Below are 60,948 nucleotides of genomic sequence, written 5' to 3' on the forward strand. Positions count from 1 at the left end.
ACAGACCCAAAGCCCACGGCCTGGGCTTACCCTTCCCCACCACCTCCGCGGCTCTCTCTCGATTCTGTTTTCCTTGATGTTTTTTTCAACTGACTTCACAAGAAATCAAGTGAAGGGGGCTGGGGATGTGGCTCAGGTGGTAACGCGCTCGACTGGCATGCGTGCGGCCCGGGTTCGATCCTCAGCACCACATACAACAAAGATGTTGTGTCCACCAAAAACCAAAAAATAAATATTAAAAAAAAGAAATCAAGTGAAGGAAAATAAGAGAAAAACAGGAAAGTCCCTGTGAATGGAAATGACGAGGGCCAAGCTGATGGTGAAGCATCTCTTCCTAGCAGTGTTGGCCCCACAGCTCCTGAGCACTCATAGAGCACCTGGCACTGTTCCAAGTCCCTCACCTGTTCCAAGTCCCTCATCAAACCCTGCAAGGAAGAGGCCATTATTATTCTCAGGTGACTGATGAAGAAACCAAGGAGCAAGAAATCGCAAAGCTGCCTTTGCCATGCTGTGATAACCAACGAAACCAGCAGTCCAGCTCCAGAGCCCTCTGCTCAACGCCAGCACATCGCCCCACTCCTGGAATTGGCCAGACTTTGCCAAGTCCTTCCAACAACCTCCCTCACCACTCAGTCTCTTCCCCTCTGGGCCTCCTGTCCCAGGCCTCCACTCCCGCCTGTCATTCAGAAGGGACCTGTCACTCTCTCTGACCCCAAATCCTCACAGCACAACTTCTCCTGTGGCACTTATGATTTTCTGTTTGGTAAACTACTCGTCTCCTCCAGCCCAGGAGGTCCCTCCAAGCGTTTCTAGATGTTCTGATAGTACTTAGAGCCAGCACTGGCCGATTCACTCACTCCCAGCACCCCAGTTGGCTCAGGGGTCCCTGCCCAGCCCCAGGCGTCACTGAAGGAGCTCTCTAGGTACCATCTGCCACCGTGCCATTACAGCAGGAAGAAACCTGCCCGCAGAGTCCAGACAGAGAGCCAGACAGGAAGCCCAGACCCAGCCAAGGCCTGGAGTTAGAGGGCGGGCGGGCGGGCTGGGAGCCCGGGCCACCCCAGGCCAGGCCAGAGGGGCCTCTCTGAGAAGGTGATGCTTGGGCACAGCTGGCAGGTGTCGAGGGAACTGGCCTGTGGATATTTTCCAGGAAAAGGGGGAGTCAAAGCCATGCCCTGAGGGGAGCCCCAAGGCAGAGAGGAGCGAGGAGCCAGGGAAGCAGAAGAGGGTGGCTTGCACACCTCCTGGAGGGTCTAAGCACAGTCAAGATGGCCTGTGACAGTACTGCACTGCTCAACACAGGTGTCACTAACGGGAAAGAAGACCCGGCAGCCCACTGCAGGCTTCTCGGCAGCCACGGGCAGCTGTGAGCACGCAGGTAGAAAAGTGGGGTTGCTGTTTGCCAAGACAGAACAAAGAAGGGAGGGGGTCATGGAGGCTGAGGGGTCAGACCCGCAGTGCTCTCAGAATGGGAGCTGGACTTGAGTGTGAGGTGGGGCTAGAGGAACAATTTTTCCAGCTATTTTTAGGTTCCTCTTTTTCTTCCTACATCTGGACAACACCCTGACGCAGAGATGGAGTCTCCCACCCTCTACCAAGTGGCTGGGATTCCTGTCTCCCTCCAGTGACTGCACTGTGCTGTAGGCCAGCGTATGCCCTTGTCTGTGCCTGTTTAATTTCCCCTCTAAGACTGCAAGTTTGAAAAACAAGAGCACCCTGTCTTAACTCTCTGTTTCCTCTAAAGCAGAGGGTCTCGCTCGGCATTGGCTGCACTGGGCGGTTTTAAAAATCATGATGTCCCAGTCCCCGTAGATGTGACTGGCCTGAATGCCGTCTGCGTGTCAGACTCTTAAAGACCCAGGTGATTCTGATGGGCACCAGGGTCGGGAGCCTCTGGAATAGCTCACGTAGTAATCTACAGAAGATACCGGCAGGTGACTATTGGCAGAGCTTAATGAGTGGGTCCGAAAGGCAGACAATGCCAGGCTACCTTCTAAACTCGGGATTCTCCAACAAGTCATGCTGGACACTTGTTTCTATAAAAATTATGCTTTTTGAAATTCTTATTTCAACTCTGTCTGAAAAACTTCCTGTATGTCCTCCATTGTCTGCAACAGGGTTTCCATACTTTAGTCCTTGAACTGGACTATTTGAAAAACTTTAAAATACTGTAGCTCCTAGGGGCCGCATGTGTGTGATATATACTCCCTGAAGGCCCAGGAATCTGTGTCCTTGTAAACGCCCACTGTGACCTAATATATTACTGGGGTTAGCACTATCAATCCACAAAATAATATCTGTGACCCTTCCCCAGCCTGTCAATTCCTCCACGATATTCTACCCTCTGACTGAACATTGCTTTTCTTGTTTCTGAGTAATTCCAGCCTAAACCTCTGCCACCAGGAAGGGAATCCAGCCACTGGGCTTCACTGCCCCTCCTGCTGCTGTTCGGGCCGCCCTTCACCTCACCAGGCTTCACATCCCTCCACGCTCACCCGTCCTGGACCCGCTTCCTGGACCTGGCTCAGGACAGCTGCTTCCTCACAGGCCTCTCGGGTCCCACAGCCCACGAGGCAAGCTCTCTGCCTAACCCAGGCAGCACTCGTTGACGGAATTACTGCCGTCGATGTAACTTGTTAGGAAATTATGTGTTGTTTGCTCCCAGAAGAGAAGGACCCGATCCTCACTACACTAGGACAAGGGGGTGAAGAAGGGGTAGCATGTGCCAGCTTCTCCCAGCCCTCCCTCAGACTTTGTCCAACCTTCACAACTTAATCACCTGAGGGTGGTTTCTTTTCCTTTTGCAAAAGACAGCGAGTGGCCAGAGAACGGAGCTGTGAGGCAAAGATAAGCTGGGTTTTGCCCGCCGCACGTCTGAAGCCTCACCTGCGGCTACTACTACTGGCAGAGCCCACAGAGAAGCTAGCACACCTTAGCTATCACAATAAAATAATGTTTATAAAGCAAGTGTGATTTGTGCTATCTGCGTTTTCTGTACCATTTTGTCTGCATTCCCCTTGAGTAGTAACAGCCACATCTCCTATTTTATTTCCACTCATGGACATTCAAACTTTCTAGTTCCTATATTCTAAACAATGTTGCTAATATTTTTCACTTCTGATTCTCTGAAAAATTTCATTGACCTAATGGTCCCTTAGAGTTCCACTGTAATAATAAACCTGCATTTAGGGCCTTCGTAGGATTTATAAATGTCTAACTTCTTAGTTATAATAGAATAAAAATACCCAATTTAAAGACTTTTAGTGTCATGACAGGAAAAACACATTACACATCACTCTCTATCCAGGAGCAGCTGGGAAACCAAGGCTGCTCTGTAGTAAGGATTTCAGAGGGATTTTACTGCATTAAATCTACTATGTGCCTCTGCACCCTGCACCTCCTTCCTGACCCCACCATGAGCTGAGCACCTTTCCTCTCCTGGCCCATTTCCCCGTGATGTTCTGCCTCACTGTGGACCCAGAGCAATAGAGTCAACCATCTGTGAATCAAGACCTCTGAATTGTGAGCCCCAAATAAATTTCCTCCTCTAAACTGTTTTTGTCAGATGTTTTGGTCACAAAGCTGACTACAACAGAAATTGGTACAAGAAGTTGCATCATTGCTGTGACCAACCTGTTTATGTGGTTCAGAAGCCTTTAGAGCCAGTTGGGAAGAATTTTGAAAAGTTTAGAGATGCAAGCTGAAAATACACCAGAATGTTTTAAGCAAAGCTTCATGGACGATTTTGGTGGGAGCTCAGACAAAAATGCCACTGAAATGTGGATTGTGTCCTTGAGGTTTCAGAGGGGAAGGAAGACTCTACTGGAAATTGGACTAGAGCCTATTTGTGTTGTTCTCACAAAGAAGTCGTCTACATTTGGTCCATGTCCTGCGACTTTCTTTAAAGCTAAATTCAAAGGTGATAGACTAATTAATCTGGAGGAGGAAATTTCTAGGCAGCGCAGAATTCAGGTGGTAGAATGGATATTGCTGGCAGCTTTTAACCCAGTGTGCTGTGATAATCAGGAGCAGAAATCAGAACTGAAAGATCTGAAAAACTTGCTATTTGACCAGAAAAGTGCATGTGAATCTGGAGTCAAGGAAAACTCTGCTTGTTGAAGAGATTACAGATCCTAAAGAGATGCTAAGTACTCACACAGAGACACCAGGAAAGATCCTAAATGCAAGACCACACCCAATACAGACTCAAGGGTGGGGAAGGGAAAATTCTGTTAAATATAGATAATGGGGGCCAGGCATGGTGGCAAACGCCTGTAATTCAAGAGGCTCAGGAGATTGAGGCAGGAGGATCTCTGGTTCAAAACTATCCTCAAGAATGGTGAGGCACTCAGTGTGAGTATTAGCAACTCAATGAGACCCTGTCTCTAAATAAAATACAAAATATGGCTAGGGATGTGGCTTAGTGGTTGAGTACCCCTGAGTTTAATCCCTGGTTACCCCCCCCCAAAAAAAAGACTAGATAATGGGGACCCTCTACTTGATGGGAGGTGGGGGGGGGGTTTAGGAAGTTCTTTCATGATGCTGAGCTACAGGCACTCCGAGGGCACCACAGCCATGATACCAGGGAACCCAGGGACTGCACAAGCTGGTGGCAGACCTTGGCATCATGCATGTGGTGCTGGTTCTGCAGGATACTAGAGTTAAGGGGTCATGGATGCTTCCACCAAGATTTCAAAGTAAAACTTGGGGGGCCAGGCAGTGTGTAGTAGGGTGAGAGAACCTGCAGGCTTCCCCTGAAAGGGTGATGCATAAAGCTATGAGGTGAAGCTGAAGCTGAAGTGGAGACCCCAGGAATTAAGAGATGCCAGTAACATGGACTGTCTGCCAAGAAAAGTTGCTGACTGCAGACAGTCAGGCTAAAGGACAGCCCCTGTGCCCTGGAATCTGCAGGACCAAAGAGGTAGGGCTGTCCAAGCCCTTGGGAGAGAACATCTCCAGCCACATATCCTAGATGCCGTGTGCAGAGTTACCGGACCTGTTTACCTGGCTGGTTTTCAGTCTTACTTTGACCTCATCCCTACTCTCTATGCTACTTCTCCCTTTTGGAATGGGAATGTTTACTCTGTGCCACTGTGTAATGAATATATGTAACTTGCTTTTGATTTTTACAGGGACTCACAGCAAGAATTTGACTTGAGTCTCAGATGAGACTCGGACTTGGTCTGGACTTTTGGGCAATGCTAGAACTGTTAGGACTGGAGATGAACTAAGTGCATTTTACACTGTGAAAAGAACATGAGCTTTGGGGGGCAGAATGTTATGGTTTGGATATGAGGTATCCCCCAAAATCTCCTGTTAATGCAGGTATATTCAAAGGTAAAAAGTATTAGATTATAAGAGCTGTAACCTAAGAAGTCCATTCTAGTTTGAATGATTAGGTGTAAGTATATGCAGGTGGGGCATGGCTGGAGGTGTGCCCTGGAAGAGCTCATCTTCTTGCAGTTCCTTCCCCTTCCCCACCCCATCCCCCCCCCACCCCCCCCCACCCCACCCCCCGTCTCTTCCTTTCCTGCCTGACCCCACCATGAGCTGAGCAGTTTTCTTCTGCTGGCCCTTCCCCATGATGTGCTACCTCACCTTGGGCCCAAAGCAACAGAGTCAGCCACCTATGGACTGAGACCTCTGAAACTCTGAGCTACAAATAATCTTTTTCTCCTTCAGAAAAAAAAAAAAAATAATAATAATAAATAAAGGCTAATATGCACAAGATGTACATATTTCTTCCTATTCTCGTTTTTTTTCAAAGCCTATATTTACAATATATTATACATTAATACTTAAAAAGCTTGTGAAAACTGGAATTGTCTTTTTCTTGTGTGGCATTTGATCTTGTGCACTGCCTAATGCAGGGCTGGTCATGACAGGAATGCAGTAGGAATGAGTTGGTTCATTATCAGGCACTGGGCAGTTAAGGGCCACAAGGAGGAGTTACAGGAAGGAACAAGTGGCTGGGGATCTTGATTATACAAAAGTGTTCTCATATTTCAGGCAGCAAATTGACCTGGCCATCTTTGGCTCAAATATATGTATGTATTTTTGTGAAACGTAAAAGCAGAATATCATATGTAAATTGAGAAATATGGAGTCTAGGCATTTAAGAATTAATTATGTAGTGGAGAAAACTCATGGTATGTATGTGTGCATATGTGATGTATGTGTGTGTGTGTATATATATGTGTGTGTGTGTGTGTGTGTGTGTATGTGTATGTGTGTTCATGAGCAAATGTCTATGCATGTGTTTATATTGGTGTACTCATGAGCATGCATGTATGTTTAGATACACACATATGTGCATGTATTTCTGGGTGTGTTGTGTGTAAGTGTGTGCATCTGTGTGCACAAGTGCAATGTTTGCATGCACACACATGTGCATATGCGCCTGTGTATGTATTTGATTGCTAGTCAGGAGTGCTCTCTTGTTTAGTATTAAGAAGATTAAGATGCAAAAGCTGAGTCGAGATGACCTTGTTATAATCAAGAAAGAAAGCACAGGGCAGTTAAGTTACCAGAAAAAAAAAAAGACTCTGAGCAAAAGAGAAGGAGGGGAGGGAGAGGAAGAAAGGGGAGACTGGCCCCATGCAGAGGCTGCAGGAAGTTCCACAGCAGGAAGGCTGAGGGACTTACAATAATGTCTAAGATTCGGTTTCCATCTCCACACTTTGCTGTGTTCTAAAGCTCCCCAGTCACCACCAAAGTCTCCATGGTCTGCTGCAAGGAAAGTGGCCTGGCTTGATTCTTGTATTTACACAAAAATAAATCACTGAATCCAGGACGACAGGGTCCAAACCCAAGCAAAGGACAAAGACCAAGGCTGAGATCCACATGCAGGGCCCAGGGAAAGAGAACAGGGGACCTGGAGGTCCACAGCCCCACAAGACAGGGCCTGGGGACAGCAGGGTCTAGGCCACACAAAACTCAGGATTTTGCAAAAAATCTGTGAAGCACTTTTAACAAATTGAGGTAGGAAATCTCAGCTTATGTCATAGCACCTCAAGGGCAGAGTGACCTCCCTTTTCTTCTGGTTGCAGCTGTTCAGCTCCCCTTAAATGTGACCAGAGGATCTCCGAGTGCCACAGCACAGAACCACGTTTTTAGAAATGAAAGGCAAGCCTCTCCCCAGGCTTCTGATGACGCTCATCAAGTCCAAGATGGAAGTGATCTTATGGATCTTTTTTTATGATCTTGCGGAATGTTTCAAAGGGCTTTGCAACTCTGACCAAATGCTTTTTACCCTTTATAGCCAGGTTGTTAGTAAGCAGAATGGAAAGGCTTCTCCAGAGTTGTATAACCTTGTTATGACCCTTGTCATAACCTTTAATGTTTCATACATATTTTTAGTAAATACGAATTTAGCACCTACTATGGGCCAGAAATGTTCTAAATATGAGTAATGAACAAAAAAACAGTGCTTGCCCAACAGAAGATTAAATGCAGAGCCATGAATCCAAACTGTCTCATCAGAATGGTCAGATAACCTCTGTAAACAGAAAGATTCCAAGAACCCACCCAGACCTGGTTTGGATGGATATGCCTTTTGCCTTGTCAATAAGCAAGAGTGAAGTGGTTGAGGAAAACAGGCTGCAGTGGAAGTAGAATAGGAAGGGTGCCACAGCCACCATCCCAGAGCTGTGACTCCAACACGCCATCAAGCTCTGGCTGAGTTCACTCCAGACCTCTGCAAAGTTCTGCATTAGAACAATGATGCAGCACTTCATGCCTGCTAAGATGGTGACATCAAAATGACGACAAATGATGAGGGTTAGCAAGGATGTGGTGAAATTGATTCCTCCAACTTTCTGGTGGGAATGGAAATGAGATAGACAATTTGTGGGTTGGTCTAGCAGTTCCTCAAAAAATTAAACATCAGATTACCATATGATCCAGCAAGGCCACTCATAGGGATATACTTAAGAGGTTTGAAAACACACAATTCTGTAAAAATTTATACATGAATAAGGGTTACATGTACAGGAGTAAGGGAGTATTGGTTCTATATTAGGGAGAGATTCTAGGCTTTAAAGTATTCATTGGTTAGGGTAGCAGGCTCTTTTGATGACTCATTTCTAAAATCAATGTGCCAAAGCTCTGCATAATTTTCAAAGTACTCAGGTGAGACCCCTCAGGCTTGGTCTGACTCCCTCAGCAGGCACTCTCCATGTGCATACCTAGGGCTTGGAGATTTTCTTTTTTTTTTTTAGCAAGGTAAGCATTTACTCTTTCAAACCAGTGAGGGTCCATCCCTGGATATTAGGTGGGACAAAGTTTCCATCATGGCTCCCTGTCAAGAAGAATGAAGAGTGTCACTGGAGAGGTAATACATTAATTGTCCTCTCTATAGGGGGTTTTGATCACTTGCATGAATAAAAGGATGTTACAGTAAGCAAACTAAGCCAATCCCAAAGAACCAAGGGCTGAATGTTTTCTCCGATAGGTGGATGCTAATTCACTAAGGGGAGAGGGGAAGAATAAAGGTATTTTGGACTAGACAGAGGGAATAAAGGGAGGGGGCATGGAGGTAGGAATGATAGTAGCATGACTGGGACATTATTTCCCTATGTGCATATATGACTACATGACCTGTGTGACCAGATGGATGAGAAGTTATACTCCAGTTATGTATGATATGTCAAAATGCATTCTACTGGCATGTATAAAACCAGATAAACAATAAAAAAGACAGTAAAATAAGGGTGCAAATAAAGACAAGTATACCAAGACAGAAACCAGGTTGGGTGGAAAGCCCTCCACCTCTTGCAAAGGGTTTTCTAGGCAGGAGACAACTTTAAAAATGTGCCAGTTTCACCTTAAGAATTTGCCCACTGTACTATATTTTGTAACTAGGATTAAATGTGTGGGGCAGGACAACTTTATGAAAGTAAAGAGGTTTATTTAGCTCCCAAGGGCAAGTCACCAGCACTGGCTTGGCTCTGGTGAGGTCCATGGCAGATGGTGGGTGGTGTCAAACAGCAGGAGCATTGGGTTGGGGATGGATCACACTTCTAAACAGAAAACCAGATAGAGGCTGAGTTCCCACAATGTCTTTTGAGGGACAAAGACCTAAGGACCTTGAGCCAGGCTCCACCTCTTAAAGTGCCCACCACCGGCCAACACCACAATGCTAGGGCCACGTTTCTAACACAGGGGGATACACTTCAACTACATCCAAACCAGGGCACCGCTAATATCCTCAACTATCTATATTTAAACTTGCAACTTAAAAATTTACTGAAATGCCATCAACAGATGATTCTTTATATCTTAAATAAGGCTGAGCAGGAGTTCATTTTCATAGGACAAAATCTTTGTGTTAGCAACAGCATAAGAAACCCTAAAGCAAGAGATTTTCTCAAGGAAAACTGCATAGAGGAAATCCAAAGAGTTCCCACGTCAAAGGTGCCCAAACAGCCAGAGCTTTCCATCTCCTGCTTCGGCAACAGCTATCTTGCCTCCTATTTCCAATTTTTTTTTTCAAATGCAAAACTAATCATTAAACTTAATTATTGCATTTTTCTTAAAGGAAGTAACAGACACACTGAGTTAATAAATACGTTCTCATACTGCAGGAGGCGGATTTCAGCAAACTTCAAAGATAACAAACCCTGTCCTTGCTGCTCATTGCCCATGAGACCTGGAGGAAATTCCTCAAGCTCTCCAGCCTGCTCCCTCACTCAGGATGGTGGGGACAGCTAAGATCAACCAAAATGATGCCTGTGCAGCACTTATCCTACACCCGGATCACTTAACAATTCCTTGTTGCTAATGTTATCATTATCATAATTTGTAGGAAATGTGTTCTAAATACCTGAAATGCAGCCATTATTAATTCTTTAATATTCCCCACTCAACTCTACAATGTGGATATCTGAGAAATGAGGCATGGCTTTCCTCATTTATCAAATGCAAAACCCGAGAACATACTAATAAAGACCACATACTAATAGAGATAAATCTATGGCATAACAAAAAAAAAAAAAAAAAGAAACTCTCTTATATCAATTGTTTATGCAAGTCAAAACACTGGGTTCACAGGGAAACTGATTCGCAGAGCCAGAGAGAATGCATCGACAAATCCCATTACACTGTGAGACAACCATCAACGTCCAGAAAGTCAGAGAGCCAATTTCAGACCAAGTATTTATTCAATGACCTGGTTAATTAAAATGAACCTCATTTAAAAAATGGACCTTGCTTTTTCCTCATAAAAGTAAAAATAATGACAAACTTGCATACTAATATCGAGACATATATTTCCAGGTACTTCCCATAGTCACACATTCACTTCCACATACCGCCTCGGGCCACAGATTGGAGCTATGGACCTTCCGTACCTGGACTCCATACGGGTTTCGGTCTTCCCAACGTTCTTACAGATGGTGACAGCATGCAGTTGGCAGTTAGGGAGCAGATGAGTGAGGGCCAGGTGGGATGTGAACCCTGACCCTGTGCCCCGTCTGCACAGCTCTGTCTGGTGGTCAGGTGCTCATTTGTGGCCATATTTAAATTTTAAATTAATTTAATTAAAATTACAATCTCACTTCTTCCACTGTATACCGGCCACAGTTCAAGAGTGTGATTGCACATGTGAACTGAGACCCCTACAGACAGCTCAGATATGGAACATCTCCGTCATTCCAGAGAGTTCCGTGGCACCCCATTGACACAAAGCCTTGTGGTTCCAGGCTCCCGACCAGGACGCTACACGGCTTCCTGGGCTCTAGCACACTGTCTGCTTTGCTGTCTGTTGAATGGTTTCCCTTGAATCCAAAACAAATCCCCAAAATTTTACATTCATTTACTGAACAAGTGTACTTAGGATCTTACACAAGTATTCAATACAACATACCAAAAGTCACAAAGCAACTAAATGGCACATTCCTGGATGGTAAAAATTTAGAAAATACTTCTCAGTCTCTCTTGCTTATCACAATTGGGCAATGCTGTATTCTGGTGGAATAAATGTACAGGGTAGTAAAAAGCATCACTTCATAGGCAAATATGAAGGTAAGTTGGTATTAATTAGGCAAGCTAATGGTGAATTGTTTTCCAAATATTTTCTTGCATTCTTGTGGATTAGAACTTTAAATGCATTCCCCCACAGAATCTTGGACACGTTCACGTTTCAGTCTATTTCATCTGAGGAGAACCTGTGGAAATAATCTGTGATTTACCTGAAACATCATACCATTTGCTGTTAAAGAATCTTTTAATCTGGGCTGGGGGTGTGGCTCAAGCGGTAGCGCGCTCGCCTGGCATGCATGCGGCCCGGGTTGGATCCTCAGCACCACATACAAACAAAGATGTTGTGTACGCCGATAACTAAAAAATAAATATTAAAATTCTCTCTCTCTCTCTCTCTCTCTCTCTCTCTCTCTCTCTCTTTCTCTCTCTCCCTCTCTCTTTAAAAAAAAATTAAGAATCTTTTATTCAAATGTGAAAGGAGATCACAGAACCTGAGGACCTTTTCCTACATCCTCTTTCTCTTGACCTATGGGACAACGATTTTACAATTACTATTTAGAGGTAAACCCCAAATTAGGCTCAGGTAGGAGTCAAGAAAGAGGGACAAGGAGAATCCATTTTTTAACTCCTAAATGGGGAGTGTCAACTTCCATAACAGGCTTGTCAGAGGCCCCTGCCTAGAGAGGGGAGGCCACGGGCAGGCAACAGTTCCTGTGAATGGGGTGGAAGGGAAAGAAAGAAAAAGAACTTGGTAGTTGTGACAGACACATGGGTGGTCACTCCCCATTCCTGTTCCCTTGCCCACCAGCCGGTGTAGATGCTGAGCATAACCAACACTCACTCTTCCAGTCACCCCTGCAGCCTGAGGCCATGGGTCCAGTTCTGCTCACTCAAACACAAGGCTCAGTTCTTCAGGGAAAGGATCCCATTTCTGGGTAAAATAAACAGACATGCGAGAAGGGCTTCCTCGTGACATCTTGGCAAAGCTCTGAAGATGTGCTCCTAGAAGTATGGCAACCACTTGGTGACCTTGAAGCATCAAGCCTATTGGCAATATTAAACATACTCCAGATGCTGGAGTAGAGGGAAAGACAGAGCACAGACCCTCATGATATTGAGACACCAACCAATCTGAGAACACCTGCCCAAAACCTCACATCAAGCGTCTGATCAACATCCTTTCCTGGGTTGATTGTTCCACCGGCTCTGCTGTCCTGGAGTCTGAAAATACATAGACTGGCACAGATAAGTAGTGGGACCTTATAACAGCAAATATAACAGAAAAGAAAGTCAGAACAATGCAACTACAAGGATCAGTCTAAAAATTAGCATATTAGTCCTTGGAAATATTTTAGCAGAGTAAAAACCAGCTGGAACAATTCTAGGGTTCCTTAGCCTCCGGGTCAATTTCAAATGAAGGTGAAACTTCTCTGGAAGGAATTTCAAAACTTCTCCTTCCTGGACAGTGTGCTTCCTTATCTGACATGCACGATTATAAAAAACAAAGAAACCACTGGGAAAGTTTCTTATATTTACTTAGTAAACTTATTTCCGGAGAGATTGATAATTTCATTTTGTTTGTAATAATTAATCCTCGCAACATCCTGATGGGAAAGTGAAGGGATAAAGGATTATCACTACCATTTTAGGCAGGAGTAGATAAAAGGAACATAAAGTTACGCAACTGCCTGTGAGCCACGGTCAGGAAGCAGAGTCGTGCAGGCAGTGGTTAGACAACCGAGGAGAGAGCAGCACCTTACATTCCCGTCCAGCCCTGTCCCTGGGGCTGGCTCCTGGTGACTCAGCTGACCCAACTGAGTCACTTGAGTCATTGCACCTCCCAGAAACTAGGCTGGGACACTGGGACACCAAGAGAATGTGGATTCGAAAGTCAAACCACACCAGCTCCTTCAAATCATAGTAATAAAAGCGACCTGGTCATTTCCTTGACATGTGAATATGTAGAATAAAAACGCAGAAATGGAGAAAAAGCCGTAAAGGAAGCGCCAACATAAAGGAATTTATGGAAATGCTCACAAGTCAGAGATACTTTCTAGCAACTTCTATGATACAAGTAAGTAAACCCAAGGTAACTAGAAGTAGCAGGGAGGAAAGAAATAATTGATAAACATATCAAGTGTTGTTTGAAAGTTAACCTCTAAGTCAGTGCTTTGTTTTTATTTGTTAATGAGGCCCATTGCAACTCTTTTAAAATAATGGGAGGTGGCATGAAATGAAGTCCACATAAACAGAGGGCCTTGGAGCAGAACGAGGGAGGCCACACCCTTGCCTTGCCATGGATCAGCCCATGATTAGCTTCTCAGTGCCCCAAGTTCAGCAATCAAGTTCATGTGGGCGTCACAACACTAACCTTGAAGAGCCTGCACCTCACCCAGAAGTAATGTATCTGATGATTCTGGGATGGAGCCTGGCCCAGAGTAAATATTACCAACTATTTTTATTATTAGATGAATCAACTGATATAATTAACAGATAGTTTAAAACATTCATTATATGTGTGTGTGTGTGTATATATATATATATATACACACACACATACACATACACACACACACATATATATATATATTTAATATAAACATTTGGCAGATTTAAAGAACTGATTTTAGAACACTGTTAATATCTCAATAGATTCTAAACATGACAAAATACAAAACCCACGTTCTCCGGCTACAGTGCAATAAGTAACCAATATATTTTTTTAAATGGTTGAATTTAACACGCCCTTCCCACCTCAGCTCACCACAACTGAATAAGAATTTTTGTTCTGTGGGGGCGAGAGGCTGGCTGATCATTGGCAGGAGCATTTTTCCTGCCATAGATACATGAGAGCTTTTCCCTTTCTCTTTCTTAAACTATACAGCTGGTCTTCGAATCCTGGAGTTTGATTTTGCTCTCGAAAAAGAGTGACATTGTTTTAACACACGTCAGGGGAAATAAATCTTGATCGGAGGGTAAGAGAAGGATGGGAGCCCTCTCGCGTAGATTGTCGGATTCCAGGGACCTGAGGCTGAGCGTCTGCAGGACAGGACCTTCTGGGGGCTGGCAGATTCCCGCTGCCAGGAAATGAAAGGTGCCTGCAGGCCCTGGGCATCATTGAGGGGCCACTGTGCTGCCTACTACAACCTCCCACCGGGTCCCCGAGTCTTCTGCTCTGTTGCCAGTGAGTACCACTGTTTCTGGGTCCTCTTGCTTGCATTAAGCCTTGGTGTTAGGTATTAATTGTGAGTTATTTTCCTGAACATAGCTACTTTTTGTGCCCATGTGCTCCCTCACGCACACTGCTTGCTCCTTTCCCCAGCCTCGCCTGTTATATCCTAATTGTTGGAGGTGTTTCAGGCTAAGCAAGTAAACACTTTCATAACTAGAACAGACATTGTGACATCATTGTGTCTTTCTTGTTAAACTTTGTGCTGTACAACAGCAGTCGCTACCTGTCACATTTATTTCATTGACTTCGTTTTCTACGTTTGATCATCTTTGAAATTTAACGGAATTGGGAATCTTTCTCAACACACACATTTGAATGCAGCGCAGCTCATCGACTTGTTTCTCTTCTCTTGAAGATGTCCCTGCTTGATCTGACACCCTTTCACTGCTACCGCTGGCCACCTAGAGATCCTTTGGTCTCACTTCCAGGATCCCTGGTCCATTTCTCCTATGTGGGGGATCCTCTCTCCCTTGGATTACTCTCTTTTTGTTGGAACACATTTTCTAATGGTCCCCTGAGGAAAGATGCATGCATTCTTTTTCTAGCTTTACTATCTTAGAATGTTTTTATTCTATTATTGCAATTGTTTAAAGGTTAGTCTCTGCATTGTATTCTGGGTTGGAAATATTCTTCCCTTCATCTCCAAAATGAAATGAGATCCAAGTGTGGCTGGGAGGGAGAATGGCCTGCACAGCAGCTCACAGCCACGGAGTGCAGCTACGGAGTGCTGAGAGGAGGCTGGGAAGGAGTTTGCTTGAGTGGCAGCCCCACCCTAGGCATATTCCCAGGCAGGTCCCTTCTAGAAAAGAACAGACATGGTGCTTGAGGACCCAGAAAAGGAGACCCTGAAACCATGGATGCCTGCATACTTTATCACAGCTCCCATGCCCTTAACCTCCTCAGGCACTTGACACTAATTTGAAGACCCCTGTTCTAAAGCATGAGCAGAAGGGTGGGAACCAAGGGTGGAGGGGCGTAAAAGCCCTGGCTTGCTCACCGTCTCGTCCTTACCTCTCAGGACCAGAAACAAAAGGCTTAGCCATCTCCCTCTTGCATATCAACATCCTCCTTTCACCCTACAGAACACCAGTAACATGATGCAGTGGCTTCTATGTGATGTTGTTGTTTAATAACTTAAACTTCTTTAGAGTCTGGGATCTGGAACACTCAAATATAGCTAGTAGTGACAACAATTATCCTTTCTCCCTTAAAAACTTGTATTAGAAACTTACATGGCTCCCTTTGTTAGAGATGAAGAATGTACGTTATACATGGAGAGAGAGTTTTCTTTTAAAAGCCTCATAATTTTTAAAGATTCAAGATAAGGAAGAAAAAAAAAGACTTCAAGAATTCTCTAACCACCCTTATCTTTATTGTGAGCAATAATTATGGCATATGTGCTTGCTACTATAAATTGTAAAAATTAACATTATTTTAGTGATATTTCAAAGAAAGAAGTCCTAGATATTGGGTATCATGGCAAAGTTATAAACTTAATTTCTAGATTTTTATATCTTTGCAGAGAAAAGACAGTAATACAAAGAACAGTTAGGAAGATAGATTAATTCTGCAAATGAGAGTATAAAGATATAATTTGTGATTCAGTATCATGAAAGACAGGGAATTTGCACCAGAACTTTATCTGTCATCTACTTAGATGAATTAAAAAAACCCAAAACTTTATATAAACTGTAAGTTGATGAGAAACATAATTGAAATATTTATACTAGAATTCAAGCATATTACCTACCTTAATATATACAAGTTCTGAATCCAAAAGTTTTTATTTCTACCAAAATTTCTGCACAGAAATAAACATTATGATATTAAAATCAAGTTTTCACTCTAGGGCTAATATGAAAATGAAAGCTGAAAAAAAAATTATGTCTTTTAACCAGAGTTTTCTGAGAATTTTTAGTTGTTTGGACATTTATATGTCTTACATTTTAACTTCCTCAGAGAACAATGGAAATATACTCCCACCCTGCTATGGTTTCAGGATCTAGTTCCTTCAAAGGAAGAAGTGCTTCCACTCAAACATTTTTAACAGTAGGGCTAAATCTTAGTTATGGCGATTAATGATGAAGGATAGCAATCTAGTGGTTGATTGATGTTGTATGTTTGATGTTCTTACATGGACTCTTTCATGCCCTTGAGTTAATAACTCATATTAATTAAACTATTGATTTAATTAAATGAAGAATTGATAATCTTCCCATGACAGGACAACTGTCGATAGCTTGAAAAGCCCCCAAAGACTGGATACAGTGTAAATGTGTAGGTATTTTAATGTGTAAGGCAGAAAGGAAAAAAATGATATCTGGTGTAAATTATTCTAAGAATTCAAGTTCAGATTTCCCTTCCAGTTGGCATTCACTGAATTTCTGGATTCCACCAATTGTCTTTAAATTCTAAACAGGGAAAAACTACTTCCTTAGAAGTAGTTTAAACACACACACACACACACCCAGAAACATAAGCCATTTTTTTTAAGATGGTCCACAAACTAACCATCGACCATCATTACTAGAGAAATATGCAGTTAGGATTAAAGAACTGTGGCCCAAAGGCATAAATGTAAACTAGTACAAACCACACTTTAGCTGTACTTGCCAACTGAAAGCTTTAAAGATTACATGGTTCGTAACAAGTGAATTACATTTATATTTTTTCCCATAATCAAAGGATGTAGATCAAAGTTAGGTTCCACAGAGTTGCTTTCTGAAGAGGCTTTTTCACGTGAAAGGAGGCCATTGCCTGGGTCAATCAAGAGACCTGTCAGCAAGTGATCAAAGGCATGAAAAAATAATTTCATAATTTACTCAGGGACATGCAAGCTCATTCCCAAGAGCCCCATGGGCCCAGCAGAACAAAATATTGATGTATATATGTTTGCTTCCTGCCTGGCACGTTTCTCTCATGAAAATGGTTTCATTTGGAGATCTACAAGGAGAAGCACTGATGGAGCAGAGGAAAGAAAACCAGGCTGTAGAACTTAAACACCCATAGTTTCAGCCACTTAAATTTTACCTTTCATCTAATCACAAGTCTGGAAGACATACTTTGGAGTTGAATCTAACAAAAAAAATCAAGTCTTGCTTTTGAAAAGGGAATTTTGTGATACTTGAACAGCATGTCCGCGTGTGACACCGAAATTAGAAGACTGCTTTTTCTGGAGAGAGGAAAAAGCTGGTTTATTGTGGGAAGACTCCTGGATTCACTCTGCAGGGGCAGAGTAAAACACATCACCTACAGGAATGAGTTCCACTGAAGATAGATCTGTCTGCTCAGATAAATGACAGGAATATAAAGATCCTCTTGGTTATAGGTTGGTTGGTTCACTGTTTGTAAACCACCAAGTGAGCCTCGTATGCATCAGGCAGAAATGTCATTATAATTAAACATGTAAACAACTGGGAGGAAAAAAGGAAAGTCTGGAGTACAGAAATAGGGTAAGACGCTGGGTTAGGAAGTTGGAGAAGGGGGCTCCCAAATATTAGCTGAGACCCAAGTCCCTTTCCACTCTGACCCCGCCCCGCTCCTTGGCTGAAGTCCTCACTGATCCCTGCTCTGTTGGAATGGAGCCTGCAGGGCACTGAGTTCCCTCTTCATCTGTTGCAATGGTTTGTGAATGAAATGCTGGTGTACCCCACCCCATCCCCAACTTCCCATGTTGAAGACCTACCCTGCAATATGATGGTATTTGGAAGTGGGGCTTTGGGGACGAATTAGGTTAGATGAGGCCACCAGAGGTCTCAGGATGGGACCTGAGGGGAGACACCAGAGTGCCCTCTCTGTTTTTTTTTTTTTCCTTTCTCTCCCTTCTTTCCTCCCTCTCTGCCCACCTGCCTCTGTCCACCAAGGACATGTGTTTTGGTTCAGAACTGAAATGTCTTTCAAGGGCTCACACCAGGAAGGCTTGGTTCTTAACTGGTGGTGCTACTGGGAGGCAGGGCAGACTTTCAGAGGTGGTGTCTAGTTGGGAGAGGTGGTCACTGGGACTTGACTTGGAAGGTGTGTGGGGTCTCTGCCCCTTCTCTCTCTCTCTCTCTGCTTCCTAGTCATGAGGTGAGCAGCTTCCCTGCACCACACCCTCCTGCCAGGAGGCTTTGCCTCACTACAGGACTGAGAACAGTGGTGCCAGAAGAGCACGGACGAAACTTGCACAGGAGCCAAAGTCAAACTTTCCTTCTCCGAGTTGACCTGCCCTGGACTTTTGTCACGGTGACGGCCTATGAAAAGCCAACAGGAGAGCCCTCTCCTGACCTCAGCCCTGCTGGCCCTTTGATCTTGGACTTCCACTCTAGAGCTGTGAGAGCAGACTCCTGTTCAGACCTCCTGGTCTACAGGATTTTGCAATGGCATTCCCAACTGAGACAGACCTCCCTATCAAGACCAGGCCCTTTGCCTTGACGTCCTCCTCTTTAGGGAAGGGGTGACTGGCCTCAGCTCTCCACAGAAGACTTATTTGAGGCAAGTTTTGACTGGCTTATTAGGTTATACGAAGAGTAATAGCACATATTTAAGAGTGTACCTACCATTCCCTCACTGTGAAGTATATCTTACTTGCCACTTCTCTGGTGTCAATAGCCCCCCACTCCTCCCACCCCCACACCCCTACCCCTACCTCCCCACTCCCCCCACATACCCCCACACTGAGGTTCAGTGGTGGACCGTTGAATACAATGAAGATTTATTGAATACCCTTCATGTTCGCTCCCCCTCCTGTCAGGAGGTCTTGAACAAAATGCTTATCTGGTAGGGTTTACTTCCTAAGGACAGGGGTGGAGGAGAAACACAATAAACATATACATAAGTAAACAGTACGTCAGGTGTCAGTGGTGACTTCTAGCTCTGGCCATGAAAAACTACCTCATTTCTGATTAATCATCCCACCAGAAACAACCCCATGAATTTATGAGGAAAGCACTGCAGGCAGGAACAGGTGGCCCTAGGGCCCAAGAGAGGAAAATGTGAGTGGTGACATCCACATTTATCCTGGCTTTTTTTTTTTTTTTTTTAACCTTGAGCACATTTTCCAAACTGTAATACACAGGAAAAGATTTCAAACTAGAGGTGGCAACACGTACACATCAAGTAGAGACAGAGTTAGTGTCTAGAGTTATCAGATCATCTTAGACTCGAGCAAAACCCTAGAAATGAAGAAATCACAGAAAAAAGAAAAAAAAAGAACTTCAGAGAAAAAAAACTCTTCAGTCACTGAGTCTGAAGATTTTCATGCATAGGGTAAGATTTTAAGAACCTTGGAATAAACTAAAAACAAAAGTTTAAAAAAGGAATCTTGGGATCAATCACTAACAGGGAGTCTAAAAAGTCAAAGAGAAGGTTTATGAGCTGTTAAGCGCTGGAGGGAAGGATTCTGGAATTTAAGTGACATGACATTGGTAAACATACTACTTTGAGACCCCTAACAGGTCGTACTCAGGAGCAAGGGTTGTGCCATCAGAGTTAAAAGGAAAATCCTAAAGAAACCAGACTAACACCTACAAGTGTGATTCCACAAGAATCACAGTGATCTGCCAGTTATCCAGTTACCTTCCTGAAGAAAACCTCACCTCTTCAGGGAAAGCAATAATAGTCCAGGGTTTCTAAAAAGTTTTCATGGCAAAGTTCAGCATCCAATAAAAAATTACTAATAATGCTAAAAAATGGAGCCAAAGGACCCCCAACTAGACACTGGGGGTAAAGACAAAAGAAAAGGATCCAAATGGGAAATCTCAGCTGGAAAATGGAAATGTTACAACCCAAAATTACAACATTTGAAATGAACAATTTATGGCACAGGCTTAATATAGCAAATTGGAGACTGAAAATGTGAGGGTGGGTTAACCTGCTATCAGAGCCACAGAAATTATATTCTTTCTCTTGGACTCCTTAGCCTCCCTGATATTAATTTCCCCCAGTATTATTTTTTTTTAAATAATTGTGGGGTTTTTTTTTTTGTTGCTGTTGTTGTTGTTGTTCTATTCCAAGGTGTTTTAATCAACTTTTTCATTGCTGTGACCAAAAGACCGGACAAGCAAAATCAGAGGAGGAAAAGTTTATTTTATGTTTCATAGTTTCAAAGGTCTCAGTCCATAGACAGCTGGCTCTATTTCTCAGGGATTGAGGTGAGGTGGAATATCATCATGGCAGAAGGTATGGTGGAGGAAAGCAGCTCAAGAGATCAGACCAGGAAACAAGAGAGTCTCTACTCATAAGACACAAAATATATACCCCAAAGGGACTCCTCCCCATCATGACCCACCTCCTCCAGCTACACCTTACCTGGCTAGTTACCACTCAGTGAATCCCTGTAAGAGGATTAATTCACTGATTGGGTTAAGGCTTTCATCACCCAATCCTTTCACCTCTAAACCTTCTTGCATTGTTTCACACATGAGTTTTTTGGGGACATCTCACATCAAAAACCATAACACAAGGTCCTTGGAGTCTTACCCTATGCATGAAAACGTTCAGTCAGTCAGTGGCTTAAGGGGAATTTTTATGAAGTTATTTGTGTTTTTCCTTTGTGATTCCTTCACATCTAATGTTTTGCCTCAAGTCCAACATATTCTCAACACTAACTCTTCTCTCTTTATTAAAGCACTGAAAGATGACTGAAAAACATAAAGAACCCCAGTGATGTTTAGGGAAACAAAATCAGAGTCTTACAAGAAGAGGAGAATATGAAAAAGCTTAAAATATTTGAAGAAATAGAGTTGGTGAAAGACATAACTTATAGATCCAAGAATTACAACAATTACAATTACAATAATTACAACAATTAACTTAAAGATCCAAGAATTACCAGACAGTAAAATATAGAGAACTAGACCCAGGCTCATCATAATCAGACTACTAAAAATAAAGAGAAAAATCTTGAAAAGCTTATGAGGGTGAGGATGGATACCACACATCACCAACAGAGAAGCAACACTACAAATGACAGCCAACTTCTCACCAGAAGCAATGGAGTCTGAAATACAATGGAATATCTTTAAAATACTAAAAGGGGGACAGAGAGTCTACTCAGAATCCTGTATCAAATGAAGATATCTCTCAAAAAGTAAATAAAGATATTTCTGTTAAATGGAAGGTGAGGAAATTCAATTGCATGTAGACTTACACTATTAATATAAAAATGTATTTCAGACAGTCCTTTGCTACTTTGTCTTTCTTAATTGTCCTAATCCCCCCAACTGACCAGGTTAATCCCATATGCTGACAGGTTTTAGGACATCTATTCCACAATTCATGACAAAAAGATTATCTGATTTAATGATGTTGAGGTAGGCATAATATAAACTGCTACTTTTCAAAACAGAAGTGGGGAAATTTCCTTTCGATTTGTCATAACAACTACAATAAAGCTCTCTGAACACAGGTGGCTAATGCTTCTTCTTTGGTGCAGGCAGAGAAGCCAGGTCAGCACGTGGAGGACATAGCTAGACTACTTCTGAAGGGAAGTCCTCATCTGGGTGTGCTTATCACAAAACGACAGGAAGTCCAAGAGAACTGGCCAAACAGAGCACAGGAAAGTCAGAGAAGGGCTGGAGTCTTTGGTCTGCTATAAAACGTAACATTCTGGCTCCTCATAAAACAGGGAACAATGAACGTCTCAGACAATTGATATTAGCATTAAATATATTAGCAAAAAAGTATAGTGAGCACTTTTCCTTTTGTGTTAATCACATGGAGAAATCCTCTCAAGAGTTATGATTGTACTCAACCAAATCTTATTCCCATATTAACATATAAGGTAGTTTGTCAATCTTTACAAGGTCAGAAAAGAAAAACAGTATTCCCCATCCTCGTCAATAAAAGATGAAGCCCTTCAGCTATGCTACCATTCCGGCTTCCATAAATGGTTATCTCTGGCATTACTTATATAGACTTATTTTTTTAAGCTCCAGAATAAAATAGTTCCCTGGAGGAGAAAGAAGTAATTTGTTTACTTAGACTGAAGTTCTTTTCCCTGACAACCACAGAAATGAACATCCTAAATTTAAAACCCTGAAGAGAAACATAATAAATAACAGCATTTGGAACCAGATTAAATTTGTAATCTGGCTCTGTCACTTACCTTTGTGACCTTGGTAAGGTCGACATGGGTGTTTCAGTTTCCTTATCTATAAAAAGAAGACCAGGGTACCTTCCTTACTTTGGACTATTTTTGAAAACATGAGTTATGTATGTTAGGTATTAGCATAGATATTAAGCACAGTTACATCTTTGCTATCAAGACTTTGTACAAATTCCAGCCCTCTATTTTTTTTTTCTATTCCTACTACTTAGATTCCAGAAAAGCTTTCTTTTATCACAGAGCAATGATTCTTCTATTTGAAAATATGCATCTATTGGTTTTCTAGGAACTTGTCACACCCCAGAGGTACTTCAGCCTGGTAATTCTGACAAATAGTGCTCACCACTTGCCGACCACAAGAAAACAAGGTTGCTGAGGGCTTGCATGACTGGGCTCGTGACTGATCTTCCTGTGAGAACTGTATTGTGTAAATGTCATGAACCAATGCTTCCATTCCATCAAATCCTCTTTCTCCATAAAGAAGCAGGTGGCCTGGAAGACAACACTGCGGAACTTCTCATAGTTGAAGGTCTATGAATATTGTCCCTCCGGGTTGCGGGGGGGGGAGGGGACAAAGTAACAAGTGCCAAAAGAGATTCTTATCTAGTAGCAAGACCAGTCACACAAAAGGAGAAAAGAAAGGAAACATGGGCCAAATTTCTTTAAAAAGGTGGTTCAGGGATGGGGCTGGGGCTGAGTGGTAGAGTGCTTGCCTGAGGCACTGAGTTTGAAGCTCAGCACCACATAAAAATAAAATAAAGACATTGTGTCCACCTACAACTAAAAAAATACATTTTTTAAAAAAAGGTGGTTCCGCTTGGTAACCCTTCAAACTGAAAATGCAAATAAGGTGCAAAAATATGAAGAGAATTACGACTTTTTTTAATATAATAAATTCTAAACAAACCTAAAGATTTGGAAAAATATAAAAACTGCACTGGAGGTCAAAATAACAGACTCTTAAAAGACAGCTAAATTCAACTGAAATACAGGTTAAACTACTTTTAATACACAGTCAAAAGCCTAAGAAAAGCAGAAGTAAAAACTATGAGGGAAGAAATACTATAAGGCAAGCACAATGATGAGCTGTGGATGTTTCAGGGCCTGTGTGTTCAGTGAACCATCTGCCATTGGAGCAGCCGGTCTTTCATCTTGGTATGTCCACTCTCACGCTCCTGTGGGTGGACATCTGGGACTGCAAGCACCTCCCAGGAACAGGGATGGACAGCAGTAACTTCCTCTTTCTCTACCTGGTTGAATGAACTTCAGGAGGAAGTGAATGAGAATAAAAACTTCATTCAAGAAAGAATAAATCCACAGGGGACCAGACAACTATGAAGAATGCATCTGTGATCTCTGTCCATCCAGCCATCCACACCACTGTGTATGCCCAGGCTACAATTCAAGCAAGGCCTCTGCCCTCCAGCTCTGGCCATGGTGAACTCAGGCCTTCACCACCAGGTGTGACAGGATTCGCTGGGGGCTGCATCATTTTTGCCTTACCTGCTCTTCTGGCAGTAGCCACCCTTATCTTGGAGGACCTGTACCTGTGTTGGGTGAAATTGGGGATGGTTATAATTCTCAGTAGTCTTCTCCTAAGCACATCCTTAGGGATCTGTCTAGGTCTGCACCTCCCACTTTGGTCTCCATACCAATAAAAGCAGTTCAGTCTTGTCCTCGGTGTCTGTTCATACAAAGCCCTCGATGGGATCACTACTCCTGCTTAACCTAAGAATGAAGTTGTATATAATCTGGATGTAGGTTTGGGGATCTTTATGACCTAACATCATAAAGACACTACTTTGGCTAAGTTTTTTACTTCATGTGGGGCTTTAATTATCAAAGAGTAAATGATTGGGAAATAAGGGGTAGTATGAAGCTATTGTCTTCTTGCAATATTTTATGTATTACATTCAAGAAAATAAACATCTGCATTATGTTTTTAAAATCAATTTTCCTCTCCAGGTATGAATAATATGCCAAAATACATTCTACTGCCGTGTATAACTAAAAAGAACAAATCCATTTTCCTGCTCATGGCGTAAGTAAATGTCTAGTCTCTTCCCAGTTCTTGAGCCCTGACCATTCTCCTCTGCTAACCCAAAGTATGACACTAACATTGTCAACTGGTGACAGCTCTGGAGAACGTTAAGGTTACAGCTCCACATTTTTTTGGATTCTATTAAAGTCAAAATATCTAACATTCTATACACAATCAGGTTAAAATTCATCTTTGAATAGCCATAATTTTTTTTAGAGAGAGAAAATTTTTTAAAAATATTTATTTTTCAGTTTTCAGTGGACACAACTACTTCTTTATTTTTATGTGGTGCTGAGGATCAAACTCAGCGCCCCATGCATGCCAGGCGAGCGCGTTTCCACTTGAGCCACATCCCCAGCCCCGCCATGATTTTAAAAGTGGTTCATTAAAAATACAGAACAAAATTTTAAAACAAATGTTTACCCAACATGTTTAAGAATTTTAAAAGCATAAAGTTAAATCCAGTAGACCTGAGAAATCTTATTAAAAAGGATTGCTAAATGACCTCTAAACACATGCATCTACACGGCCGGTTCTATTCCCACAAAATACTGTTAAGAAGGGACATGTTTCCTAAATATCACAATTCGAACACTTTATCACCCATCCTGGACCTCTTTGAGTGAAAGAGTTTGAATTTAGTGTGCTAGTTTGAATTCAGTCTTTCTGTTTGGTTAGATGTTCTCCTGCTTGCTCAATTCTGGTGTTTGGCACATCAGCACCACTGTGGACTCTTAATTCGACATCTTCCTTTAGTGAAAGAATTTTATTTTTCCCTTTTTACAACAAAACTTAGTGGCTCCCACTCTCCAGTATCTGACCAGTTTATGGGACATCCAGAATCTGCCTAGCTAACCAGATACTAATTCAAATCAGACACCATACCAGAATATTAAAAAGACTACCAGAGAGATCTTGTGAACGAAATTTTTATTTACACACTGTATCTAGGAGCAGATACATAAACTCTTATACAATTAATTTCCAAAAATGTGCAAGAAATTACTATAATTTGTTTACAAATCAAAACACATATTAAAATCAATGGACTTTGGATAGTTCGTTCTGTGGTGTTCTCAGTACAAATGGTACACACCTGATTTGAAACATACAGAAAAAGTGTAAACTACAGCAATCTGGATTGCAAGTATTAATTTCATGGCACTCCAACAACTATGAAATTTCTTTAACCCAACATATATACTATTACAAAATTCTATAAGAATTTCTCATCATCTCTGGATGTAGCATTTGGATAACTTTTCAGGAACAGTGACTACACATTTTGCCATGTTATGATTGATCAATAAAAAGGATGTTTATAAAAGACCTTTTTTTACAGGATTAAAAAAGTATTAAAAGAAACCAAATCTGTGATTACTAGCGTACCAACACCTTTAGAATTTTAAATTTATGGAACTGGCTATTGTTCCTTATTAGAGTATTCAACAAAACTATCTATTGCTGGTAGTGTGATTTCACTTTCAAATTAATATTTCACATTCAATGAAAAGCAATTAAGTTTTAAATCAAAATATATTATTTTGAATCATTCATAAAGCAATATCTCTCATATACTATGTGACACATACAATAATTAAAATTGGCATTCCAGAAAGCATTGTTAGAAAGATAGACCTGTGGCACTAGGAGACATTGCATAAACCTATTTAAGATTTTAGTAACTTTTATCCTGTTTCAATAATACTGGCTCAGAAAATATAACATATACTTTGTGTTTCATTTCCTATATGCCAATGATTTTGCCTTTTGGCACGTGATTTTCTTTAATGGCAAGAGGGCTGCCCTGGGTAGCTGGTTTCCTTAAAACTATTTTTAGTTCTAGGTCATTTCCTGTGATATAATGTGTGACTTTTTAAATTTTCATATTGCACCAAGCAGAAAGAAAACAGTTTTCCTTAAACAGAGAAAGGAGACATTTTTCAAGTATGTTCCACAGCTTTCTTTTCATTTATAAAAATGCATTGTCATAGTAAGTCTCAAAATAGCTTCCAGCCTCTACCAAGCTCTATGATGAAATATTTGATTTTAAAAAAAATTACCTCTGATCCATTTACTGTCACAAATGGACACAGCTTCCTGTTTTCCAGGAGGTCTGATTTCTTTTAAAGTACATACTTGAGAATCACTTACAAGTTGGGTCCATGTCACTTAAGTTCCCTTTCAACAGAATCCACAAACTTCAACAAATAGAATCTAGACCAAGCTATAGGATAAAGATTTCTCTCTTTCTCCCCTTTCCACTTTTACCAGACCATTTCAGTATCAGAAAAGCCAATCTTCCACATTATGTCAAACTGCCTAGGTCAAAAGAGGTACCTCTCTACATATAAGCAGCAAATTCTGCAATACACATTTCTGTTTGCAAATTTAATTTCTTGGCAAATACTTTGATTTTTATCTATATACTATATGAACGTAACAATTTCAAGTTGAATTATAATAGGGCATATTACTTTAAGGTATTTTGCATTATGAATACACCAAAGTACATAAAAAATTGTTTTTCCAAATTAGAACAGTATTGACTTGCCCTCCAAAAAACCACAAAATACAATTTAAAAAGCATTTGGATAAAGGTCAAAATAATCTTGACACTATATGGGCATATTTTAAGCACATGGCATTATGAGAAAATGCAGGGACAGGCTACATCCACAGAGATTGGTAGGTGTGGTCCCAAGGCCTCTGTACCGCCAGCTCACCGAGGACAGACAGACACAAAGAAGCCATCTCAACACTTACCATCAGCACAAGTGACTGTGACAATACCTGCCATCTAACATGGATGCACAAGGACTTCTAGATATATTTTAAATTTTTTAAAAATAAATAGTTTTGCAAAAATAGTTAAATGTCTTACATCAATTTGATTACAAGGTTACAACTCTGTAATAGTTCTTAATCCAAATAGCTTATAGTGAACACTTAAATTATATTATTATAGAATACGCCATATTCCATCTGATTGGGTGAAAACATCAAAAAATGAAAGGAGTCTTTGTAACAAGGTACAATCAATGTCCCACCAAAATGAAGTACCTTTCCCCATTTAAGTCAAAATACCAAACACTGTGATATGGCATTGTGCCTTTCCTTGGTAATATCTCAGTTCTGTCTCTTTAAAAAAAAAAAAAAAACAGGCTGTGGATGTAGCTCAGTGATAAAACATGTGCCTAGCATGAACCCCAGCACCTCCACTCCCACCCCCCCACAAAAAAACAAAAACTAAGAAAAAAGTGAGGATACAGAGATGTTTGATGACAATGCCAGCCACAGACCAAAGACCTTTACCCTTGTGTTTTAAAGAAGGGAAGACATGGGAAAACTTAAAGTGACACTGGAAGAAATGTCCAGCATTTTGCTTTAAGGCTTGTTTAGCTGGGAATGTTTTCTGAATGGAACAATCTGAAAATTAGACTATGTTGCAGAATTACAAAGTGAACAAACACTCCACACTCCAAAATAACTAAAAATTCTCAGGCATAATATCCCTTCCCATTGACTTACTCAAAAAGAGAAAAAACGAGAGGCCAAATTACTCTAGACTTGGTTCAATGAAAATAACAAATAAATGAAAAGCCTGTTCTGAAACTGCAGTGGATCCTGCAGGAGGCAGGCTTCTGTGTATCTATAGTTCTATTTTCATCTTTTTCTCATGTGATGCTCCACAATTTCCAAAATTTTTCAACTCAAGTCACTAAGGGTTGATTTTATTGGAGGCAGGAGAAAAGAGAAGTCAAATCTAGCACATTTTATTGTGACTACATAAAAGAAAAACATAAATCCAACTTTAAAGCAATCTTTTCTTTCTATTCAAATCAATTTCAAACTTTTTTTAATAAACTTTAACATTGTTAAACATTGAGAATCCAGTCCATTTATGAAAATTAGTTGTACAATCAAGTTCACCCAAGAATGTGTTGACTAAACTAAAGAAATCACAGATTAAACATTTAACCAAAGGAACAGTGCAGGCAACATGGAAACAACGCTCTCACGGGAACTGATCTCACTTCTGTAGTCACTGTTCCAGTCTATAGGTCTTTACACTATGCCAATTTGTACCCGGGTTTAATGACAGAAAAGGCCACGATTGCTAAATTTGTGGTATATATCTCTTTATGACTCTTAAATGTAAGGCCATTTATTAAAATGGACAAACCACAAGATGAAAATGAAGGCAACAGAAAAACACAAAGTTTTCACAACCAAAATATTAGCACAACTTTAAAAATAATTTAGAAGTTGTAAAGATATGTGGCAAATTTGCATCCCATTAACTAAGATGATGTCAATTAATAATTCTAAATAAATCTTTTTGAAATATGACATTAAAAAGTCATTTTCAGTGTATATGTAAATAGTTTTATCACACGTTCATTCAACAGTAACTTTTGAAAATGGGTCATTTAAAAAGACAAAGTAATTTTCATTCTGTAAGTTTCATTCAACTTTACTTAGGGTTGAAGACACATGAAATGTGCTTTTAATGCATAAAAATCACAGTGGATAGCAGCAAAGGACGGGGGGGGGCATCAAGGAGAATCTGATAATTCACATTGCGATTATTCTGCACACTAATGAAAGATTATTCACACTTCTAGAACCTCAAGACATCCCTTTTTAAAGAACCAAAATAAATCCAAGACACCTTGCAGACACTTCCCCACCCCTTAACAAACCGTTGACTCTTACACATAAAATTAAAAGTTATGGCAGCAAAAGATTCTGATGGCAATGAAAGTTGTAAACTGTATCTCAATCTCTTTTTCTTATTCCCAAAGTGCAAGATGCAGGGTTCTCAATCTTTCAGTAGTGCTTCTCCTGTAAATAATCCTTCATTTTGTTTGGCAAAGGCAGTTTCTGAATCAGGTCTATCCTGGTATACTGACGTATAACGAAACGACACAGGTACTGCAGAGAACGCACCTGCATGAACCGTGACACTGGATTGGTCAGTCTGACGGGGTAGGTTGCAGATCCAGGCAACCGAGACCTTGAATAACAAAAAGCTCCATTTTCAGAGTCCCTGATTGAATGCTCAATTAGATCAACTATGGACGTATGTCCTTCCACATCTGGTTGTTCATAAAAGCTAAACCTACCATTCGAGTGCTCGATTCTAGTGTGAAGTGTTTTACCATGGGAACGAAAGCTCAAGCTTAGAAGGTAACGGTCGTCAGAACTATCCCGAACAAGAAAAGAACCATCGGGCACGTTGGCTAGCTTCCCTTCTGCCTCCCAGCGTGTGATTGGTCCCCAGTACCATCCTTGTTTTGCAAGTTTCTTCAGCTCCTCCGTAAGGCTTGTCACAACCATGGGACCACTACTTTGCACAGAGTCATAAACCCTTGCCACCCCAGGGGCAGAGTTAGGATCAAAATTCAAATGACAGCGCATACTTTCAGCCACATGGGCATCTGTGCCCGTGAGCCCACTGAAGTTCCTTTGGATCTGATTAGTCTGCATTGGAGGTAGCAATGGCGAGAGCGGAGGGACCTCATCATGACTTGCTCTGGGGCTCTGCAACATGACTCCTGTGGTGCCAATCAACAAGCCATTCACTGACTGGTCCACAAAGATCTCTGGGGCAACAACTAGGTCCTGGTCTACCTGATTCTCATCTTCGGCAAAAGAGCTCCCTCCCACTTGAGGAGGAACCGCAGAGACCTCCATGGGCGAAGAAGTGTCCAGACAATAGCTGCGCGATCCTTCCAAAGGACACATCCCCTCGTCTAAAGGCACGGTGTACTGAATGTAGTCCTGAGGCACAAGTCCAATAACGACAGGCACATGTTCCTCCAGGTGGAGATGCAAGTCTCCGTGGGGAGAATCTGAACGCTTGAGGGAACCATTCTGCTCCTGGCACACAGTTTCAGCCTGAAGGTCATGGAAATCCTTTCGAACCCCGTTCAGCGCAGGACTTGGACTGGAAGAGTGGACCAAAGCTTTGACCCTCACCTCCATTTTGATACAGGTCTCCTCAGAGTTCGTGGGTCGGAGAGGCCAGGGCGTGGGGCTGTAGTGGTGACTGCGGAGGGAAGTGGACCTGATGGGCCTCTGAGCTCTGACGTCCTTGAAGACCACAGGAGCAGAGGAGGAGGAGAAGGTGTCCTCCTCAGCCAAGCCCCCCGAGGGCGTGCTGCCCTTGCCCTTGGGCTTCTGCTTCACAGAAAGTCGCCTTTTCAGGGTCCCCATCAGGCTCTCGCTCTTGGATCTGCCTTTCCCACCTTTCTCATCTTCGCTATTGATATCACAGCTGGCCATATCTTTACCGTAGCAGCTACCAAACAAGGAATCATCTTTTCCAAAGTCACTGGCTAGGGATGGCTGTTGTACTACCATGAAATCAGTGTCTTCTTTACTTTTATTCAAATTAAAAGACTTCCGGAAGGTTTTAAGACTAATTTTCTTCATTATGACTAGTTACCTAATCCAAGGGATTAATTTCTCACGGGAGTATCACACTCAAACATCTGGAAAGGCCGCAGTGCTGCATCTATATATTTTTCCAGCTTCATTTGACCACTGGAGCCATTTTCTAAAAAAAAAAATCAAAAGACAAAACACATTAAAATACCCACAAGTGATTTTGATTTTTCAAGTAGAACTTTCCACCAAAGTTTTCTTTTACTCAATTTTAATCTTTTAGTTTCTGAAGAACAACAACCAGTCTTTCCTTGAGATGTCAACTCTTTCAGTTTTTTCCTATTACACCCTGCATGGTAGATCACTGTCTGCTACACAGTAGGCATGTGGCAAATACTGGATAATATTTAAGAACAAGCCGGGCACAGTGGTATATGTCTATCACCTCAGTTACTGGGGAGGCTGAGCAGGAGGACTGGGCCAGCCTGGGCAATTTAGTAAGACCCAGTCTCAAAATAAAATAAAAAAGGGCCAGGAATGTAGCTCAGTGGTAGAGGATTTGCCCACCATGCATGAGGCCCTGGGTTCACCTGTACCCCCTCAACAACAGACATAAGAACAAGACCTCACCTATTTTATCCTTTTTATGCACCTTGCTTTTCTGTTTTTTTTTCTTTTGGCACTGGGGATTGAACCCAAGGGCGCTTAACCACTGGGGCACATTCCCAGCCCATTTTGTTGTTGTTGTTGAATTTTTTATTTAGAGACAGGGTCTCACTGAGTTGCTTATGTGTGAAACAGTGCTCATGTGTACCTTCAACACTAAATCTGACTACTTCCCTTCCTCTACCTATTTGCCAATCCATGAGGCACTACATAGAACTTAGAGAATACCAGCCAAACTCATCCTCCAACAACTTACACACATTCTAAATATTTAAACATCTTTAAAAATATATAAATAAAAAGAATCCATAATCTTCAGAAAATTGTCCATTTATTTTCACTAGTTCTTGCAGGGAAGGCTCATGCACTGTCACATTCCTAGCACAGAGAGGCAAAATGCCATAGGTTGAGCCCTTTTACCTCGTGCCTGAGCCCACTCAGCATCCTGGCAAATGACAACAGCTTGAACTCTGATCACAATCCTTAACTCACTCTGCATTTATTAAGCCCCTGTTTCACACACAGTACTGTATGGTTACCTGAAGACTAATAAATTATTTATGATCACCTAATCCAAGAGGCGAAACAGATGAAGGGATAAATTATAACATGAACCCATTAGAAAGAGTGGTAACTTAAGGATGCAGGTGAGAGAAGAGAGAGATCTGACAAATATTTGCTTTCAGTTATAGATAGCATTGGATTGGTATATAGCTAGAATCTGTATGAACACATACTAAGAACCACTCAGATCAAACAACCTATGGGGGATCAGCAATACCCTCTCCATTAAATAAAGCAACTTTAAAACCATCTTACTGTCATATACTGTATTTTTGAATAAGACAGAAAAAAATAAAATACTGACAAATACTGTGCTACATCTACATTAAGCTGTCCTCAGGTGAACTCACCACATACCACCTTCTACTCAATCACTAGGTGAGTGTAACTGCCCTTACAGCACAATCAGTAGCTAATTCCAAGGCGGTAAGTACTCAGATTTGAGTTAACCCCGCTAAAGGTGGGGTTCAAACAGTTCTGCTTCCCACTATCACATCCATACCAAGACTGGCAGCCACAGGAGAAGCAGCTGGTAGTTATCTACTTGAAAATTATTCCTTTTCAACTACCAATCCATATGTACCTCAATAGTAATAAAGAAATAAAATTCAATCCTAGACATTAGAAACTATATAAATTTCTATTAGACCATATGGTCTTTTATCTCTCTCTCACATTTTCCAGGCAAAGATTACTCTGGAATTTTTAAGAGTATCTATTTTTCTGTTTGCACTTCCAAAAATATATGCCATCTTTTTATAGGATTACCATCTGTCTTAAGCTTAAGTAAATGTTCTGAATTAGTTCTACTGCTTTTCTAATTGTAAAATTTTAAGTTTACACATGGTTTGAAAATATGTACAATGGTTCAAGGAAAAAGGTTTTAGATTCTTAAACTTTATATATCACGAACTCTTTTTTAAGGAATGATTTCAGGCAGCTGTAACATCTAATGCAAAACATCAAAACAAATCAAATTACTTACTTCCAGCAAAATGGCCTTATCATCCTCATTTTACAAATAAATTTAAAATTTATCTTAAATTAAAATTCGCCCAATGAAATGAAATGATTTGCTACTAGAAAACAGCAGATCCAGAATTGGAACCTGGCTGTGAACTGCAAGGCTGACTCTTTTCCTATTCCAACTGCCTCGTTTGTCTTCCTACCCCTTAAATCAGTGGCTCTTAAAACTTTCAGGCCCGGGATACCTTTACTTTCCTAAAACTTATTAAGAACACGAAAAGCTTTGTTTATGTGGGTTACAGCTACTGAAATTTATCCTACAAGAAATTAACAATAGAAGAGTTTAAAATATTTAATTAATAATTCATCTTCAAACAATATACTTATTAAGTGTTAACAGACCGCATTTCAGGGAAAAGAACTACACTGCCCTACTATAGAAGGCAGCGACAGAAGTGGCACTGCTTTACATGTTCAGTCTCTTCTGCCACTCAGAGGAGACAGCTGGACTTACTCCGCTTCGGCACTGACTATCTCACAACATGTTGTTTTAGTTGGAGTGTAAGAAGAAATCCAGCCTAGTTTTGAGCTATACTTGAAAAAGGAGGACTGTATCTTATTTATAACCTTTTCATATCATTGTGGATATTGTTCTTTGATATTATACCAAACCTCAACAAGTGACAATTGCTTAAAAGTTAATCAGGGCTGGAGATATAGCTCATTTGGTAGAGTGCTTGCCTTCCATGTTCAAGGCCCTGGGTTCAATCGCCAGCACCACAAAAAAAAAAAAAAAAGAACGGTTAATCACATTGCAAAATCTGCAACCATATCAAAAATCATTTTCTCTATTACAGTCTATCGTGCATCTTAAATCAACCTTTTTCACATGGGTGATTTTGTAACATCATCTATTAGTTATTTCATCACAAAGTCATGTTTGTGAATGTCACTGATCTCCTTAGAACACTCTTTGGTAGTGGGCCAGTGTGACTTGTGCTTAGAAGTCTGAACTGTTCTACTGGCAACAATACCATTTGCTATTCTCAGGGAAGTCACAAGGCTCACCTTGATCATTTACAAAGTGTCTACTAAAACAAGTTGAATAGTGTATCTTTCAAGTATTCTTTTAAGAAAAAGTAATTTTTTTTTTCATGAAAAAGGTAGTAGATGCAGTCAGTAACTCTAACTGTGGCAGTAAGCACTTCCCCCTGAACTAGCCTTCCTTCTTGTTTAGTATGCAGTTGTGCTTTCTAAATACACCCATTTCAAGGTAAGGATTGTAAAAAGATGTGTACTCAAGGCAAAGACTTAATGAAATTAATATTTTTAGCTTCATCAATGGCACAATCAAGCATGACAGGAATTTTCTTTCATATTTTTGTTTTGTTTTACCAAATTGCTTGTTAATAAAGAATACATGACCATTATTTAAGTTCACTACTATTACTTAAGTTTGCTACTATTAAGTTTGGCGCCATTGCCTTGATTTGTTTTTGCACCATCCATAAAACTTGATATAGTAAGAAAGGCAAATTATATCAACATTATTATAAAAGGGGATCTACAGACCACAGTTTAAGAACTGCAGACTTTAAAATCTCTGTGAAGACAGTTTAAAACAACAAAGAGAAGAAAGGATACAGACAGAGCAAAGCAGCCATACAGGAAGTAAGCAAGCTCACACCATTACGAATATCCCTCTGCAGCATCTAAGGGTGCATTATCTACTTTTGAGACCCTTCCATTTCAGTATCTTGGATTCTATTCCATTGTACCTGAATCTGTGAGTAATTTGCTATCCTGTTGGTAAAAAAGGAAAAGTACAGGTACTAAGTCTTTCCAGACAGAGCTAGGCAAAAAAAAAAAAAAAAAAAAAAAAAAGACAGTAAAGCAAGTATAATACAAAATAGGCCAGAATTTAGGTTTCAACAGATTTACTATGCCAATAAATATAAACGGGATAAATTCAACTTTTACAAGAACAAGATTTTAGATCTAGTTTAAAAAATTATCCAATTAGATGCTGTATGGAAATGGACACCCTAGTAAAACAAACTGTCTTCAAAAACTTTCAGATACTGAAACACTGAAGCCTTTTTTGTGCTGCTGTCCTCTTCACCGCCCCTGCAATGTTCTTATTCCATCAGCTCCACTGTGTTCAGTATGTTCTACCTGAGGGCATGACCTCTATAGTATGGTCAGTTATAGCCCCAGTATCTAAAATAGTTCCAGGGCATGGCTGATGCTCCGACCCACCATATTACAAATTTAAATTCATTACATGTAAACAAATATCTAACAAAATTATTCCTTCAACAATAGACCTAAATGATTTGTGAATACTAAATAGAGATACTAAATTTTTTTCCTATATAATTAAGTTGTAGGCAAAACCTCTCTAAAAAGACTAAGGAAATAGTATTTAAAAGAAAAAAAAACAACAACTATTGAACAAAGATTGCTTTACAAATGCCACTAAATTCTAATTCTACTTAAAAGAAGTGCCGAACTAGAAATCCTAGGTGATGCATTATGTAAAGACAGAGTTTATACAGTTCAGGCTGACACAGAATTCATTCAATGCACACTTAAAGGAAAGACATTTAGAAATTAAAGGCATATATTTACCTATTTTAATTCAAAATAAAATGATTAAAGCACATAAGTCCCTAGACAGTGAAGTTTTTCAATTAACCAAAAAATGCCAATCCTGAATAATTTTGAAAAAAATATCCTCTAATAGAAAAGAGTGGAAAAAGACATAGCAACAAACGAACTGAAGTAACAATACAAAATAGTATCATATTCTGGGAAACTGCACACACTGTAAAAAAGGGCACACTACAAAAGATACAATCCACAAAGAACACAAAAACGGCCAAAAAAATCTGTATATATAAAATGGAACAGCATTAAAATGTCTTTTAGCACAATAAAATAAAATAAACAAAAGTGAAGAATACAGAGGATTTAAATTACTTATTTTATCTAACAGATATATGGCATACTTTTCAAGATTGTATGGACTAGTTACTATGTATCACAATATATTCAACCACAATGAGAAAATCTTAGTAAATTAAAATAAAAGACCTCATTATTTGGCCACAAAGCAATAAAAGTAAGGAGAAAAAAGTTAAATGGATTAAGTCAGAATCACCAAATATAAATAACTCAAGTCAAAATCTCAAAATGAACAAAATGGTAGACTACTTAATAAACTACCATAATAAAAAGCTACATGTAGTTCTACAAGACCCTGAAACAACTCAGAAAAATTTCAAAGTTTCAAACCTCTACAAACTAAGCAGTAAAGAATTTAAGAAGAAAATCAAGAAGTCAGCAATTACAACAACAAAAAGAAAATGTAGAAAAAGTTAAAATAAATGCATAAGTTAATGAAACAGAAAAGAAACAGTTTAAAACACTAAGAGTTGATTATTTGTTCAAACAACAGAAACCTAGTCAACAACTACTGGCATAATGAAGAAAAAATGTCCTCATATAAAACTGGAAATGGACAAAGCAATAATCACAGACTTATGAGGAATCACAATATGTGAGTACTATGAAAATAAATTTGAAACTCAGATGAAAAGGACAATTTTATAGCAAAATAAATATTGCTAAAATTTCCAACATTAGAAGTAGGGAAGCAAAAGAGTCAATAACTGTCAATTAAAAAAATAAAACTGAAAACCTTACCAAAGAGTCACTATGGTCTCTTCTCTTGGGGAGAAAAAGTGACAGATCAAAAAGATAAGTCCAATACTCAACTCACTACACCACTGGAGAGGACAAAGGGAAAAGAGCTCCAAATTTATTTTTGAAGTCAACAGAATACTGATACCAAAGACTGATTAAAAACCAAAAAAACCAATCTCACTTCTGAACACTGAAGTACAAACTGCAAACAGCAGCAGTAGTGGGAAACAATTCAACCAGATAAGAGAAGCCACCGGAGTGCTAATACGGCTCTCTACTTGTAAAGCCAAAATTAAACTTGAGGAAAACTGCAAACATATATGACAAATTAAGTTCTGTAACAGACTATGCTGGTAGCAATCAGTAAGAGAAAGGCAAAAACCCTACACACAAATGGGAAAAATATACAAATAGTTCACACAAAAAATGGAAGGAATGAAAGAAGAAAGGGAAGAAAGTAAGCAAAAAAAGAAAAAAGCAAGAAAAACAATAAAAAAAAAAATGAAGTGGCCAATCAATATCCTGAAATATTCTCAATTCATTCATCACCTAATCAAAGAATCTGGGATAATGGAAACTGTCTTGTACTTTAATTGTGGTGGTACTTCCATGGCTGAACACATCTGTCAAAAGGCAACAAGCTGGGTACTAAGAAAGGTGACTTCACTGAGAATAATCTCATTTTTTTTAATGCACTAAAAAGAAATTCAAACACAAAACAAGAAAATATTTTACCTGTGTGAAAAGGTTAAATCTATATATATAATACAATATTGGAAGGGACATCCCAAACTAGACATTTATAACTAATGGTTGAAGTGTAAATTGATACAAGTTTGTAAAACACCATTTGGAAATTTACATTGAAACTAACTTCATGCATGTTTTAACCAAGTAATTATTTGACTAGAAATTTGTCTCTTGGATATACACTCATGCCAAAAGAAGACATACGGTCAACAATGTTCTCTCTAGCATTATTTTTTAAAGTTGTTTTACTTGATAATTTGCCTAATAAGGGTAAATACATACTACATACTGGCCTGATATGTGCCAGGCCTTGATTTCAGCTTTCTGAAGATATTGTGTCTTACTGAGCTTCATGATCTACAATACCTTATAAACTCAGCACTATGCAGGAGCCAGTTATGACACTGTGGAACCGCCTGTCTATATTTATTAAAGTCCCAGCTTCATTTAGGAGTTGGATAATCTTAGGAATAATAGTACCTATCTCTTGGGTTAGAGATGGAGTTAAATGTGCTACTGCATGTGATGTCCTTAAAATAATGCATGTGTTAGAAGTATTTGCAGCTAGCAGTGGTACTAAGATTCTCAGTGTACAAACGGGAAAGCAGAGGCACAGGCAGATAAAGCCACTTGCTTAAAACTACAACTGATCAACGGATTCTAGAGCTCACTAAATCAATACACACACTTTTAACTGCATAATTTATTTTATAAGAAATATGAAATTAACCTAAATTGAAGGAAATAACAATCCACATTAAAAATTAATGGCCTACTTTTCTGAATTATGATGACCACAATGTCAAACACATAGAAGTCCCAACATACTTGACTCAGGAAAGCAAGCTATGAAACAACGCAGAGATGACCCTACTCATGTGCACATTTGTACACCTAAATGTGCACATTCAGTGTCAGAGCATTTAATTCACAGAGTGAATACAGCTCTAAAGAATTCAAAAAGGGATCAGCAAGCCCAGTTGAAATTCCCGTTCTCATTAATTCTTTCAGTAACAACTGAGCAAGTTTAACATTACTACAAAACAACTACCCCCTTCCATACCTACTAAAGAAAATATAGCAGTCTAGATACAGGAACGCATCTGTGTGTCCATCACCTGGTATCAGGAAAGGCAGAACCTGAGTTCCTCAGGGCCAGAGGTAATCAGCTCTCCAGTCTTCCCAGTGCTTAACTTCACGACACAGAAACTCCCCTCATGCCTTGCCTCCATGTCCCACACTCGTCCAGTCTTCTGCTTCCCTCGTCAACCACAACTTGAGGCTCTTCCAGTGGCTCTGCTCTCTGTGCCACCAGCAACAAAAACTTCATCCAGCCACTTCCCTGATACCCAAACCACGGCACCCTTAAGTTCAGTTCACGTTGTACAGCAGTGGTTTTCATCATTCACTATGATTTCCACAGATTTCCTTAATTTTTGCCCAATTCTTGGCATCCTTTGTCTCCCTCATTTTATCATTCCAGGTCACAACTTTGTCTTGACAATTACAAAACACTACACTTCCTGGAAAAGTCTGAAGACTCAAGCTGCAAACAATGGTCGAAAATAGGGGTGGACTCAGAAATGTGTTTCTACTGTAAAATTGTAACTCTCACCCCGGGAGGTCAGAATGTAGTAAAAATGTACATTTACCTTCTTTGCTGCTCATAAGAACTCCATTTAGCAGAGACTATTTCATCTCCATTTTACAGAAAAACAAACCAAACTTTTGATAGTTTAATACTTTGCTCAAAGTCACAAGGAAGCCACTCATACTGTGAAGGATGCATACAAAAAGGTCTTTAAACTATTTGTCATTAGGGAAATATAAATTAAAACTGTAAGGAGATTCCATTCTTTACACTGCCAGCTGAAAAGATGGAACATGATGTGTGCTACTATGACATGAAGCACAGTGAATAGTAGCCTAGGGATTGATGGTACTGGGGCCACTCTCCTGAGCTCACACTGCAGCTGTCACTTTCTAATGACCTGGATACTCATGGCTGGTTTCCTCATCTGGAAATGCAGATGAGAACAGCATTTGCCTAGGGAGATTCACCTCTGGAATGATGGAGTTAGGAGGTCCATAAATCCTCTCCCCAAAGCTAAGTATAAAGCTGGATTAAACCACCAAAAGCAACCCTTTCAGCACAGAAGAGATAAGCAGCATACCCCAAACTAAGACACTTAATGCACAGAAACTAGTGACCCTGAGTAAGGCAGAGGGAAGCACCCCTACAAAGGGAGCAGGAACCATGGAGGCAGAGGAAGGACGCATTAAAAGTGCTGAAAAAATTTTTTAAAAAAACTGTTAACCAAGCATTTTATGTTCAAAACAATTCAAGGGTTACCAGGAAAAATTAAACATGAAATAAACACATTCCTCTATAGAAAAGAGGCTGAGTAAATATGTTGCTAGCAGGCCCGTCATATAAAATAAAAATATAAACATATATATATACATATATATATATGGAAGTGCTTCAAATTCAAAGACAGTAACCTTTGGTGATAACTGGAAATGATAAACACATACATTAATGCAAAATACTGCATCTCTTCTTCTTTAAGGAACATGAGATGGTATAAATCAATAACTATAACACTACTGAAGTCATAACACGTTACACACAGATGTAATATTGTGAAATGGCATGAAGGAATTCAGGAAGCAACAGTTAGTAGTTAAAGCTAAATGTCCACATCTTACCAGAACCAATATTATTTTGAAGTAAACTGTGACAACTAACAATACATACAGGGATCTATGGAAGAATTGCAAAGAAAACTACTCCAAAAATATTGTTTTAAAAAAAGCCACAAGATGAATTAAACTGGTGCTAAAATATGTGCACTGAACACAAAAGAATGCAACACAGGAACAAATAGAAATAAGAAATAAATTTTTAAAAATCCAAAAGCAAAACAATAGGTATAAATCTAAAACATCAATAATTACAGTAAATGTGATGTGCTGAACCCATTACTCCAGGAGTCAGCAACTACAGTACAGTGTGTAGGCATAGGCCACCATCATGCTTTTTGCAGCATTCATGAAAATCCTCAGCAAACCCCATACTTAACAATCAAAGGACTGAGCCCTGCTCCAAGAGTGAGAACAAAGGAAGGAAGCCTGTGCTCACCGCCTCCAGTGGACACTGGACTGAGGGGTTAAGCCAGAAAAAACAGTAACAAAATGCATCCAAACTGGAAAGTAAAAAGCATAAAACTACCTTCATTCACAGCTGACATAATTTTTTATGTAGAGAAGCTTAACACAACTATGTGTCTATAAATCTTGTACCAACAACAGAATTGCTAGCAAACAAAAATCCTTACCTCACACCATATGTAAGAATTAATTAAAAATGCATCACAGAACTAGATGTTAGAGCTAAAACTATAAAATTTCAAAGAGAAAACTTTTGTGATGTTGGTTTGGGCAGAGGGTTCTCAAAGGTAATATCATAAGGCACAATATTACATTAAAAATTATGAGACTTCAATTAATTTTTAAAAAATTAAAAATGTTCATGCTTCAAAACAAACAAAAGAATGACAAACTACAGATTTGGAGAAAATATTTGCAAACCATAACTGACAAAGGACTTGGACCAAGTTCTTTATATAAAGAACTCTCTTGACTAAGGCAAATAACCCAATTTTACAAATGAGCAAAAGGTGAGGTCTAGTTCAGTGGCAGAGCATAGGCTAATGTGCCAGAGGCCATGGGTTCAGTTCTCAGAAACACAAATGCATACAGAGTGAAATACCTGAGTAGAGCTTTCACCAAAGATTTACAAATGGTTTAAAAAGCACATGAAAAGGTCTTTAAACTATATGTCATTAGGGAAATATAAATTAAAACTGTAAGGAGATTCCATTCTTTACATTCTCTCTAAAATGAAAACAGCATATCATGTGAAGTTAAGGATGTAGAGAAAATGGAAACCTGATATGCCACCGACATATATAAAGAAATGAATGATAGGGCTGGTGCATTTCAGACCTTTATCAGGTCACACGGATCATCTTGTTTCTTTTTTATAGCTGCATAGTACTTATGCCTCATTATGCATGTGTGTGTATGGGGGGTAGTACCTGAGAAACTCAAGTTTCTCCTTTTCATTTCAGTCAAATTTATCAGTCTTCCTTTTATTATCTGCCCCTTTTACTGCCTGAAGAAATTTCTCTTACATTGAAATACACATTCTTGTGTATTTCCTACTTAAAAAAAAAAAAAAAAAGTAGTAAAGCTTTGTTTTCCCCTAGTTAATACAATATTGATTTATGTATGAGGTAGGAATTTAATTTTTTCCACATGGATAACCAACTGGCTTAACACATTCATAGAAAAATACTGACCTTCATTGCACCTAGACAGTAATGTTTCTAATGATATTCATTGCTGAATATAACTTTAATTGCAAAAATTTATTTGACAATATGAAACTTTTAAAAATCATACTTTCACCTAACAATGCTATTTTATGTATCTTCAAGAAATAATATGAAATCAAACCATAACAATGTTCCCTGTACTGTGATTTTAAAAAGAGTCTAAAAAATCAGAACATCCTAAGCCCAACAGTTACGAGAACAGTAAACACAATCCTTGCATATCTACACAATGGAACTTTAGGGAACCAAGAAAATTGATAAGTGTACAGTTATAAATAACATGGGGAAAGTTCATATTGTTCATTTGTTAAGTGCAAAAACACAGGAAACAAAATTATATGTAAAGTGTGGTCTCAATTATGTAGAAAGAATAGGGAGGAAAATTGGATCAGAAAGAAGTACAGCAGAACTATTAACAGGATGACAAATTATTCACAAATGTTAATTTTTAATATTTCATTTGGAAAATATTCTGCATTGAACATGTAGTGCGTTTATAAGAATAAAGTCTACAGGTTTTTTTGTTCTGAAACTGCTTTAAGGAATGGCTGAGTAAATCCACCAAGTTAAAGCAAAATGCTTTCCTTGGCTTTTAGTTATATCACAACCAAATAATAAATATTAGATGAGACTATTATTTTTGCTTTTTTAGGACCTAGACAGTCTCCTCCTCCTTATTCCATGTAAAATTATTTTCTGCAAAGCTGAAATGACAATTTCATACTGGTGTATGTGTGTAGAGCTATATAGATATAGACAAAGAGACACACAGACACACACAAACACATGTAGTCAGGAACTGGTCTTAAATATTCAGAGTTTAAATAATAAGAATGATAAACCTGACAACTTTTGAATAACACTCTACCCTCCTAACTATATTCCACAATTAATTACTGTATCCACTCCCTGGCATATACCAAACCTCCAGTGCTGTTCCACTCCTGGCAAAAACACAGCACTGGTTAAACCCAACCCTTGCCTTCACCAGGCCTCCACCCACACTGATGAATGTGGATGGGAAACAACCACCCTGACTGCTCTCACGACCACACACTTCAGGTGGATCCTCAATACTGCCTGGAGATCAGACTGCACTTCCCTGATCCACTCCCCCAATCCATTCTGACCATTCCACATCATCATCACCTTTCCTCACACTGTAATGCCTGCTCTCCATATTCAGCCTCAGCTGATGCCCAAATTCCAACATCACTGAGAAAACCAAGGACATCAAGAAGAAACTGGACTCGCCCAGCACATCTATCCACTTGGTGACATCTGTTCCACATCCACCTCCTCCCAGCTCCTTTCTGAAGGCAGCCACCCTCCATATGCACACTTCATCTCCTAACAATTTTCCTGTTTCTCACATAAAAACCAACTAGTCTTGACCCCACTCCCCCACCAGCCATGGTTCCATCTCTATAACCCCCTTAGCAGCACAACACCTGGAGAGAATTGTGTGAACTCAGAGAGCTAAAATGCCTCCCCTCTGGTTTTCTCCTGCAGCCACAGCAGAGCTTTCTCCACATCCAGCACAAAGAAACTCCAGCATCAGTGCTCAGCCTTCTTAAATGCTCTATTTAGCTCCTTTGGCCACTCCTCTTTCCCTGACACCACTTGACCTCTTTGCTGCAAGGACACCATGCTCAGGGTCACTCCTCAGACTCCTCTGCAGGCTTCCCTCAGACTCTCCATGGAGCTCCGCAGCTCTCAGGCTTTGGTCCTCTCTTCTCCATCTATATTCACTTGCCTGATAATTTCACTCATTCTCATAGTGCTAAACAGCATCTGTGTGCCACCCACTCCCAAATTCTTATCTCTTTATTCAAGACTAATATTCAAACCCCTCCTTGATGTTGCCACTTGAGTGTTTTATAGGTGTCTGAAACTGCAAGTTCAGCACTAAATTCCAGGTCTTACCCACCCCACTTTCAAACCAGCTCTGCTTGTAAGATCTCCTACTTCCACTTATGGTTACTTCATTCTTCCAACTGCTCAGATCAAGACATCAGAATCAGCGGGGCAGAGTGGCACACATCTGTAATCTCAGTGGCTCAAGGGGATGAGGCAGGAAGATCACAAGTTCAAAGCCAGATTGAGCAACTTGGCGGCGAGGCCCTGCCTCAAAATAAAAAAATAAAAAAGGGCTGGGGGTTGTGGCTCAGTGGTTAAATACCCCTGGGTTCAATCCCTGTAACCAAAAAAAGTCCAAAATCACCTTGGTTCCTTTCTGTGATACTTTACATCCAGTATGTCACATATCTCACTCTCATCTACCTTTAAAATACATGCAGAATCCAGCCACTTTTTACGACTCTACCCAGACAACTGTCCTCTATCACCTGTGTTACCATCACAGCCTCCTCATTCGTTTTCTTGCTTTCTCCTTTGGTGTGGTTCAGTCTTCTCTCCAATGGCACCAGTGCTCAGGGAACTGGGACAGATGCTGACACTGGCTACTGCTATGACCCTGAGTAATAAAGACCTTTTTCTCTGATGCTGGAATCCCATGATCTCTGCCAGCATCCATGAAACTTAGCAAGTTAACTTGTTAACATGTCAGCTTACATGTAAGGTAAAACAGAAGATTCTTGGTACCAGGGATTGAAACCAGGGGTGCTTAACTACTGAGTAACACCTCCAGCCCATTTTTATTTTGAGACAGGGTCTCAGTTGCTTAGGCCTTTATAGTTCTTGACAAGTACATAAAAGTAAAAATAACTGATGTATAATAAACATAATAAAATTGCCTTGACTTCTTTCAGGGCCTACAGATCTTACACTAAGCTCTTCTTTGAAAAGCAATAGGAAATGTTTGCCTGGTTACAAAGGTGGATACAAAAATTAAATATAACCAAGTTAAGAAAATGAACTTAAAAGTTCCCACATATTTTAAAACTGAATAAATTTAAAATGAATTTATATTTGCTATTTTTAATGGTTCACTCATACTTTGTAGGCTACTGACAACCAAAACATGGGGTAGTTCTTACCCAAGTCTGCAGGATGATACTGAGTGAATCTCCTTTCTGAGTCTGTATTCCCATATAAAATGAGATTAATCTCTAAAGCATGTCCAATTCTAAAAGTATCTGATTCAATGAAAATAATAAAAAAATGCAGAGAACTAGCTATTTAACCTGCACAGGACTTTTCCGTGAACATTTCTTAGCATCTTTCACTGTAACTATGCTCAATACCTTCCTGTTAAAGTGAATGTGAAGTATGTTCACAACTTCAATCACCAAAAACTGTTAATGGAGCCAGCTTATAAGATTTTAATCTATAAAGTAAGTTTTCAGCTCTCCTCAGATTTTTACATAGTGTAATTAAAAAGCAGTGCACTTATGTACCAACACATCACTTTTTTGTATAGATACATACTGAATTTCTAATGTATACATTTTTACATTTGTCTAGGCACTTACCTACTGAAAGAAGTATATTTTAAGAAATATTTGGTCTTGTCTTTGGTTCCTGACACCAATCTCCTAAGTGACATTAAGAATATTTTGTTATTAATAACAAGTCTTTTTCAAATACACCTGAGTTTACAATGATGAGGTGATTTAGAGTGGGGCTCCTAGAAAGAACAAGCAACCACAGTGGGGGAGCTTTCAGCCCCAACCTACAGCAGAGGCAGAAGGGAAAAGATGGAGATCAAAAAACAGAAGATCCAAACACTCTGACCAAATTCAGAAAGCTCTGGACTCAGGAAAGCAGTGAGAGGGAGGGGTACCTAAAAGGGCACAGAAGCCCTTACCTTGCCATGTGCACCTTTCTGTTTGGCTGTTCCTGAATTGTATCCTTTGTAATAAACCAGTAAATAAAAGTGAAGTGTTTCAGTGAGTCCTATGAACCATTCTAGTAAACTGCTGTGTCTGAGGAGGAGGCCATGGGAGCTCCTGACTTACAGCCAGCCAGTCAGGAGCAGCAGCCCAGGACTTGCAACTGGCACTGAAGTGGAGGCAGGCTTGTGCACCAAGCCCTCCGCCTGCAGGGTCCGTTCTAACACTAGACAGCATCAGAACTGAAAAGAAAGAGTTTTCATGTCAGAGAACTGGTTCAAGTAGCAATAAAAATGGCTTATTTCTTCACTGTGTATTTCAGACTGGGTTTTCTATAACTATTATACATTTTTGACAAACTGATAGTTCACTCAATCTGAAATCAGTGAAGACTTCGGAAGCACTGATAAAGAAAATCATGTTCATGTACCCAACCGGGTACAGGGGCCCACACCTGTAATCCTAGCTATTTGAGACTGTGGCGGGAAGAGCACAAAGTTCAAGGCTGGCCAAGGCAATTTAGTAAGACTTGTTTCAAAAACTAAAAGGGGATAGGGATGTAGCTCAGTGACAGAATGCCCCTAAGTTCAATATTCAGTAACATAAAAAAAAAAAAGGAATGAAAGAAAATATAGCACCCCCAACTTATTAAGATCCTTCAACGATCCCGACACTCTCCCTACCTTATTGACTAAGGTACAATCAGGTGACCCTTTGAAATAATGTAATAAATCCTGACTTCTAGAATAAGAAATGTGAAACATTTTAAATGTAGTTGTTTTAATACAGTTTCCCTATATATAAACATAACTGACAATTACAAATTAAAACCAATTAACATTTTAACAAATGCTAATAAAAATATTTTAGCTGAAAAATATTACAAATTCCTTAAAAACCTTACTACTTTCATTGCCTATGGGAAAGTATAACTTCACTGATTAATCTACCAAGCAGAAAAGAGCCTTTAAGAATTTTTGACAAAATGTGAACTATTAACAGAGTCCAAAGAAGAGCTGTTTTGCTATTTCTGTGTTGACTCAGGGTCAGATACTATAGCAAATAGGGCTGTGAAGAAGTCCTTCATCAGTTTTCATTCTCAAGATTGAAACATATAAAAATCTCTTAAATATACTATTAAAACAAAAATCTTAATTCTGAAAAGCAATATGTACATAACTTTTGAAAAGTAACAAAATTGCTTTGACGGCTCTCTGAACCTTAAGATCGTAATACAAAAGCTCCAATTTAAAAAGCAATTTGTTAATTATTCAAATGCTTCTATATATGAATATATAAGATATTTTCATTTAGTTTGCACTAGAGAATATGTGCTTTCAGTTAAAAATAATCTTCTCATTTTCCGAAGTGCTACCCAAATTAAGAATGGGGTTTTAGTGCAGATTTGGGATGTAAAAGGTAATTCATGCAAGATTTATTATTAAATGTACATTAACAGCCAATGTAAACCTCATTCATTGATCATTAGAACTATAGGGGATCTCAGATAGCAATAACTATCCAACTTAATAAGAGTCCTATTAAGCAAATAACATAAAGACCTTACAAAATAGAAGGATTATTTCCTTTGTAATAAAACTTGAGTGTCATAAGTAATCATGAGTGAATTCCCAAATATGAGATCTCTGTTTTTAAAAAGACCCAACTTCAAATAATTCATGTTACCCATTATAGATCAGTAGGCATTTCATAAATTAAGTTACCAGAGATCAGTAACATAGATGTGGCTTCAGGAGATGATGAAATGAAAACTCATTACAATTATTTAAAGAAAAATTACATTCGGCTTCCCTCAAAATAAAGGTTTTAATATTCACCTATGCTAGCAAACCAAACAAAAACTATTAAAAAAGAAAAAAAAAAGAGAGAAAGATATTGATTAAACATGTACTTTTTGATCTCCACTATCACCCTGACACACAGACAATGAAAGCTAGAAAGCAAATTACAGTCAATGATAACACTGTAAGTTGGCTTAGACAAACTGGAGGAAACTAAAATCTAAGTCAAGGCTTGGCATGCACCTCAGGGGTCGAATACTTGCTTAGTATGCACAAGGCCTTGGGTTCAATCCCCAGCATCACCAAAAATATTTTTTTTAACTCAGCATATAGCTTCTTTTATTCAGAAAATTATTTTTGAGATTATTCCATATTCTTTTAAAAATTAATTTGTTTATTTGTTTTAGTTACACAAGACAGTAGAATGCATTTTATCATGCATAAATGTGATATAATTTCTCACAAAAAAATTTTTTTAAATAAAACAAAATCCAAAGGCCTACTGGATAATACCAAAAACAAGTTTGAGAAAAGGTATCATAAATCTAAAGCAAGTTAGAGGCTATTCTTATTTAAAAAGGGGCAAGGAGAAAATAGGGAGAACTGTAAGAAAACAAAACGGTCAATGTCAGAATTTAAAATTCAATGAAAGAAAAAGTAAACAATCCCCCCCCCCCAAAAAAAAGACCAACATGAAAAACTGAGCTAAAAGAATCAATGGATGGTGACTGGGGTTGTGGCTCAGCAGTAGAGCACTCGCCTAGCGTGTGCAAGGCCCTAGGTTCGATCCTCAGCACCACATAAAAATAAACAAATAAACAAAGGTATTGTGTCCAACTACAACTAAAAAATAAATATTTTTTAAAAAAGGAATCAATGGATCAACTCAGGAGTTACTAAAGCCAGTGAAGAAGACCTTCAGAAAGAAAATAAAGGAGAAAGAAAAAAATGAAAGTTTAAATTTTCCTGGAACTAAACAACACAAGTTTACAGACTCAAATAAGTGATCAATGAAATGTTTGGTACACCCCAAAAAAGACAAGAACAATAATTAAGCATACCATGTTGAAATTTTAGTATTTCAGAGATAATACCAAGGTCTTGAAAAATGTCTAGAAAGAGAAGAAAAAAAGATACACAAATGCTTGGGAAGCAGGTGGCACCTGACTCAAAGATGACAATGGAACAATGCCTTCAAAATTCCAAGAGAAAATGTGCCTTCGTTTATGGCTCAGTGACTCTCTTGTGGTCATCCCCATTTCCTGGCATCCCAGTAGCACCACAAGCCTGATTCTGGCCAAAGGACTAACAGTGTATAACCCCTCAGCCCGCCTGCACCGCACCCTAAACCTGGGGCAATAGGAGAAAGCCTGCAGGTAAAAGTGGACTAAGGCAAAGGAAGACCAGCCCACTCCAGATTTTAGGAAAGCAAGAAATAAACCTTCATTCCACAGTGAGATTCCAGGGTTAATCTGTCACTGCACATAAACTATTCCATACTGTCTAAAATAAGACACATCCCTCCCACCATCTTTCTCAGGAAGGGGCAAGGAGGATGAGCTAAAACAAAAACAAGGAGCCCCACCTTGGAAGCAGGAGAAAAGAACTTCCAGACTGATGGCACAGGCTCCTCCTGTGTCAGATCCTGACCCTGCCTTCTGTAGCTCTCCCCAGTCAAACACAAGGCACTCTCCAAGAGTCAGCTTCACTGCAACATCCTCCATGAAGTCACAAATCCAAATGCCCAGCTTCCACAATTAAGTCGTCACATCTGGTCTCAAGGGCAAGAAGACTGTGTCTATCAGACCCCATTCTGAAATCGGCTAGTGTTCTATGGTATGTAACTTTAGGCAAACTGTATAACCTCTCCAGTCTCAATTTCCTCTCCAGCTGTGTAAGGATGAAGATGGGCTACAATCAATAAGGGTCCTTCTAGCTCTAAACTGTGGCAATTCTGCAAATGTATAAAACCACCAAAATCCTAATACAATTATGGGTGTTGGTACCTGTTTATACATTCTGCCAGACTGGGATATTTGATAAGTTTTTTTCCTTTTTTTGAACTTTTTAAAGGCTATGTCAACAGACAAAAATGACTATTGTCAAGAGATAATATTTCAAAAACAAACTTAACTTTTAACAACAAACACCTTCATTATGATAAGATCAAATCAAAATTTACACAAGGAAAGTAACATGCATACAAAGTATTAAGTCTACCAATGAAAATTCATCTTAATTTTTTTAAATATTTATTTTTTAGTTTTACATGGACACAATATCTTTATTTTATTTTTATGTGGTGCCGAGGATCGAACCCAGTGCCTCGCACATGCCAGTCGAGCGCGCTACCACTTGAGCCACATCCCCAGCCCAAATTCATCTTAATTTAAAAGTGTCCTAACACTGCAGCCTCAACCTTCCAGCATGTTAACAGTGTGGTCAGAGTAGGTCTACCACAAAAATCACCACAGGTACAACCATAAGCAGCAGCAAACAATGGACCCTTGGAGCTCTTACTGAATATGGCTTGTTTAAAGAACTCTAAATATTAAACTACTGGAATTTTTATAAAAAATCTATTAAGCACAAGTATATATGTTAAATATAATTTTGTACTGTCACAAAACTGCTATCTTTAGATGAATGGTCCCTTCAGAGAACCAAATTTACTTGCTGGAAATCTCAGTATGCCACAGACCACTAGGGTTTACAATGTTCAGAGGCCACTGAGCTATCAGAAGTATCCTGGCTGTCTCTCTCTATTACTATTCAAGAAATTGTTGCTGGAGAAATAGGTTAATCAACCCACAATCTCCAGGGATGGTGCCCTTTCAATAATTTCAAAAAAATATTTTAGCGTGGACACCATGAAGAGCAATAAAACAGCATCAGATCAACATCATCAGAGCAGAAGAGGCAGAAGGCAAGTGCCTGCAAGATCTTGCACCAAAAAACTACAAAGGCCCCAATGCCAAATTCTGTTCCAGTGGTCACCCAGTGCCAGGCCTAATCCACCCCACCCTAGTAGCATGCACCACCAGTAACACTCCATGAATGCCCATCTGCTTTCCTCTTTTATTTGTTTTTCTTGTCCCTTTGGTCTCACACCCTTTTTCCACACTGGACTTCTTTGACAAGAAAACCCAAGGGATTGCTAATTAACTACAATACTCCTTTTGACTAATCTAGTATATCTTAAACTAATTATTACTATTAACACTTGTGTATTCCAGGAGCTTGATAAAGACAGATACATATATATCAATTTTTCATACTGAGGAAGACACTACTATTATTTTATATATAAACAATATAAAAGTTTTAAAAAATAAACAAAACCTGTCTACAAAATTCAAGTGTTAAAATTCAAACCTACATCTGCATCTCCATGAGAGACTGCCTGCATTGGTTGCAATCAAAGTCATCTAAGTCTCTGGCTTGTCTAATTCCAAATCAATTTTCCTTCCTGCTCAGAAAACTGAAGATGCCAGGGAGTTCCAGATACCCGAGGTTTTGCTTTACTAAACTATGTAAGCTAATGCCAAGGAAACTGTTCTTTGCAATGGTTACTTTCCAAACACTAAATAACTACACTTCCACCACGCACCCATATGGAGAGCCAGGTGGAGTCCCAAGTCAACTCAGACACCCTGAGGCTGCACACTGTGTAGGGCTGTGTAGGCCACTTATTACAGGGTCTTGATTTTACTAGTGCTATGATTTATTCAGCTGAGCAAATCAGCTAACACAGGAATAAACAATATAAATAAGCAATACAACCAATAAAGCAATACAAACACCAACAGTTTTCTAAGATCTACACAGAACATCTTTGCCCTTAATAGGTTGGAAAATATATTCCCTTTTTTATATACCAGGTCGCTCCTCAGAGGCCAAGCCCCTCAGGATGTGTTAAGGACGCAAAGAGGACAGACAGCCCATGGCAGGCCTGCTGCCCTCACACAACATGCATTGAGTGGACAAACTAGACACAAGTACACAGAAAAATTACAGACAGCAATAAATGTGACAGAGGAAACGTTTAAATTGACTACTAGGGATTACTGAAAGGACCCTAAGGTAGTCAGGGAAGGCTTCTCTGAGGTACTGATGCTGGAGGAAGATCCGAGGGAGAACCAACCACATAAAGAGCCACTGAAGGGCACTGCAGGAAACAACCACCATGTCCAAGATGGGAGTCAGAACACAGCGTAGAAAAGTGAGGGCCTAACTCTGTGGAAAATAGAAGCAGGCAGAAAGAGTTTGAAATAAACATATTCTTATGTTTACTATTTTAAATAAACATATTCTTAGCTGGGCACAGTGACACATGCCTGTAACCCCAATGGCTCAGGAGGCTGAGGCAGGAGGATTATAAGTTCAAAGCTAGCCTCAGCAACTTAGTAAGACCCTAAGCATCTCAGCAAGACCTTCCTCAAAACAAAAAATAAAAAGAACTGGGGATGTGGCTCTGTGGTTAAGTGCCTCTGGATTCAAATCCCTGGTACCAGGTAAATAAATAAAATATATATATGGAAATATTCTTCCTGCAACTGTAAAATGGCTTATTATCCCCACTCTAGCCACATATGAGGAATAAGACTTAGAGGCAATTCTAACCCTGTTCTGGTCAAACCGCTAGTAAATGAAAGCTCTAACACCTCCTGACATCCTCTGTGTGAGATGTGGGAACTGAGAGCCTAATGACTTTATGGAAACATCAACACGCCCAACAGCCATCTACTGATAGAAACAACTGTCCCAAGCAAGGAGAATTTGATGTCGTGTGGATCATCCACAAGGACCCTGATGTCAGTTTAAGAAAATTGTGCCTTCAGTCCTGAAACCTTCACTGACAGCTAAAACAACATGCCAAACTGCACCACAAATGACTCACAAACATTACAGCCATTTCACTCTCAGGACAACAGAACACAAGTCCCACCACTGCGTCTCTTTTAATACCTTTTAATTAAGTTATTTCAATCACTCCAGTCATTTAAGAAAGTTTCTCCGTTTATGACATATGCTAATATTAGAAATTTCTTCCTTGTAAAAGGAATAATTTTACAAGAGTACTTGGGGACCACAGATGTAAATGCTATGTCTAGAACTACAACAGGTCAGAGGTCTGAAATAGATAATCTTCACTTCCAATAATGAGGGCAATAAACAAAACATCGAAAGGTGATCTCAGCAATGGTCACTTATTTACCTACCCTTATTAAGCAAAGAAACAGAATGTACACAAATACACTAGCTATACCAGAAATAAGGGGAGGTACTGTCCTCAAACTTCCAATGCCTGCATCATACTTCCAATGTGTCCATTAGCCTGTTTCTCATAATAGCATATTTTTAAGAGACAATAATAATAACTGCAACAAACTCAGAAACGACATAACATTCCCAGTTTTTCAGAGTGTATCATGACTTTTAAATAAGATCACATGATTACTTCTACAAGCAGAACGAAACACAAAGTTGCCTGAAAACTAGCCAAAATGGAGAGAACTAGTAGGATTTCCTCTGAAGAGAGGAGTCACACAAGAAGAGTTTGATTTTGCCTTTTTTTGGACTTTAAAAAGAGCACCTTTTCAACTCTAAAGCAAGACTGCAGGAAAACACAGGAAGGGAAAGTGACCAAGAATCTGGTTGGAACTGCAGACCTGGTCTACACAACACCCAGTGCTGAGGCGGGCACCCAAATCCCTTCCCTGCCACTCCCTGCAGATGGCCTTTCAAGGGAGAGAGGCAGGTGACACCCTGAGGGTGTGCCCCTGGGTGGAGGAGGGACTTAAGGTTGACCAGTCTTCCACAGTAAGGAAAAGGGGCAAAGGGTAAGTACTTGCTATCAAATCAGAATGTTAAAAACTAAAAATATAAAAAGAGAGAAAAAGCATTTTCAAACAGATGCTGAATAGAGTCCCCAAAAAGAGGTTCAGAGAACAACCTGGCTGATCATTACCCAGCCTGGAAGTGAAGAGCTCTTGCAAACTCCAGATTATTACGTTCTCCTGAGAATACCTATCAAGTCAAATGCCAGGAGCCAGCATATAAGGAAGAAAAAAGGAGGGAGGACGCGGAACCAAAAGGCAAAGTCCACATCCTCCAGCCGCTTTTTTTTTTTCTTTGAGCAGGGTATATCCTGAACCTTCCCACATCCATGAAGGCAGAATTGAGGAGGAATTGGACTGGAAGGTGAAAAGTATCCGAGACTGCACAGGGTTTCCTGCGTTTTATCTGTGAAAGCTGGTAAACAATGCCATTCATGTTTCTAAACAGCGCTGACTCTTCAGAGCACTAACTACTTAAAATTCATTCATTCAAATCAGCCAGGTTGTGGGTGCTGGGGGTTAAAAATAAAATCTCAAGGTAAACTGCTGCTGCCGTGGCTGGGAACATCGGATGTTTCACCTTGAAGCAGACATAAGTTTACTTTGTTTGATTGCAAATGTATCTTTATTCCAAGGAACACAGCAAATTAAGCGTCGCTGGGAGCTGTCGGCGTCCCGATTCTCGGCACCGCGGCACCGGCGGGCTCCGCGCCGGCCCTGCAGACCTCTCAGCCGCGGGGTCGGCCCGCTCCGCCGCGCGCCTCGCGCGCCGAAGCCCGGTCCCACCACCTCTTTCACCAGCCCCCAATTCCAAAAGTGGGGCTGGGAGCCCCCGATTGCCCACTGCCCTGCGCTGGCCACACGCCACCGCGCTCACTCGGTCCGGCGCCGGGACCTGCCCCGGGCGACCTCCGCGCTGCCGCGGGGACCCCGGCGCGGTCCCCGAAGTTGCCAACTCGCGGGCGCGCCGAGAACCGGGCCCGCGGCGCCCCGGGCCGTCTCCAACTCGCCGCCTCCGGCCCGGCCCGGCCCGCGGCGCCCGCAGCCCCCGCCCCGCGCCCCGGCCGCGGCCTCCGGCCCGCACGCCGCCCGGAGCAGCGCCCAGGCCCCGCGGCCGCGGGCAACAAAGGCGGCGGCCGGCGGGCGCGGAGGCCGAGGGTCGGCGGCGCCGCCGCGGCCGCGCAGGCCTCGGCCCTCCCGCCGCCGCGCCCCGCCCCGCCGGCCCTGAGGCGGCCGGGCCTTGCCGCGCTCACCCGCGCCCGCGCCCGCGGCGGAGACGGCCGCGCAGGTCCTCGGCGGCGGCGCGACACGGGCGACCAGAGCCCGCCGGCCTCCCGCGGGCCCCGCGACGCTCACCGGCGGCCGCCCGGGCCCGCTCCTCGCCCGCGCCGGCGCGACTGCCGCGCTCGTCCCCCTCGCCGGCAGCTCCGCCCCCCGCCGCCTGCCTCCGCCTCCTCCGCGGCCTCCTCCTCCTCCGGCTGGGCGCGCGACCGCGGCGCCCCGGCCCGAGCCGAGCGCTGCGAGGACCTGGCGGCGCCCCGCGCCCTCTGCTCGCCCGGCGGGCGGGGCTCGACGCGCGGGGCGGGGCGGGGCGGGCGCCAGGGGGCGGGGCCGCGCGGCGGGGGGGCGGGGCCGCGCGGCGGGCGGGCCGGCGGCGCGGGGCTGGGTCTCCCGCCGCCCGGGGCGCGCCCGGGGCCCGCGCGGCCCGAGCCCGAGGCCCGCGGACACCCGCGCAGGCAGAGCCACAAGTGGGACCCGGCCCCGCCGCCTCTGCGGAGGCCACCTTGCCGTGCACTCCTTTTTACTGGGGTTTGCTGCAAGTTCCCCATTGTTTGTGCCCCTGTATTCCAAGACAGCTGATGTGAAGTTGTGCATTCATTGGCAACTTGACTCATTTCTTTAGAGAAATGTGCTTCTAATGTATTAGCACTCGCAAAAGAGTTCGTTATTGTCCGTGAGAATCAGCAGGAATTTTTTATTTATCTTTTCATGATGAGCAACTAAAAATTAAATATTCATACCTCAATAAAGCTGCCAAGAACATAAGTAGCATTGAAATCTAGTTTAAGAGTTATTGTGGGCTTTAAAAGTTGTGTTTCTTGAATAGCATGGACTTTTTAAAAATTGGAAGTACAAAGTAATAAGGCTAGGGGAAAAGACTTAAAGGGTGCTCAAGTGTGAATTTCTACTTAAATTATATCTCAGCAAAGCTGTTTTAAAAACGTTCAAGTAATTAAATTCCTTAAGGTATCCAACATACAATACTCTCATAAGCACAAAATAAGAGAAAAGTTGGATCTCAGGTGATTCGATCCATTTTTATAACTGGATAGGATAGCACATGCAAAGTTGATATCATCTGTTCAGTATTATTCATCAGACTGCCCTCTACTATCTTCAGTTTCAACTTGAACTTATTAATAAAACACATTAGTCTTGCCCTGATTTAAATGCAACTCAATTCCTCGATGTCTGATTTTAGTGAATAGCAGAATGTACACTAGAATAGAATTGCTGAAGAGGTTAGTGGTAATAAGTAGTAATTAGGAAAGAAGCAAACTTTCCCATCCCAGCAGCACTAGGGCCAGTGTCTTCTCCTTTGATCTGGAAAAGAGAACAAGCCTGGGGTTGTGCAGTTGGATCTGGTCAAGACCCTGGGCCACAGTTCTGGACTCCAGAGCTGGACTCCAGCACAGCTCTGGAAGTTCATGCCACTATGGGACCTTAAACTAGCTTCTTTCTTGTAACCTCCATTTCTACTTCACAAAAACCTTGTGGATGGGTTCTAGTATTAACTATGTCAAATTGTTCTTACAATTACAAAATATACAAAAACCACATGAGGCCTAGTCTGCAATGATTAGTATTACCAGGTAATAAATATCTTATGAGTCAGGTGTTACCTTAAACTCTTTCGTACATATTGTGTCCTTTAATTTTAACAGTAATTCTATAAGGTCAGTATTAGCATCATTGACATATTACAGATGAGGAAACTGAGGCTTCCAATATTTAAGTAGTCAATTGCTTTCTCGAAATCACATTGGTATTGTGAGACAGAGCTGGAATTCAGCTTAGGTCTCTGTGACTCCAGAACATGAGCTCTTAACCACTAAATTAAAATAATAGTGATAACTATTAATAACATAGCAACAATTGTAGAAATAATAGTATCTAAATATACTATTGAAATCTTTATGCTTGGATAAATTCCAAACACTTCTTGGCAATAGACCTGGGTTCTCCTCTTAGATGACTACCATCCAATCTTTCTTTCTGTCCCCCGTATTCCTTTGGGGGAAATCTTTTTTCCACCTACCTTCAGTACAGCTAAGGAATATTGTCATTAGACTCTTGACCAGGATTCACTAATGAGCAAGTGAGGTCACCATAGTCATGCATGGGAAAGAAAGGAGATCAGATTCACTGTAACTCAGAGCGTGCATCAAATTGACCCTGGTGCTGACCTTTAATCGCCACCTAATGTAGCGTTGTTTTGCTCAGGGTTGTCTGTTTCTGTCATTTGCAACCACAAAACACTGTCTGGTAAATACAACCTGCTAAAGAAGTGATGGCCAGGAGTCAAACTGAAAGTCTATCCTCCTAAGCAGGACAGGGGGAAGATGTTCTGCTGCTTCCTCTGAAAAGAGCATCTGGAGGCAGAAGGACCCTTACCGATTACCCTCAAATCTTCGCTTTGCAAAGAATGTCCTCATCTTCAGAGGAGCAGACCAAAATTTCACATGTCTTACCCAAAGTGGGGAAGTTAAAAGTCAAGTCCTGACTAAGGTCTCTCGATTGCAACTCCTATTTGATTTCTATTATTGAACTTCTTTTCTTCTCCCAGAAGTGGCAAAGAGGGAGCTGAGACTTGAGAAAACTGGGTAGAAGTCAATAAGATATACTATGTTAGCCTGCTACTCCCAACTTTTCAAGTACACCCTCAGTGCTAAAAGCACCCACCAGTCTTCCGGGTAGGGCTTCAGAGTAAGCAAATTCCAACACCCCCCACTCCCTCACCCCTTTCCTATACCCTTATGCTGCCCCCTTTCTATCTCTGTGGTTCAGATGCTGTCTGTCTGCCATTCATTCAAAGTCCCCTTGTACAATACTGGCACTGGGTAGAAAACATGGACCTGAAAGATTCATGTCCTTCCTGGAAACTCAGAATGTTGGAAGTGGTGTCTTCGCAGCTGTAGTTGAAATTAGATCATACAGGAGTGGGGTTGGCCCTTAATCCAGGCCAATTGATGTCTTTATAAGTGTTGAAATAGAAACATACACTCACAAAGGGGCAACCATGCACAGACACAAAGTGCCACTGAGTCAGAGGTTGGAGAGATGCGTTCGCAAGCCAAGAAGCACCAAGGATTGCCACCAACACCGGAAGCCAGGAAGACGATAGGAAGGGCTTTCAGAGAAAACATGGCCCTGCTAGTATCTGATTTACACTTCTTGCTTTTAGAACTGTGAAATAATAAGTTTGCCTAATCCTCACTGCCTTAGCCCACCCAGCCTGCAGTACTCTGTTGTGGCAGCTCTAGGAACCTAACAGCCATCCTAGGTCTGCCCACCCTGCGTGCCTGTTCGCTGCAATGAGCTCAGTCTTCTCCAATCAAAGCTTCTCTTTGGAGAATTCTGTACTTACTAGTGTGACCATAGGTCTCTGATTCCAGACAGTACCAGGTTATAACTGTCATTCTGTCATAACTGTCAACTAATGATTATGAAACTTTCATCTCAAAACTGTCCCATTCAGGTAGTAAATTCCGTATCCACCATAACTTCCCTCTAAAGTGTCAAATAGCAACTCAGTGACTGGCATTCAAAGCTGTCAGAGAGGCAGAGACCTCCTTACTCCTCCAGCCACACAGCTTGTGGCTTCAGTCCATGATGCTTCCAGGCCAAGCTGGGTAACTCCATAGAGTCCCAGCTCTGTGCCCTAACTCAGGCTTCTCTGCCTACCTAGAACTTTCTTCCTTCTCACACTCCACCTCTGATTATTTCTGTATGTTGAAGATCTTACATACCTCCACTCATCAGCTGATTTGCTGTAGTTTTGTTTAGGAACTTCCCCTTGGGTTCCACCTCTTCTAGGATACACTTCACATTCTGCCCTGAGTCACAGCATGTCTTCTCTCTCCTCCTTTAAATGCAGATGTTTCATGCTATTCATTTTCACATGTGTGTATCAGTGCCTTGAACAACATTTCTTCACCCAATACAAGCTCAAGAAGTGTTGGATGAATGAACATTAATATTCTATTCCTCTCTCCATCTCCTTGAGAATATCCCTGTGAGAAATGGACTCTCAACCCCTTTTATAGATCCACTTCAAGAGATTTGGCTGCTTTTGTCCTTTGGGAAGCAGCACATATCAGCTTTGCAGAGCACAGTTATTGAGTGGAAGTGTCTGTGCTGTTTTGAAGAGCAGCTAGCTTCTGCTAGATGGGCACATGCTAGAGCCAAGGGGCTAAAAAAAAGGGGACTTTTAAGCCTTGACACAGAGTGTGTAGGACTGTGTGGATGCCTGTTTGTTTACTCACAGAGGTATCAGATCAGCAAAATATCATTCCTAATAAGAGTATTCTGGCTCAGTTTAATGTTACTCTCTATTTCACATCAAAGACTCCAATTTATGTACGATTGAAACACTTTGCTGTTGTGTGCTCTCCCCACTTCTAGGATTCAGGGACCCTCTGACAGCTTGGTGAACTCTTGCTATATAGGGTAACCCTATTGATACAGTGCAAAATAAAGCAAATATCCAATCGTATGAGGAGTTGATGACATGTCTTTGCCACCTTTGGAAACTTGGGAATTATATTCTAAAGTAGAGAATAATAGCACCTGTGATTCCCCCAATTAGTCCAGCAATGCAGGAAGGCGCCGGAATTCTGTGTTACAATAGGCAGAGAACCAGAACTCCTGTGGGAGTTCAGGATGGTCTGGAATTACTATCAACTGTCCTGCTAGTGAGACTGTTAGCTGGGTAGAACCCTGTTCCTCAAGTTCCCCTCTTCAGGCTTGAGAGAGTTATTCACTCACTGAATCCAAAAGCTGGGAGCCCACAGTGATGTCAGCATTTTTAGGAAAAAAGCAAACTTCTACCGTGTTTGCGCTTATAAGCCATTAGGAAGGCCTGACAACCCAGGAAAAAAGAAGGAAACACTGTGTCTCCATGACTTGCCTAAAATTCCTTTATAATTGCAATTACTAAAACACAAATACCAGCCCTAGAGGCAACGGAATAGCACTTACATGTTATCAATCATTTATTACCATGTGACTATGCATTACGATATTGTCGTTTAATTTTTGCCTCAATTTTAACTTTCATATTTCATCGTTCCCCTAATTTATTTTGCAATCCCTTTCTAAGAGTTTAATTGTAATTACATATGTATGATCAAATATTCCTTAAAAAAATGCAATTCCATAAGTGGTAATTAGATCTCTGGATTAGATTGTGTGTCAGCTTTCCATCACTGTGACAAAGCACCCGAGAAAATCAAATTAAAGATCTATTTTGGCTCATGATTTCAGAGGTTGCAGTCCATGGCTGGCTGACTTCTTTGATTTGGGCTCAGGTCAAGAGAGATCATCATGGCAGGCAGGGAGTGCGTGGTGAAGCAAGCCATTCACCTCATGGTGGTCAGAGAGCAGAGAGAGAGAGAGTGAAAGAGAAAGGGTGGGGGTAAAACATTGCTGTGGGGGATATGCCCACAGTGACCCCCAACGAGGGCCCCTTGACCAACCCATAGATCCACCAACTGGCAAACAAGCACATGACCTTTGATAGATATTCTAGATCCAAACCATGATAGTCCTCTCCCTAAGAAAAAAATTTGAAATGCAGTTAAATTATATAACTAGGCAGAGTATTCGATCTTTCTAGGACTCTACTATGGCATACATTGTGTATAAGCTATTTTAGTGCATCAGTGGTAGGCTCTTGAGGAAAGAGTAGGAGTTGGATCCCAGCGATATTCATGCTCTGGCCTGAGCTCCAAGGAAGTATGAGAGCCTCAGCAAAGTGAAGAGGCTATACCCGAACTGCCTTCCACACTAAGGCAGAGAAGTCAAAGTTGAGGGGATAAATTTCCCTTTAAAGACCCCAGTGTAGGTCCTGTGTGGGACTGGAGTGTGTTGGATTGCATCCCCCAAAGGATTTGTTGACGTCCTCACCCCTTACTTACAAATGTAACCTTTTTGGGAAATAGGGTCTTTACAGATGCAGTCAAGTGAAATGAGGTCATAATAGATGAAGGTGGGCCCTCATCCACTGACTGGTTCTTACAAGAGGAAGATTTGGACAAAGTCATTCAGGGAGAATGCCGTAGGATGAGGGAGACAGAGGATGCGGTGATGTGGCTATCAGCCGAGGAACGTCCATCACCAGAGTGCAATCCCTAGAACTAGAAAAAGCGAGAGAGGATTCTTCCCCTGAGGTTTCAGAGGTAGCTTGGCCCTGCTGTGACCTGGATTTCTGGCCTGTAGAACTATGAGGATAAATTCTGATATTTTAAATCACTCAGTTTGTGGAAACAAATGTATTAAGAAGAAGATTCAAAATAGGGTATATTTTCAAAATATCTCTTTAATTTCCAATGGAACTTAACAGGACAAAATCAAAAGTTAGGAGAAGAGTTAGGATCCCAAGTAAAAGACAGTGGTTTGGACTATGGTCGTGGCAATGGAAGTAAAGTGGATGGATTTGGTT

At 40.8% G+C, this 60,948-nt stretch overlaps 1 protein-coding gene across 2 annotated transcripts; it reads right to left on the minus strand.

Moving 5' to 3' along the window:
* Nucleotides 1-25,254: 25,254 nt before the first annotated feature.
* Socs6 (suppressor of cytokine signaling 6) lies at nt 25,255-54,632 on the minus strand. 2 transcript variants are annotated; one of them, XM_076837104.2, is made up of 2 exons: nt 54,582-54,632; nt 25,255-30,904 (listed from the first exon to the last, which is right to left on the minus strand). In XM_076837104.2, the coding sequence occupies exon 2, from the start codon at nt 30,778-30,780 to the stop codon at nt 29,173-29,175; it is 1,608 nt and encodes a 535-aa protein (XP_076693219.2). In that variant the 5' UTR covers nt 30,781-30,904; nt 54,582-54,632; the 3' UTR covers nt 25,255-29,172. The 2 variants fall into 2 exon arrangements, with proteins under 2 accessions (XP_076693219.2, XP_076693218.2); XM_076837103.2 differs by having other exon boundaries at nt 54,479-54,595.
* Between the last annotated feature and the right edge of the window lie 6,316 nt (nt 54,633-60,948).

This window comes from Callospermophilus lateralis, chromosome 17 (assembly GCF_048772815.1).
Source record: "Callospermophilus lateralis isolate mCalLat2 chromosome 17, mCalLat2.hap1, whole genome shotgun sequence".
In the NCBI taxonomy this organism is placed as follows: Eukaryota; Metazoa; Chordata; class Mammalia; order Rodentia; family Sciuridae; genus Callospermophilus; species Callospermophilus lateralis.

What these genes read in the sequence shown, in the direction of transcription:
- Socs6 (XM_076837104.2), bottom strand. Translation starts at nt 30,780, where the DNA reads ATGAAGAAAATTAGTCTTAAAACCTTCCGGAAGTCTTTTAATTTGAAT.